General features: G+C 40.5%; 4 protein-coding genes across 5 annotated transcripts in view; 2 read left to right on the top strand and 2 right to left on the bottom strand.

Annotated features, from left to right (window-relative positions):
• The first annotated feature begins 31,609 nt into the window (after positions 1–31,609).
• Positions 31,610–36,695, top strand: LOC103723106 (tryptophan synthase beta chain 1-like). Its single transcript, XM_008813919.4, has 5 exons — positions 31,610–32,064; positions 33,317–33,673; positions 34,305–34,747; positions 34,865–34,959; positions 36,281–36,695. Exons 1-5 carry the CDS (start codon positions 31,738–31,740, stop codon positions 36,454–36,456), a joined length of 1,398 nt encoding a protein of 465 aa, XP_008812141.2. The 5' UTR covers positions 31,610–31,737; the 3' UTR covers positions 36,457–36,695.
• A 3,292-nt stretch (positions 36,696–39,987) lies between these two features.
• Positions 39,988–43,211, top strand: LOC103723107 (60S ribosomal protein L44). The gene is made up of 4 exons (XM_039125944.1): positions 39,988–40,139; positions 42,189–42,368; positions 42,675–42,749; positions 42,850–43,211. The coding sequence occupies exons 1-4, from the start codon at positions 40,137–40,139 to the stop codon at positions 42,907–42,909; spliced, it is 318 nt and encodes a 105-aa protein (XP_038981872.1). The 5' UTR covers positions 39,988–40,136; the 3' UTR covers positions 42,910–43,211.
• A 1,105-nt stretch (positions 43,212–44,316) lies between these two features.
• Positions 44,317–48,224, bottom strand: LOC103723108 (glucose-6-phosphate/phosphate translocator 2, chloroplastic-like). The gene is made up of 5 exons (XM_008813921.4): positions 47,447–48,224; positions 47,124–47,349; positions 46,144–46,366; positions 45,176–45,389; positions 44,317–44,726 (listed from the first exon to the last, which is right to left on the bottom strand). Exons 1-5 carry the CDS (start codon positions 48,023–48,025, stop codon positions 44,715–44,717), a joined length of 1,254 nt encoding a protein of 417 aa, XP_008812143.2. The 5' UTR covers positions 48,026–48,224; the 3' UTR covers positions 44,317–44,714.
• A 21,826-nt stretch (positions 48,225–70,050) lies between these two features.
• The window catches only part of LOC103723111 (homeobox-leucine zipper protein ROC2-like), a 7,232-nt gene continuing 5,411 nt past the window's right edge, over positions 70,051–71,871 (bottom strand). For both annotated transcript variants that reach the window (XM_039125942.1, XM_039125943.1), the window contains exons 10-12: positions 71,384–71,479; positions 70,832–71,211; positions 70,051–70,366 (exon numbers count right to left, since the gene is read on the bottom strand). In XM_039125942.1, coding sequence (XP_038981870.1) covers positions 70,843–71,211; positions 71,384–71,479 — 465 coding nt within the window. In that variant the 3' untranslated portion in view covers positions 70,051–70,366; positions 70,832–70,842. The remainder of the gene's footprint in view (positions 70,367–70,831; positions 71,212–71,383; positions 71,480–71,871) is intronic.

The following is a 71,871-nucleotide window of genomic DNA, read 5'->3' as shown; positions in this document are numbered from 1 at the left end:
TCAGTAGTTGAGTCAGCTACAGTTTGCTGTTTGGAACTTTTCCAACTCACAGCTCCACCATTCAAAGTGAAGATATATCCAGAGATTGACTTGCTATCATCTGGATCAGATTGAAAGCTAGAATCTGAATAGCCTTCTAGTTTCAATTCTGATCCTCCATAAATCAGAAAAACATCTCTAGTCCTTCTCAAGTATTTGAGAATGCTTTTCACAATTTTCCAATGATCCTCCCCGGGATCTGCCTGAAATCTATTTACCATACCCAAGGCATAAGCTACATCAGGCCTGGTACATAACATAGCATACATGATCGACCCTACTGCCGAAGCATAGGGAATAGAACTCATTCTATTCCTCTCTTCAGATGTCTTAGGAGACATCTTCCTAGAGAGTTGTATGCCATGTCCTATGGGTAAGAAACCTTTCTTACTTCCATCCATGTTGAACCTCTTCAGCACATTATCAATGTACCTAGACTGGGACAAACCTAGCATCCTTTTAGATCTATCTCTATAGATCCTTATACCAAGTATATAGGATGCTTCACCCAAGTCTTTCATGGAAAATTTCTTTGATAGCCAAGTCTTGACCGATTGCATCATTGGAACATCATTTCCAATGACCAATATATCGTCCACATATAATATCAAGAAGACAATAGCACTCCCACTAGTCTTCTTGTACACACAAGGTTCATCTATATTTTTAATGAAGCCAAACTCTTTGACTATCATGTCAAAATGGATGTTCCAACTTCTAGATGCCTGCTTTAATCCATAAATGGATTTCTTAAGCCTACATACTTGATTTGCTCTCCCTCTTGAGACAAATCCCTCTGGCTGTGTCATATAGACCTCTTCCTCAAGGTGACCATTAAGGAAGGCGGTTTTGACATCCATCTGCCAGATCTCATAATCATAGTATGCAGCTATAGCAAGCATAATCCGAATAGATTTGAGCATAGCTACTGGCGAAAAAGTTTCATCATAATCAATGCCTTGTTTTTGCCTGAAACCTTTTGCCACTAGCCTGGCCTTGTAGGTTTCTACTTGGCCATCAGCTCCTATCTTCTTCTTGTATACCCATTTGCACCCTATTGGAATCACTCCCTCAGGTGCATCAACCAAAGTCCACACTTGGTTTGTATACATAGAATCTATCTCGGATTTCATGGCGTCCAACCATCTGTCAGAGTCCCTACTCTTGACAGCTTCCGAATAGGTCAGAGGGTCATCGTTATCAACGATGTGGCCTTCATCATTCTCAATGATAAATCCATACCTCTCAGGTGCATTTCGCACTCTTTCTGACCTTCGAAAAGGAGTAGTGTGTAGTGGCTGTACCTCTTCTATGGGTACATCTGGTTGAGGATTATTATGTGTCTCACCTTGTAGGTCTTGAACTTCATCAAGTTCAATTCTTCTATCCTTGCCCTTTTCTAAAAAAAACTCTTTTTCCAAGAAAGTGGCATGCCTAGCAACAAATACTTTTTGTTCGGTAGGATTATAGAAGATATATCCTAAACTGTCTTTAGGATAACCTACAAATATACATTTGTCCGATCTAGCACTTAGCTTATGTCCAAAATTTCTTTTGACATAAGCATGACAACCCCATATCTTAAGATACTTAAGATTAGGTTTTTTTCCTTTCCATATCTCATATGGAGTGCTAGATACAGACTTAGATGGTACTCTATTTAATACTAATGCAGCAGTTTCTAGGGCATGTCCCCAGAAGGAAATTGGAAGATTTGTGAAGCACATCATGGACCGTACCATATCTAATAAGGTACGATTCCTTCTTTCAGCTACACCATTTAATTGTGGCGTATATGGAGGTGTCCATTCAGAGAGTATACCCTTTAATTTAAGATAGTCTAAAAATTCACTAGAAAGGTATTCTCCTCCTCGATCAGATCGAAGGATTTTAATACACTTTCCAGTTTGTTTTTCGACCATACTTTGATACTCTTTAAATTTATCAAAGGCTTCGGATTTATGTTTCATTAGATACACAAAACCGAACCTTGATAAGTCATCAGTAAATATGATGAAGTAAGAGTATCCATCTCTAGCTTGAGTTGACATAGGACCGCACACATCAGTGTGTACGAGTTCTAACAACTCACTTGCCCTTTCTCCATGTCCCGAGAATGGAGACTTGGTCATTTTACCCATAAGACAAGATTCACAAGTTCCTAATGATTCAAAATCATAAGGGTCAAAGAATTTATCTTTATACAACTTATGTAACCTTGTCTCACTAATATGACCTAATCGGTAATGCCAGAGGAGGGTATTATTAATATTTTCTCTTTTTCTTTTATTATCTTTGCCAATATGAAACATAACATTATTAAGACATAATACTAAAAGACCATTTTCCATAATGCCATGACAATAATACTCATTAGATAAAGAAATAGAGCAACCATTGCTCTTTCCATTTATTTCGAATTTTTTCTTAAGCAACAAAGGAATTGAAATTACATTTCTAATGATTTTTGGCATAAAATAACAGTCTTCTAGCTTCAAGAACTTTCCGGAGGGTAGCTCCAGTATGTAGGTGCCAACAGCTTCAGCCTGGATGGATTCTCCTCCAGCGCCATATAGCTCGAAGTCACCTTTCTTCAGTCTTCTAATTTTCTGCAGTCCATGCAAAGATTTGCATATGTGAGAACCACAACCGGTATCCAATACCCATGAATTAGAATCAGAAGAACTTAATGTCATATTGGCATGTAATAAAAACATACCTTTTGATGCAACACTTGCATCAGGCTTCACACTTGCAAGAAAGCTCTTGCAGTTCCTTTTCCAATGCCCCGTCTTGCCACAGTGGAAACAGGTACCGGGTCCAGAGATTTTCTTTTCCTTCTTCTTTTTGATGCGACTCTTAGGGTTTAGTTTTTTCTTTGAACCCTTGTTGCCCGACTTCTTCTTTGAGCTCTCACCAACAAGAAGGATCGGACCCTTGTCCTTCTTGATGTGAGACTCTGCTGTTTTCAGCATATTTAGAAGCTCAGGCAGGGAGGAATTCAGTTTGTTCATGTGATAATTCACGACAAACTGCGAGAATGAGTCGGGTAGTGATTGCAGGATCAAATCCTGACTGAGCTCACTGTCCATAGCAAAACCAAGTTGACTTAATCGAGTGATTAAGTCTATAACCTTTAAACAGTGGTCTTGCACAGACGATCCCTCGATCATTCTAGCACGGAACAACTGTTTAGATATCTCATATCTAGCAGTTCTGCTCTGCTCACCATATAGCTCCTTTAAGTTAAGGAGTATGGAGTGAGTATCCATGCTATCATGCTGCCTCTGCAATTCATTATTCATAGAAGCAAGCATGATACATTTGACAGTCAAACTGTCATTTTTCCACATACGATATGTGGCCAATTCCTCCTCAGTTGCATCTTCCCCTGCTGACCCTAGGTCAGGGATTTCAAGAATGTAGGAAAGTTTTTCTTGTGTGAGAACAATCTTTAAATTCCTCAACCAATCCACATAGTTGGGACCAGTCAATTTGTTTGTATCTAAGATACCTCTAAGTGAGAGTGAAGATGCCATTTTTGCAGAATTAATCTATAATTACAAAGAACACTAATATAAGCAGACCAATCATGATGACATGTATTCAATCAGACAAGGACTTTTATCTAATTGTTACTCCCACTATTTTTATCGAATATCATAACCCTCAAGTATGATGAACGAGAAAATACTAATTTTCTTAGTGGGGTTGAGATCCAAATTTCTTATAAAAGACCTTGTGGGAATCACAACAAGCCCTTATAAGTTCAAAGGTAGGAAACTCTTTCCAATTGCATCCCATGCAATTCCCAACTTTATTCTGTCCTCTAGCACACATATAGTCTTGTGGGAATCACAACAAACTATTGTGTCTAGTTAAGTCAAACCCTTCATTTTTATACAGTCATATTTGAATAATGCTGCCCTTGTGGGAATCACAACAAGGCAACATATTAAAATATGCCATACGCATCATATGCACCAAGATATTACAATATCAATCCCTAATACTAGCCTTGTGGGAATCACAACAAGCTAGCGTAGATATTGACATAATAATATCTAAGCATGAAGGAAGGACCTTTATAGTGTTATATCAGCAATTAGCTTTTCCATGGAGGTCAATCAAATAGTTGGCCAGGTAAGCAGATGGGAGGCTCTCCTTACTTAGTAAGGTCCTAATTAAATAACCACCTGTAGCCTCTTTCCTAGACACCAACTTAGTCAATTGATTCAGAATGGCTCAGCTTAAAGCAATTAACACTACGACTTAATTATGAATTTAGTGAGGGCTTTCAAATAGTAGTATCTTACTAACATTAAGCTCAACCATAAAAGACAATCAAATAATTGGCCAGAAAAGCAGGTGGGAGGCACCCCTCACTCAGAGAGTGAGGTCCTAATTAAGTAACCACCTGTGGCTTCCTTCCTAGACACCAACTGAGTCGATTGTTCCAGAATGGGTCAGCCCAAAATTTTCATACTACTATATTGGTCTCATTGCACATTCTATAATTTAGTACTAGCAATTATACTGTGCTACAACATGAATATAACACTATCTCATAGCATAAACTAATCATGCATACAAACAACCTAGCTATCTCATAGCATCAAGATAATAGCATGTATTATCATTTGGTTAAACTGATTAAGGGTGGCTCTGATACCACTGTTAGGGTTTTCCAGTGCCCTAGGGCGCAGCGGAAGATACGGGATTATAAAATTTTCTTATAAAACCCATTATATAAAACCCTAATAAGCCAAGATCGCCTTAATAGTATAACCAAATAATATAGAAAATATAATCTTGGTATAGAAGAATACCTATCACGCTATATCCAATATATCTGAAGATGTCCTAAGGTGCCCAAATGTTCACCCTCCGATGTTGATCCACACAGGAATGGGTTCAAGACTCTAGCTCCACCAAAACTTGATTCTAATTGTTCAATCCTTCCAAAGGATTTAATTGGCTGATTTTCCTTCACTTCCTTCTTCCTTTCTACCTCTAAAACATTCACTAGCCTTTTTGTCCTAAAGAAGACCCTCTTGTCTTGGGTTAGGACAAAAGAGAGAGGCTTGTAAGAAAGAAGGGATAAGGGAGAGAGAAGGAGAGGCTTTTTCTTGGATGATCTTTAGAACCCCAAGGCACCTCCTTATTTATAAGAGATGGAGGGATGCATCATAAAGGGATGCATCCCATCCACACACCTCATCATGATGAGGCATGTGCCAAGAGATGCATCCCATCATGATGGGGTGCTAAGGAGAAGGGTGTATCAACTTCTTTCTCACATCTCCCTCTTAAATCCTGATGATCCAAGGGCCCAAATGCAGTGAACCAAAGCCAATGGTCCAGATCTAGGCGCCATCTAATGGTCCAGATCAGGGCATCATCATCCAGGGTGCCATCCAGTGGTCCAGATTCAGGCGCTGAGCAACGGTCCAGATCTTTCATCCAGAGAGCCATCCAGTGGTCCAGATTCAGGCGCTGAGCAACGGTCCAGATCTTTCATCCAGAGAGCCATCCAGTGGTCCAGTTTCAGGCGCTAACCAGTGGACCAGATCCTTCATCCAGGAAGCCATCCAATGGTCCAGATGAAGGCGCCAACCAGTGGACCAGATCCTTCATCCAGGAAGCGATCCAATGGTCCAGAAGTGAAGGCCCTATCAAACCCAATCCAATTGGGTTTAACCAACTTAAAGAAAACATTAAACCTAATCAAATCAGGTCTAATTAAAGCCAAATGGGTTTCAACTCTTGGCTAACCCATATTAGGTCATGATCTAATCATATTAGATCAACCTAATCTAAGAATCATATTCGAATTTAATTCGAATCAGGAGCTAGGGTTTGCAACACGTGCTAGCATGTTCATCTTGCAAACATGATCTAATCCAATTAGACCCTTGATCAATTCCCTTGTGTGTGACCCATTGGGTTCCTTATCTTAGCCAGCAGTAGGTGCAGGTGCAAGTTGACCTAACCTGATTAGAATACCTCTAATCCAATTTAGGTTCAATTTAGTGCTAAACCTGACTTAGCAATCAGAACCTTTCTGATGCTTTGATCTAATCAAACTCTTTGATCCGATCAACCCACAAGACATGATCGACGTCTAGCAACGTATCATGTCTACCCGGAAGATGAGGAATGTATTGGACAAATCCAAACATACCCTTCAGTGGAAAGTTACTGTGCAATTCAATCCCTCAGTCATACTACATCCTGAATAAGTGCTCGAGTATGGATCAATATCAAACTCAATCACTTATTCATGTCTCTCTCAATCTTTTATATGATAATTCAAACAATGAAACATTAGAAACTCTTTCTAATATTCATTTTGCTTTGATCAAAGGCTTCTTGAATCATCATAAGATTAGAGTAAGTAGGATGTTACCTTCTCTTACTAGAAGTGACTGATTCCTTGTTGACCTACTCACAACCTTCGTACAAAATCCACCATATCCAGAATACCCCGTACACAACGCAATGTCGTGAATGAGGGTAAACCAAAACATAGCTTCAAGTGCACAAGGTACCATGGTGATCTCAGGTCTAAGGATCACTTGCACAACTCCCACTATGAGAACCATCTTTTGATAATTAAGTAAGAATCCATAAGATGTTCTCATGGCTGGTCATTTCAGTGAACTCATTCCTCTAATGAGCACCCACATCTTTGTATTAGTGTCTCACACAAGTGATTGTGAGATCAATCACCCTCTACATTGAGCATACATAAGATGTGCCAGTCTTTCCGGTAATATTGATCCCCGACTCAATATACCAATTTGACTGGGAATATTCTAAATTAGGATTTTAGGATTTTAGGTCTCACTGGTATGATCTCATCATAACCCTAAAACCAATGTCCTAATTTATGGGGTTCATCATCCAATAATAAAATAGATAAGCAGCAAATGATGAAACACAATGCCTTTATTGATATATATCGAGTGTCAAAGTACATGATTTGGAGGATTACAAAGAGAAACCCATCAAATGATTGGCTTATAGGGCATCTACTCTTTCACAATAGACCTCCACTCTTCAATGGGACAAATTATACCTATTGGAAGACTAGAATGAAAATCTTCATTCAAGCACAAGACTATGCCTTGTGGAGGGTTATAGTCAAGGGACCACAAGAACCATCACACATAGTTAATGGCATTCGAGTTCCCAAACCTGAAGAGGATTGGGATGAGAATGATGATAGGATGGCTCAACTCAATTCTAGAGCCATGAACTCATTATTTTGTTCTTTAGATGCAAATGAGTTTAATAGAGTCTCCACATGTAGTTCCGCTAAGGAAATATGGAATAAGCTTGAAGTTACCCACGAGGGTACAAATCAAGTCAAGGAGTCCAAAGTGAACATTCTAGTTCACAAATATGAGTTGTTTAAGATGGAACCCAATGAAACCATCACATGCATGTTTACACGCTTTACGGATATAATTAATGGTTTAAAAAGCTTGGGTAAATCCTACACTAACCCGGAACTTGTGAGTAAAATTCTCAGGTCTTTGCCAAAAGCATGGGAAGCAAAGGTCACGGCGATCGTAGAAGCCAAAGACCTCAACACCTTGGGGCTAGAGCAACTCTTGGGCTCATTGATGACGCATGAGCTCACGATGAAGCAACATGAAGAAGAGTTGCCGAAGAAAAAGACAATCGCACTCAAGGCTACCTCAAGTGTGTGTGAAGAAGAGAGCAGTGGGAGTGAAGAAGAAAGCCAAGATGAGGACTTGGGGTTGATAGTTAGGAAGTTTAAGAAATTCATGAGAAGGAAGAAACCCTTCCCAAGAAAGAAATTTGGAGGTAGAAATGATTGGGAAAAAGAAAAGAAAAAAGAAAGAGATCCAATCATATGCTATGATTGCAAGAGACCGGGACACATTCGTTCCGAATGCCCTCAACAAAACAAGTATTTTGGAAAGAAGAAGAAGAAGGCATTGAAGGCAACATGGGATGATAGTGACACATCATCCTCCGAGGAAGAGAAGGAAGAGACCGCCAATTTATGCTTCATGGCGTTCGAGGACGACGAGGTATGTCAAAACCCAACCATAAATTTTACTTTAGAAGAATTGTATGAAGCTTTTCAAGAACTTATGGGTGATTGTAGTATGTTAGGAGCAAAAAATAAAGAATTAAAAGCCTCCAATCAAAAACTAAAGGAAGACATTGAAAACCTATTAATTGAAAAGGAGAGCGTTAAAAATATTAATACTACTAACCTAGAAATTAAGAATTCAAAACTTAGTATTGAAAATGAAAAGGAAAAAACAGTAATTAAGGAATTAAATCTAAAATTAAAATCCCTATTCGATATTAATACCTCACTTGCACAAAATGTTGAATCTCTTAAAAAAGATAAGGAAGAACTAGTCAAAGAAAATTTGAATCTTAAGAATGAGGTACATAAGTACAAACCAATTGTTGAAAAATTCACACAAAGTTCTGAAAAATTAAATCTCATTCTTTCAAATCAAAGAGCCGTTTTTAATAAAGCCGGATTAGGTTATAAAACTAATAAACAACAAAAGTATCTAAAGAATTTCTTTGTAAAAGCGAAAGATGTAAAAACTGAAAAACCTACATGCTTTCATTGTGGAAAGACTGGACATAAAGTCTACTCTTGTATTCAAAGAAAAATCCAAACTAACAAGAGTACATTTGTGAAAGCCAAAAACATAACTAAAGTATGGGTGCCTAAGGGAACCAACCACACTAACCACGAAGGACCCAAGAAAACTTGGGTACCTAAGAGCTTCACATGATCATTTTGCAGGTATGCCTTGCAGCCGAAAATAAAAAGAGAATGTGGTATCTTGATAGCGGTTGCTCAAGGCATATGACCGGTGACAAGAGTCTCTTCGTCACCTTGGAATCAAAAGAAGGAGGAGTAGTCACATTTGGAGACAATGCTAAAGGCCGAATCATTGGTGTCGGTAAAATCTCCATATCATCCTCCTCATTTATTGATAATGTATTGTTAGTTAATGGACTGAAACATAATTTATTAAGTATAAGTCAATTTTGTGACAAGGGCTTTAAAGTATCATTTGAATCGTCACTATGCATAATTAGTAGTCCAATTGATAATGAGATCATACTCACAGGACATAGGCATGGAAATGTTTACATGGTAGATCTTGATGATCTCACCATGAAGGATGGCCGATGTCTTGTAGCCATGAATCCTAAAGTCAATGAGACTAGTTGGTTATGGCATCGTAGGTTAGGGCATGCTAGCATGGATTTAATTTCTAAATTGATTACAAAGGATCTAGTCAAAGGACTACCTAAAATAGACTTTGAAAAGAATAAAATTTGTGCGGCATGTCAATTAGGAAAACAAACAAGAAGTTCTTTTAAGTCTAAGAACATAGTCTCAACGTCAAAACCCTTAGAACTAATTCACATGGATTTGTTTGGACCCACTAGAACTGCTAGTCTAGGGGGTAAGAAATTTGGTCTTGTCATTGTTGATGATTTTTCACGTTTTACATGGGTTTCATTCCTTGCACACAAAGATGAGTCCTTTCCCGCTTTTATCAAGTTTCATAATAAAGTTTCAAATGAACTCAATCTTAAGCTAAAAGCAATTAGGAGTGATCATGGTACCGAGTTTGAAAATCAACACTTTGAAAAGTTTTGTGACGAAAATGGTATCAATCACAATTTCTCGGCACCTAGGACACCCCAACAAAATGGGGTGGTAGAAAGGAAGAATCGCACACTCGCAGATATGGCTCGTACCATGTTGTGCGAATCGGATCTACCAAAGTATTTTTGGGCTGAAGCAATAAGTACCTCATGTTATATCTTAAATCGTGCTTTAGTTAGATCTATCTTAAAGAAAACACCATATGAATTGATAAAAGGCAAAAAAACCAAATATAAGTTATTTTCATGTTTTTGGTTGTCGATGTTTTATTTTGAACAATGGAAAGGACAATCTCAGTAAATTTAGTGCCAAATCAGATGAGGGGATCTTCTTAGGTTATTCCTCATCTAGTAGAGCATACAGGGTCTTCAACAAGAGAACTCTCGTTGTTGAAGAATCCATTCATGTTGTTTTTGATGAAACTAATGGAGATTCTTCTAGAAAAGAAGAAGATGTTGATGCAGGTATACTTGAAGACCGAATCAAGGAATTCTCCATACAAGACAAACAACATGAGGATGAGGTTAAGGAAGATACAAATCAGCAAGATGAAGAAGATCAACCTCCATCAAACAATCAAGATCTTCCTAAAGAATGGAGGTATGCACATGGTCATCCAAAGGATCTAATCCTTGGTGATCCTTCACAAGGTATAAGAACTAGATCTTCTCTAAGAAACACTAGTAATTATCTTGCTTTCGTTTCACAAATAGAGCCTAAATCACTAGAAGAAGCTGAAAAAGATGATAATTGGATGAACGCTATGCAAGAGAAATTAAACCAATTTGAAAGAAATGAAGTTTGGACTCTAATGAAAAGACCCCCAAATGTTTCAATTATAGGCACCAAGTGGGTGTATAGAAATAAACTAGATGAAGATGGAATAGTAATAAGAAACAAAGCTAGGCTAGTGGCCAAAGGATATAATCAGGAGGAAGGAATAGATTTTGATGAAACTTTTGCTCCTGTTGCTAGATTAGAAGCTATTAGATTACTTTTGGCATATGCATGCTTCATGGACTTTAAACTCTATCAAATGGATGTAAAAAGTGCATTTCTAAATGGTTATATAATGGAGGAAGTTTATGTAGGACAACCTCCAGGTTTTGAAAATCACTTACATCCAGATTATGTGTATAAATTGCATAAAGCATTGTATGGACTTAAGCAAGCTCCTAGGGCATGGTATGAAAGATTAAGTAATTTCCTAATTGAAAACAAATTTAAGAGAGGAAATGTAGACAAAACCCTCTTTATTAAAAGAAAAGGAAATGACTTATTGCTTGTACAAATTTATGTGGATGATATAATTTTTGGTGCTACTAATGATAGTCTTTGTCAAGAGTTTGCCAAGCTTATGCAGGGAGAATTTGAAATGAGCATGATGGGTGAGCTCAACTTCTTCCTTGGGCTGCAAATAAAACAATCAGAGGAAGGCATATTCATCAGTCAGTCCAAGTATATCAAAGAAATGTTGGAGAAATTCAAGATGAAGGATGCAAAAGAAATCAGCACACCCATGGGCTCAAGTTGCAAGCTTGATAAGGATGAAAAAGGTAAAAGTATAGACTGCAAATTGTACAGAGGTATGATAGGTTCTTTACTTTACCTTACTGCTAGTAGACCAGATATATTATTCAGTGTTTGTATGTGTGCTAGATACCAAGCATGTCCTAAGGAATCACACTTGCAAGCTGTTAAAAGAATATTTAGATATCTAGTAGGGACATCTAATGTAGGCTTATGGTACTCTAAACAGTCTGACATAAACTTAATTGCTTATTCCGATGCTGATTTTGCCGGGTGCAAACTCGACAGAAAAAGCACAAGTGGGACATGTCAATTCTTGGGTGCCAATTTGGTTTCTTGGTTTAGCAAGAAACAAAATTCAGTTGCCTTGTCCACAGCTGAAGCTGAGTACATTGCAGCTGGAAGCTGTTGTGCCCAAGTTCTTTGGATTAAGCAACAGCTTGAAGACTTCGGTATTAAAATGGACAATATACCAATTAAGTGTGACAATACAAGTGCAATCAACTTAACAAAAAATCCTGTTCAACACTCTAAGTCAAAGCATATAGAGATTAGGCATCATTTTATTAGGGATCATGTGATGAAAAATGATGTGATGATTGAATATGTATGTACTGAAAATCAATTAGCTGATATCTTTACAAAGCCCCTTTGTAAAGATAGATTCAATTTCTTAAGGAATGCGTTGAGCTTGTATGATCCTAGCAAATGAAGTGAACTTGTATTGCTTTACTTTGCTACTCGAACTAGTAACCCACCTCAAGGCAAACATATGTGAAAACATGAATTCATCTAAACTAAATGACGAACTGTTTGACTTTCCGGAGGATGGTTACCCTCCCTTGGACTCTTCATAGAGATATTTTCAGAGCCTATAACATGGGTATTCGAAATTTGGTCAAACATTCCTCATTTCAATCTTAATAATCTAAAAGTCATTATCAAATCATTATAGGATGTATTATTAAGGGGGAGGATCACAAACAAATTCACTCTGTGTCTATCAAAAGAAATCACGATTGATTAGGGTGATTAAACAAAAATCTGGAACTGCAGTCTGAAATTTTTTGTGCCGGAGATGTCTCTAGCAAGTCGCAGAGACGTCCCCCCAGGGGGAGACGTCTCGCCTTAGTGGCGGAGACGTCTCGGGGACCGAATGAGGGCTTTTTAAATAGGTCGAAATCGCTCGAGCCGACTCGAGCTTTCTCCCTCATTCCCGACCAAAACGGAAAGCCCTAGCCTCCACTTGCTCTCCACTTCAAAACCTAGCTTCCATTTGCCCTAAATCGCAAACCCTAGCATCCATGGCACCAAAGAAAGCTAGGACAACCCGTGGGAGGCGACCTAGAGTAGCGGGCGACGGCGAGGAACGGCGGGAAGAACCCTCCGCGCCTTCTCCTCCGGTTGCTCCGCCGACCACGACGATTTCCTGTGCAAATCGCACAGTCACGACTGGCAGGCACATCGATTTTTCCTTTCTAGATCATGAGGGGTTCTCTATTGGAGAGAGACTCCGAGCCCAAGGGTGGGAGCACCTTTGCACCCTCAAAATCTCGACCTACCCCGGCCTTGTTAGAGAAATGTTTAGTGATATGGCCTTAGGGGACTTAGGGTACACTGCATATGTCCGAGGGACATTGGTAGAAATTAATGAGGATGTCCTATCCACTGTCCTACAAATTCCTAAGGACGGTGAGGCACCGACCTCACATCCCCAAAGGGAAATAGCCCTAAACTTGATTCTAGGAAGAGAGGACTGCGGCCCTCTTGATGTTGTCTACTCCCAGGACCTAAATGCAGAAATGAGACTTCTTTTAAGCATTGTCAATCGGGTCCTATTCCCCAAAACCGGTCGCTTCGATTTTGTTTCGGAGCGTGATTTAGTCATAATGCACCATATCCTACTAGGGATCCCCCTAAACCTCCCTAGACTCATGCTAAATTACATTGCCCAATGTCATAGGTATTCTAGGTTTAGTATACCCTATGGCATGATCTTTACCTTAATATTTAAACACTTCAAGGTTCCCATTCCACCAAATGAACCTGCAAAGGCCCTAAGAAACACCGATTATTACAATGAGGGCTCAATGAGAAGAATGGAATTTCACAAGATAGATGGGTCGTGGGTCAAGGTTCCAAAAAGAAAAGCACAAACCATAGAGCCTGAAATCCCACATCATGAGCCTGACCATCACTCTCCTCCACCTAGCCACATGGACATCCCTGATATTCCCTCCAGCTCAGCTGGACCTTCCACATCCATGCCACAACCTCCTCCAGTCAGTGGGACCTCCTTCCTATCAGAGGAGCAGATGCACACTTTAGCATCTGTTATTTGTCAGCAGATGAGGGAGGAGATGAGATCCATGATGACTGCAGAGCTGGCCCCCATCAGACAAGAGCTGAAGGAAATTAGAGCTCAAATTGAAGCCACAGAGCAGCAAATAGTTGGGGTAGGTGCCACCCAAACATTCAGATCGATAGAGCTCAAAGACAGCTTGAAGGCCATTTCCGAGAGTCTCAAAGAGTTGACAAAGCCAGATGGCAATGTGGGCACCCTAGTTGCCCAACTTAGAGGCAGAATTGAGATGGCAACCTTAGAGTTTGAAGCACTTGTGGCAGGTTTCCACAAGTCACAGGGAGATCACTTTAAGACTCTCATGGATTCTATCAATGGCTTCATAGATGCAGCCTGTAAGGCTTATGCACAAAGTACAATGCCCCATGAGCAACGACGCCGATGATGGATATCCTATAGGATCTTCTTTTTGTAAATCCTAGGCCATTGTGAAACACTTTTGTACTAGAAATCAATACTTGTTATGACTCTTCCTTTTGTACTTGAAATCAATACTCTTATGTACTAACGTCAAAGACTTACAATGACATATGAATGAATACAATTTCCTTTTAAAATCTTGTGTACATTGCCAATTCTGTGTATGTGTTTGATTGTGTGATACAAAGAAACAGGGGGAGCACATCTTGTGATAACTATGTTAAACTAAACGATGAGTATGAAATGAATTCCACAAACAAAGGGGGAGTAATATGAATGACTGAACTCATTGGACAGGGGGAGCACACCTTGAGTATCATTTGTCCCCTTCATTGTTGATGACAAAAAGGGGGAGTAGAATATTGTAAGGGGGAATAGAATATTGAAATATGAATATTGAAAGATATGGATATTGAAAGGGGGGTATAGAATGAATATTGAATATGGTTAGTGAAGAATATTAATTTTAAGATAATTGCCCTTCTGGAAAAGAAAGGGGGAGTCAAAAAGAATCTAGTTTTTAAATTTCAGCATCAATATATCATTCTAACTTGATTCAAATTCAGTTCATATGATAAAATCATTTAAGAACTATAAAGATCAATCCTATGCACAAGGAAATTTAAGTGATGCACATCGTATCTAGTTCAAATCAAAACATTATACTTGTATATCTGATCAATACTGTGTATATGTTTAAATTTCAAATTTTGCATATACTCAGTGTTTTGTCATCATCAAAAAGGGGGAGATTGTTGACCCCCTAATGGATTTTGATGAATACAAAACACTAGAGTAAAATTCCATTATATCTTAACAATTCGATTGAGGAATTCATGTGTTTTACTTAGAAAATTGTTAAGAAATGTCTAGGCAAGTTCCCACAATTTTTATGAATTTATTGAAGAATATTTTGAGCTAAAGAAAAAGTTCAGGGACAGCCGAGACGTCTCCTGATAGTTTCAGAGACGTCTCTGGCACAAACAGGAAGAACTGGCACACTTGGAGTCGTCCCCGGCACCTGCCGAGTCGTCCCCGCGTTAGCGGAGTCGACTCTCTCAGAAGCGGAGTCGACTCTCTCAGTGGCGGCAGAAAGACGTTTCTCAAGGGATATGCACGAGACGTCCCCGCTGTACGCGGAGTCGTCCCCGCAAGCAAAAAGGAGACTCCCCGAGACGTCCCCAAGATGGCGGAGACGGCTCTCTCAGGGTTTTCCAGAGAATGGTTTTTGCGGTGATAAGGAAGCGGAGTCGACTCTGAGATAGCGGAGTCGTCCCCACGCATAAAGTGGACACAAGCGGAGACGTCCCCTGAAAGAGCGGAGACGACTCTCTCAGGGAATTCCAGAGGGCAAGTTTTTCGGAGACAAAGAAGCGGAGTCGTCCCCAAAGAAGCGGAGTCGTCCCCACTCAAAAAGCACAGACAAGGCGAGACGTCCCCGTAAAGTGCCGAGTCGACCCCAGATAAAGTAAAAAGTAAAATCCTGTAGGTGAGACGTCTCTCGCTGTAGCGGAGACGTCCCCGGAGCGCCTGGGATGCGACTGACAGCTTTTCAGGTTTGATTTTGAATTTCAAATCCTTCTCTTTTTGTCTCTAACGGCTATATTTGCTTTTTGGGCTATAAAAGGGACCTCTTAAGTGGTTCTCAACAACTCTTCACCAACCAAAAGCAAAATCATTCAAGAGAGAAGTTTGAAAGAAAAGCTCAAGGGAGTGAGTGCATCCAAGGAAGGAAATCAAGTACTTTCAAGTCTCCCAAGTGATTTCAAGCTCAACCACTCTCGCGCGCTCGGGAATCAAAGCTCACACTCAACCCTACGCGGTCTACCTTGGAAGAATCAACATCTCCCACGCTTCCAACGGCAAAAAGATTCTTCCGGGTTTCATTGTTCATAAGTGCTATATTTGCTTTCTAGAGCTTTTATATTCTTTTGTACACTCTTTTATCGTGGTGCTTGTTCAAGTCAAGGGACTTGGAACAAGGGAAAGGCGTCCCAAGCCTAAGAGAAATTGGGGGTTTAGGGTTTGTTGTGAGCCCGGTGTAAAACAACGAGTTGGGTAGTGAACTCGCAAAACTACCGTACTGTAATCTTGGATTATAGTGGAAATACCCAAAGGCGCTTTGGGGAGTGGATGTAGGAGCAGTGAAGGCTCCGAACCACTATAAAACCGTGTGCTTGTGGTTGTCTTCTCTTATCCCTTTATCCTTGCTTTAGTTTATATATTTGTGTGTTTTAATCTTAAATTAGTTAAAAAGTTTTTTAAAACACCCAATTCACCCCCCTCTTGGGTGACCATCTTTGGGCAACAAGTGGTATCAGAGCAGGTGCTCTTATATTTCTTGAAAGACCTAACCGTCTTAGCCAAAGATCTAGATGGGAACACCCTTTAACAATGTTCCTGCCGAGGGGCAAGCAACCAATAGACCTCCACTCTTCAATGGGACAAATTATACCTATTGGAAGACTAGAATGAAAATCTTCATTCAAGCACAAGACTATGCCTTGTGGAGGGTTATAGTCAAGGGACCACAAGAACCATCACACATAGTTAATGGCATTCGAGTTCCCAAACCTGAAGAGGATTGGGATGAGAATGATGATAGGATGGCTCAACTCAATTCTAGAGCCATGAACTCATTATTTTGTTCTTTAGATGCAAATGAGTTTAATAGAGTCTCCACATGTAGTTCCGCTAAGGAAATATGGAATAAGCTTGAAGTTACCCACGAGGGTACAAATCAAGTCAAGGAGTCCAAAGTGAACATTCTAGTTCACAAATATGAGTTGTTTAAGATGGAACCCAATGAAACCATCACATGCATGTTTACACGCTTTACGGATATAATTAATGGTTTAAAAAGCTTGGGTAAATCCTACACTAACCCGGAACTTGTGAGTAAAATTCTCAGGTCTTTGCCAAAAGCATGGGAAGCAAAGGTCACGGCGATCGTAGAAGCCAAAGACCTCAACACCTTGGGGCTAGAGCAACTCTTGGGCTCATTGATGACGCATGAGCTCACGATGAAGCAACATGAAGAAGAGTTGCCGAAGAAAAAGACAATCGCACTCAAGGCTACCTCAAGTGTGTGTGAAGAAGAGAGCAGTGGGAGTGAAGAAGAAAGCCAAGATGAGGACTTGGGGTTGATAGTTAGGAAGTTTAAGAAATTCATGAGAAGGAAGAAACCCTTCCCAAGAAAGAAATTTGGAGGTAGAAATGATTGGGAAAAAGAAAAGGAAAAAGAAAGAGATCCAATCATATGCTATGATTGCAAGAGACCGGGACACATTCGTTCCGAATGCCCTCAACAAAACAAGTATTTTGGAAAGAAGAAGAAGAAGGCATTGAAGGCAACATGGGATGATAGTGACACATCATCCTCCGAGGAAGAGAAGGAAGAGACCGCCAATTTATGCTTCATGGCGTTCGAGGACGACGAGGTATGTCAAAACCCAACCATAAATTTTACTTTAGAAGAATTGTATGAAGCTTTTCAAGAACTTATGGGTGATTGTAGTATGTTAGGAGCAAAAAATAAAGAATTAAAAGCCTCCAATCAAAAACTAAAGGAAGACATTGAAAACCTATTAATTGAAAAGGAGAGCGTTAAAAATATTAATACTACTAACCTAGAAATTAAGAATTCAAAACTTAGTATTGAAAATGAAAAGGGAAAAACAGTAATTAAGGAATTAAATCTAAAATTAAAATCCCTATTCGATATTAATACCTCACTTGCACAAAATGTTGAATCTCTTAAAAAAGATAAGGAAGAACTAGTCAAAGAAAATTTGAATCTTAAGAATGAGGTACATAAGTACAAACCAATTGTTGAAAAATTCACACAAAGTTCTGAAAAATTAAATCTCATTCTTTCAAATCAAAGAGCCGTTTTTAATAAAGCCGGATTAGGTTATAAAACTAATAAACAACAAAAGTATCTAAAGAATTTCTTTGTAAAAGCGAAAGATGTAAAAACTGAAAAACCTACATGCTTTCATTGTGGAAAGATTGGACATAAAGTCTACTCTTGTATTCAAAGAAAAATCCAAACTAACAAGAGTACATTTGTGAAAGCCAAAAACATAACTAAAGTATGGGTGCCTAAGGGAACCAACCACACTAACCACGAAGGACCCAAGAAAACTTGGGTACCTAAGAGCTTCACATGATCATTTTGCAGGTATGCCTTGCAGCCGAAAATAAAAAGAGAATGTGGTATCTTGATAGCGGTTGCTCAAGGCATATGACCGGTGACAAGAGTCTCTTCGTCACCTTGGAATCAAAAGAAGGAGGAGTAGTCACATTTGGAGACAATGCTAAAGGCCGAATCATTGGTGTCGGTAAAATCTCCATATCATCCTCCTCATTTATTGATAATGTATTGTTAGTTAATGGACTGAAACATAATTTATTAAGTATAAGTCAATTTTGTGACAAGGGCTTTAAAGTATCATTTGAATCGTCACTATGCATAATTAGTAGTCCAATTGATAATGAGATCATACTCACAGGACATAGGCATGGAAATGTTTACATGGTAGATCTTGATGATCTCACCATGAAGGATGGCCGATGTCTTGTAGCCATGAATCCTAAAGTCAATGAGACTAGTTGGTTATGGCATCGTAGGTTAGGGCATGCTAGCATGGATTTAATTTCTAAATTGATTACAAAGGATCTAGTCAAAGGACTACCTAAAATAGACTTTGAAAAGAATAAAATTTGTGCGGCATGTCAATTAGGAAAACAAACAAGAAGTTCTTTTAAGTCTAAGAACATAGTCTCAACGTCAAAACCCTTAGAACTAATTCACATGGATTTGTTTGGACCCACTAGAACTGCTAGTCTAGGGGGTAAGAAATTTGGTCTTGTCATTGTTGATGATTTTTCACGTTTTACATGGGTTTCATTCCTTGCACACAAAGATGAGTCCTTTCCCGCTTTTATCAAGTTTCATAATAAAGTTTCAAATGAACTCAATCTTAAGCTAAAAGCAATTAGGAGTGATCATGGTACCGAGTTTGAAAATCAACACTTTGAAAAGTTTTGTGACGAAAATGGTATCAATCACAATTTCTCGGCACCTAGGACACCCCAACAAAATGGGGTGGTAGAAAGGAAGAATCGCACACTCGCAGATATGGCTCGTACCATGTTGTGCGAATCGGATCTACCAAAGTATTTTTGGGCTGAAGCAATAAGTACCTCATGTTATATCTTAAATCGTGCTTTAGTTAGATCTATCTTAAAGAAAACACCATATGAATTGATAAAAGGCAAAAAAACCAAATATAAGTTATTTTCATGTTTTTGGTTGTCGATGTTTTATTTTGAACAATGGAAAGGACAATCTCAGTAAATTTAGTGCCAAATCAGATGAGGGGATCTTCTTAGGTTATTCCTCATCTAGTAGAGCATACAGGGTCTTCAACAAGAGAACTCTCGTTGTTGAAGAATCCATTCATGTTGTTTTTGATGAAACTAATGGAGATTCTTCTAGAAAAGAAGAAGATGTTGATGCAGGTATACTTGAAGACCGAATCAAGGAATTCTCCATACAAGACAAACAACATGAGGATGAGGTTAAGGAAGATACAAATCAGCAAGATGAAGAAGATCAACCTCCATCAAACAATCAAGATCTTCCTAAAGAATGGAGGTATGCACATGGTCATCCAAAGGATCTAATCCTTGGTGATCCTTCACAAGGTATAAGAACTAGATCTTCTCTAAGAAACACCAGTAATTATCTTGCTTTCGTTTCACAAATAGAGCCTAAATCACTAGAAGAAGCTGAAAAAGATGATAATTGGATGAACGCTATGCAAGAGGAATTAAACCAATTTGAAAGAAATGAAGTTTGGACTCTAATGAAAAGACCCCCAAATGTTTCAATTATAGGCACCAAGTGGGTGTATAGAAATAAACTAGATGAAGATGGAATAGTAATAAGAAACAAAGCTAGGCTAGTGGCCAAAGGATATAATCAGGAGGAAGGAATAGATTTTGATGAAACTTTTGCTCCTGTTGCTAGATTAGAAGCTATTAGATTACTTTTGGCATATGCATGCTTCATGGACTTTAAACTCTATCAAATGGATGTAAAAAGTGCATTTCTAAATGGTTATATAATGGAGGAAGTTTATGTAGGACAACCTCCAGGTTTTGAAAATCACTTACATCCAGATTATGTGTATAAATTGCATAAAGCATTGTATGGACTTAAGCAAGCTCCTAGGGCATGGTATGAAAGATTAAGTAATTTCCTAATTGAAAACAAATTTAAGAGAGGAAATGTAGACAAAACCCTCTTTATTAAAAGAAAAGGAAATGACTTATTGCTTGTACAAATTTATGTGGATGATATAATTTTTGGTGCTACTAATGATAGTCTTTGTCAAGAGTTTGCCAAGCTTATGCAGGAAGAATTTGAAATGAGCATGATGGGTGAGCTCAACTTCTTCCTTGGGCTGCAAATAAAACAATCAGAGGAAGGCATATTCATCAGTCAGTCCAAGTATATCAAAGAAATGTTGGAGAAATTCAAGATGAAGGATGCAAAAGAAATCAGCACACCCATGGGCTCAAGTTGCAAGCTTGATAAGGATGAAAAAGGTAAAAGTATAGACTGCAAATTGTACAGAGGTATGATAGGTTCTTTACTTTACCTTACTGCTAGTAGACCAGATATATTATTCAGTGTTTGTATGTGTGCTAGATACCAAGCATGTCCTAAGGAATCACACTTGCAAGCTGTTAAAAGAATATTTAGATATCTAGTAGGGACATCTAATGTAGGCTTATGGTACTCTAAACAGTCTGACATAAACTTAATTGCTTATTCCGATGCTGATTTTGCCGGGTGCAAACTCGACAGAAAAAGCACAAGTGGGACATGTCAATTCTTGGGTGCCAATTTGGTTTCTTGGTTTAGCAAGAAACAAAATTCAGTTGCCTTGTCCACAGCTGAAGCTGAGTACATTGCAGCTGGAAGCTGTTGTGCCCAAGTTCTTTGGATTAAGCAACAGCTTGAAGACTTCGGTATTAAAATGGACAATATACCAATTAAGTGTGACAATACAAGTGCAATCAACTTAACAAAAAATCCTGTTCAACACTCTAAGTCAAAGCATATAGAGATTAGGCATCATTTTATTAGGGATCATGTGATGAAAAATGATGTGATGATTGAATATGTATGTACTGAAAATCAATTAGCTGATATCTTTACAAAGCCCCTTTGTAAAGATAGATTCAATTTCTTAAGGAATGCGTTGAGCTTGTATGATCCTAGCAAATGAAGTGAACTTGTATTGCTTTACTTTGCTACTCGAACTAGTAACCCACCTCAAGGCAAACATATGTGAAAACATGAATTCATCTAAACTAAATGACGAACTGTTTGACTTTCCGGAGGATGGTTACCCTCCCTTGGACTCTTCATAGAGATATTTTCAGAGCCTATAACATGGGTATTCGAAATTTGGTCAAACATTCCTCATTTCAATCTTAATAATCTAAAAGTCATTATCAAATCATTATAGGATGTATTATTAAGGGGGAGGATCACAAACAAATTCACTCTGTGTCTATCAAAAGAAATCACGATTGATTAGGGTGATTAAACAAAAATCTGGAACTGCAGTCTGAAATTTTTTGTGCCGGAGATGTCTCTAGCAAGTCGCAGAGACGTCCCCCCAGGGGGAGACGTCTCGCCTTAGTGGCGGAGACGTCTCGGGGACCGAATGAGGGCTTTTTAAATAGGTCGAAATCGCTCGAGCCGACTCGAGCTTTCTCCCTCATTCCCGACCAAAACGGAAAGCCCTAGCCTCCACTTGCTCTCCACTTCAAAACCTAGCTTCCATTTGCCCTAAATCGCAAACCCTAGCATCCATGGCACCAAAGAAAGCTAGGACAACCCGTGGGAGGCGACCTAGAGTAGCGGGCGACGGCGAGGAACGGCGGGAAGAACCCTCCGCGCCTTCTCCTCCGGTTGCTCCGCCGACCACGACGATTTCCTGTGCAAATCGCACAGTCACGACTGGCAGGCACATCGATTTTTCCTTTCTAGATCATGAGGGGTTCTCTATTGGAGAGAGACTCCGAGCCCAAGGGTGGGAGCACCTTTGCACCCTCAAAATCTCGACCTACCCCGGCCTTGTTAGAGAAATGTTTAGTGATATGGCCTTAGGGGACTTAGGGTACACTGCATATGTCCGAGGGACATTGGTAGAAATTAATGAGGATGTCCTATCCACTGTCCTACAAATTCCTAAGGACGGTGAGGCACCGACCTCACATCCCCAAAGGGAAATAGCCCTAAACTTGATTCTAGGAAGAGAGGACTGCGGCCCTCTTGATGTTGTCTACTCCCAGGACCTAAATGCAGAAATGAGACTTCTTTTAAGCATTGTCAATCGGGTCCTATTCCCCAAAACCGGTCGCTTCGATTTTGTTTCGGAGCGTGATTTAGTCATAATGCACCATATCCTACTAGGGATCCCCCTAAACCTCCCTAGACTCATGCTAAATTACATTGCCCAATGTCATAGGTATTCTAGGTTTAGTATACCCTATGGCATGATCTTTACCTTAATATTTAAACACTTCAAGGTTCCCATTCCACCAAATGAACCTGCAAAGGCCCTAAGAAACACCGATTATTACAATGAGGGCTCAATGAGAAGAATGGAATTTCACAAGATAGATGGGTCGTGGGTCAAGGTTCCAAAAAGAAAAGCACAAACCATAGAGCCTGAAATCCCACATCATGAGCCTGACCATCACTCTCCTCCACCTAGCCACATGGACATCCCTGATATTCCCTCCAGCTCAGCTGGACCTTCCACATCCATGCCACAACCTCCTCCAGTCAGTGGGACCTCCTTCCTATCAGAGGAGCAGATGCACACTTTAGCATCTGTTATTTGTCAGCAGATGAGGGAGGAGATGAGATCCATGATGACTGCAGAGCTGGCCCCCATCAGACAAGAGCTGAAGGAAATTAGAGCTCAAATTGAAGCCACAGAGCAGCAAATAGTTGGGGTAGGTGCCACCCAAACATTCAGATCGATAGAGCTCAAAGACAGCTTGAAGGCCATTTCCGAGAGTCTCAAAGAGTTGACAAAGCCAGATGGCAATGTGGGCACCCTAGTTGCCCAACTTAGAGGCAGAATTGAGATGGCAACCTTAGAGTTTGAAGCACTTGTGGCAGGTTTCCACAAGTCACAGGGAGATCACTTTAAGACTCTCATGGATTCTATCAATGGCTTCATAGATGCAGCCTGTAAGGCTTATGCACAAAGTACAATGCCCCATGAGCAACGACGCCGATGATGGATATCCTATAGGATCTTCTTTTTGTAAATCCTAGGCCATTGTGAAACACTTTTGTACTAGAAATCAATACTTGTTATGACTCTTCCTTTTGTACTTGAAATCAATACTCTTATGTACTAACGTCATAGACTTACAATGACATATGAATGAATACAATTTCCTTTTAAAATCTTGTGTACATTGCCAATTCTGTGTATGTGTTTGATTGTGTGATACAAAGAAACAGGGGGAGCACATCTTGTGATAACTATGTTAAACTAAACGATGAGTATGAAATGAATTCCACAAACAAAGGGGGAGTAATATGAATGACTGAACTCATTGGACAGGGGGAGCACACCTTGAGTATCATTTGTCCCCTTCATTGTTGATGACAAAAAGGGGGAGTAGAATATTGTAAGGGGGAATAGAATATTGAAATATGAATATTGAAAGATATGGATATTGAAAGGGGGGTATAGAATGAATATTGAATATGGTTAGTGAAGAATATTAATTTTAAGATAATTGCCCTTCTGGAAAAGAAAGGGGGAGTCAAAAAGAATCTAGTTTTTAAATTTCAGCATCAATATATCATTCTAACTTGATTCAAATTCAGTTCATATGATAAAATCATTTAAGAACTATAAAGATCAATCCTATGCACAAGGAAATTTAAGTGATGCACATCGTATCTAGTTCAAATCAAAACATTATACTTGTATATCTGATCAATACTGTGTATATGTTTAAATTTCAAATTTTGCATATACTCAGTGTTTTGTCATCATCAAAAAGGGGGAGATTGTTGACCCCCTAATGGATTTTGATGAATACAAAACACTAGAGTAAAATTCCATTATATCTTAACAATTCGATTGAGGAATTCATGTGTTTTACTTAGAAAATTGTTAAGAAATGTCTAGGCAAGTTCCCACAATTTTTATGAATTTATTGAAGAATATTTTGAGCTAAAGAAAAAGTTCAGGGACAGCCGAGACGTCTCCTGATAGTTTCAGAGACGTCTCTGGCACAAACAGGAAGAACTGGCACACTTGGAGTCGTCCCCGGCACCTGCCGAGTCGTCCCCGCGTTAGCGGAGTCGACTCTCTCAGAAGCGGAGTCGACTCTCTCAGTGGCGGCAGAAAGACGTTTCTCAAGGGATATGCGCGAGACGTCCCCGCTGTACGCGGAGTCGTCCCCGCAAGCAAAAAGGAGACTCCCCGAGACGTCCCCAAGATGGCGGAGACGGCTCTCTCAGGATTTTCCAGAGAATGGTTTTTGCGGTGATAAGGAAGCGGAGTCGACTCTGAGATAGCGGAGTCGTCCCCACGCATAAAGTGGACACAAGCGGAGACGTCCCCTGAAAGAGCGGAGACGACTCTCTCAGGGAATTCCAGAGGGCAAGTTTTTCGGAGACAAAGAAGCGGAGTCGTCCCCAAAGAAGCGGAGTCGTCCCCACTCAAAAAGCACAGACAAGGCGAGACGTCCCCGTAAAGTGCCGAGTCGACCCCAGATAAAGTAAAAAGTAAAATCCTGTAGGTGAGACGTCTCTCGCTGTAGCGGAGACGTCCCCGGAGCGCCTGGGACGCGACTGACAGCTTTTCAGGTTTGATTTTGAATTTCAAATCCTTCTCTTTTTGTCTCTAACGGCTATATTTGCTTTTTGGGCTATAAAAGGGACCTCTTAAGTGGTTCTCAACAACTCTTCACCAACCAAAAGCAAAATCATTCAAGAGAGAAGTTTGAAAGAAAAGCTCAAGGGAGTGAGTGCATCCAAGGAAGGAAATCAAGTACTTTCAAGTCTCCCAAGTGATTTCAAGCTCAACCACTCTCGCGCGCTCGGGAATCAAAGCTCACACTCAACCCTACGCGGTCTACCTTGGAAGAATCAACATCTCCCACGCTTCCAACGGCAAAAAGATTCTTCCGGGTTTCATTGTTCATAAGTGCTATATTTGCTTTCTAGAGCTTTTATATTCTTTTGTACACTCTTTTATCGTGGTGCTTGTTCAAGTCAAGGGACTTGGAACAAGGGAAAGGCGTCCCAAGCCTAAGAGAAATTGGGGGTTTAGGGTTTGTTGTGAGCCCGGTGTAAAACAACGAGTTGGGTAGTGAACTCGCAAAACTACCGTACTGTAATCTTGGATTATAGTGGAAATACCCAAAGGCGCTTTGGGGAGTGGATGTAGGAACAGTGAAGGCTCCGAACCACTATAAAACCGTGTGCTTGTGGTTGTCTTCTCTTATCCCTTTATCCTTGCTTTAGTTTATATATTTGTGTGTTTTAATCTTAAATTAGTCAAAAAGTTTTTTAAAACACCCAATTCACCCCCCTCTTGGGTGACCATCTTTGGGCAACATTGAGCCCTCCCAAAACCAAAAAGAAAGACCCAACGAGATGGATCGAGAAAGGCTTGGTCTTCCAAGGCCTGTTAGAGCTCTCTTCAACCTACTCATGGATCGATCAGTTTCAGGTCAAATAAGAAGAATTATTATCTTCCACCTCTAAAAGGCACCTACACCTAATGGCCCACTCCATCCTAAAGAGTGACTAGGACCAATTCATCCACATTTTTATGTTCCAATTGAACACTTTTCTTTTATGGTCAGGTTACCAAAGGAGCAATACTGATCATTTCGTATTCATGAAAGGAAGAAAAAAGGAAACTACTGTTTTCTTAGTGTACTCAGTTTAGAACTCTAAATTCACAAGTAAAATAATGATATTAGTCAGCAAGGCAACTAGTAAGCAAGTTGAGTAAGACAACTATTATTAAGTCGAGCTAAAAATGCCAGCAAGGATTCCTATCAGAAAATGTTTTGGGGGAATCCCGACAATTATATACCTGCTAATCTGATGCCCACCCCACCTCATATATTGTGTCGGAATGGTATTTCTCGGAATGGTATTTCCTACCAATCCATGCCATTCTTCACAATATACCTAACAAGTCGGGAGGTGTAGCCGTCTTTGCTATAAAAAAATCGTCATATCTTTTTTTAAGATTTTCAGGTTGCTACTCTAGCATCTACTTTGTCGGGTCTTGAATTAGATGTTTCGTCTGCTTCTTCAGGACCTCTATTCTCTTCTTATGGTTTAACTGATACTCCTATAGTCCTTTTGTGAGGGCCTGGCCCATTGACCGGCCCACACTTGCTTTGGGCTTGGGGGCCGGACCGACTAGGCCAGGCCCATGGCCATCGTGCTTGTGGCACGATGAAGGCTGAGAAGAAGACTCCGAGGAGTCTTCTTCCTCCTTCGAATCCAGCAAGAATCGAGGACTCCCAGGCCAATCCAAGTTCGTCTAGGACTCGAAGACCTCACCTATTTAACCTCCCCACCTCTTTCTCCTCCATCGACAATCATCGAGCTCCCTTCTCTCTCTTTTTCCCATTGAAGTTCGTGGTTACTTGTCACTATGCCCACCAAAAATCGAGGCCGGAGAGCTCGCCGGAGCCGAGGTAACCCCACCCTTCTTTCTCTCTATTTTCTCTTCTTCCCATGACCCAACATCATGGTTGTTAGTTAAGGAATCGACTGAAAATCGTAGTCGTCTTTGCTATAGAAAATTTGTCATATATTTTTTTTTTCAGATTCTCAGGTTGCTGCTCTAGTGTCTACTTCATCGAGTCTTGAATTAGATGTTTCATCTGCTTCTTCAGGACCTCTATCCTCTTCTTATGGTTTAGCTGATACTCCTATAGTCCTTTTGTGAGGGCCTGGTCCATTGATCGGCCCACACTTGCTTTGGGCTTGTGGGCCAACCCGAATAGGCCAGGCCCATGGCCATCGTGCTTGTGGCACGATGAAGGCTGAGAAGAAAACTCTGAGGAGTCTTCTTCCTCCTCCAAATCCGATAAGAATCGAGGACTCCCAAGCCAATTTGAGTTCATCTAGGACTCAAAGACCTCACCTATTTAACCTCCCATCTCTTTCTCCTCCATCGACGATCATCGAGCTCCCTTCTCTCTCTTTTTCTCATTGAAGTTCGTGGTTGCTTGTCACTATGCCCACCAAAAATCGAGGCCGGAGAGCTCGCCGGAGCCGAGGTAATCCACCCTTCTTTCTCTCCGTTTTCTCTTCTTCCCATGACCCGACATCACGGTCATTAGTTAAGTAATCGACCGAAAATCAACCAAAAGAAGACCCTATTTTATTTCCCCTATTTTGGCTGAGTTCTTCCTTCTTTTGAATGCCACCGTCATTGGCGTTCATCGTTGAGGGCCTTAACCCTTCCTTGCATAGGTCCAAGTCAAAGCTAGACCCCAGCCGCCAGCGAGTGGGCTAAAAATCTGAGAACAACCAAGCCCAAAACCTCCCTTGTTTGGCCCTATTTTGGCTTGGTTTCGACCGCCCGGCCACCGCCATCGGCTGCCCAACATTGCCATCCACCACCTCCGACCACCACCTCGTCAGACCACACGACCATAGCCACCGTCCGTCCTCTCTCTCTCTTCCATATTGCTGAGGAAGAAGAAAGAAAGAAGAAAGAAAAAGAAGAAAAATAGAAGAAGAAGAAGAATAAGAAGAAAGAGAGAGAGAGAGAGCCATCCCTCTCTTATTTCTCTTTCTTCTTCTCTCTTCTTTCTCTCTCTACCTTCTCTCTCCTCTCTCCACTTTCTCTCTACTTTCTCTCTCTAGAATGTCTAAGGAACCAGTATCGGATCCTGTTGACCTGATCTACGAACCTGAGTTAACCCCTGTAAAGGGCATAATCCGCCTTAGTGCCCGGGCCACCTACTGGACCGATCATCCTGGCCCCATTGATTATCCTTGAAACTCCTATTGATGAACCATGATTGATTAATCTTGGCCCTACTCGAGTTTATTCTCTATGATTTATTGATCAAATCGCTCAGGCTCGACCCATCCGGATCTGCTGAACATTGTCACCCAACTAATCATCTCCTTTCTTATTTATTTTAATTTGAATGGAAGTTAATCTCACTTTTAATGTTGTTAATATGGTTAACTGAATCGCCTAGTAAAGTTTGATGGCTTAAGGCGAAAGAGGTAAGTAAATCTTACACTCTTTACTAGATTTCGAACTTGCATTTTTTATGATCATGTCTTCTATGCATAAAATCTGCTTGTTGAAATATCATGCTTTTCTTAAAATTATGGATCATCATATGTGTTATAAAAATCATGCTTTATTGTGAAAAATAGTTTCATGAACGTTTTGAGAAAAATGGTTCTGTTATGAATCAAGTCATGCCATTTAGTATTTTTTCACCTATTTATGTGTATGTTTTAAGAAAAACATATAAGTTTTCGAAAGACTCTTAGATAGCTTTGTATGATCCCTTGCATTAGGACAATCGACATCCAGAGCTAGCATCCATACGAACACTAGCCTCACCAATGGATATAAAGTTGGTATACAAATATGAATATGTGTTGATTACGAACACTAGCCCTGTCACAGGTATAAAGTGATTATAGCACGAATATCTATTAGTAATATTTTGAACTATGGTGTGGCTAAATGGTAGAAGAACATTTTATGTATTTATTTACAAAATGAACTTGAAGTTATGGTTATAAAATATGAATGATTTATGCATTCATGATTGGCTCTATGATATATTTTTAATATATCATATTATTAAATGCTTATTTTGGAATATCTGTTATTTTATTTAAATGATGCATTGGCATGAAAAAAACTTATGCTTGATCCGATAAATTAGTGAAAGGTTTACTTACTGAGCTGTGTCACTTATATATCTCTATTTTTTTCTCTCTCTCCAAGCAAATAGGATCAATAGTAGGGGTGGCAATCGGGTCGGGTCAGATATAGGTCAGGTCAGAAAATTATAAACCTGAACCCGACCTATTTATTAAAGAGGTCAGGAATTACAACCTGAACCTGACTTATTTAATAAACATGTTATCCGACCCGACCCGTTTAAGAAAAAGGAAGGGTGGGGTGGGGGAGGAATGGGAGGAAAAGAGACGAGAGAGAGAGAGAGAGAGAGGAGGAAGAGAGAGAGAGAGAGAGAGGAAGAGGAGGTGGAGAACTAAATACCTACTTGACTACTTGTTAAGCTTCTCGTGGCTGGCCGTCCAGCAGTGGAGGGAGCCGAGGGCGAAGTCGTAGGTAATCAAGGAGAAGTGCAACGCCGTAGCCGCCGCCTCGCCTGTGAGAAGTCAAGTACTGGAGAACGCCGGGAAGACGGACCAAATGGAGAGAGAGGTTCCTTTCGGCAAGAGAGAGAGAGAGAGATGGGAGGGTGGGGTTCCTTCTGGCAACTGGCGAGAGAGAAAGAGAGAGAGAGGTGGGGGTCGAGATTTCTTTAGATAAGAGAGAGAGAGGTGGGAGGGTAAAGAAAAAAAAGAGATTACCTGCTCATCTTTCCCGATTGGCCACCCCGCACCGCCGCGGCTACGCCTGAGCCGCCGCCCCGCACCGTCCGCGGCTACGCCCGAGCTGCCGCCCCGCACCACCCGCGGCCTCCGCCTTACCCCGTCGCCGCCGAAGCTTCATCGGTCGACCACCACCTCGAGATCTGCCTCGACCGCCACTGTGCCGCCGTTGCAGCGCCGCACCGAGCCGCCACTGCTAAGCACCGCTGCCTCCGTCGAGCACCGCCACTTCTGCCGCTCCACCGCTCGGATCCAATGCCCCCTTACCTTTCCGATTGGATGCTCCATCGCCTTATCTAAGCCGCTCGCCGCCCTCACTCCTCCGCTCGCCCGTTCGGCCGCCACCCACATTGCCGTCCACAATAAGAGAGAGGTGGGGGGTTGGGGTTCTAGCAAGAGAGAGGTGGGGGTTGAGACTCGAGATTTCTTTCGACAAAAGAGGGAGACGTGGGATGCCAGGAGGGTTTGACAGAGAGAGAGAGAGAGAGAGCCATGGAGGCCTGGAGGGTTCGACGGAGAGAGAGATGAGGAGGGTTCCTGTCCCATCTCATTAAATCAGCTTAGTACTAAGTAGCCTACACTGGAGCAGCTAAGCAGCTATCGCTTTTCTTTGGGCCGAGGCTTGGGTCGGTCCTGTCTGATCCAACCCGACCCATATATTAAACAGGTTAAATAGGTCAGACATCTAAAATATGTATCCAACTCAATTAATGAACAGGTTAAACGAGTCAATCTTTTTATGATCCGAACCTATTTAGGCCAAACCCGAATCTGTTTATGGCGGGTCGAACACAGATCGGTTGGCGAGTCGGGTCATATTTTGCCACCCCTAATCAGTAAGGACGAAGGTTAGTTCAGGCTTGGAGTTCGCACTAGCAAGCTTGGCGATTTTATAGAAGAATTTTGGTATTTTAAATTAACTATGAATTTGTTATCAATGATTTTTTGAATATTAAAGATTATGGGTTTGGTATTTATATTTGGATTCAGACGTTTTGAACCAATATTAGTTTTTATTTAATGAATAATAAAATTAGATTTTGATATATTGTATTATATTTGAGATGGATCTGAAAGACAAATGAAACATTTGGCTTCATGTTTTCATGAGTCGTACCCCTCGATAGCATGGCCATGTCCCACTCTAGATCTAGGGAGCAGCAAATAAGCTCCAGACATAAAAATACAGAATCACCCCGCACGCCTAAAAGACTCAAACCTCTCGTTCTTTCGTTTCGTTTCTCTTTCCTCTTTATCGTCTTTAAGCAACTAGGATTTCTAAGGTTCCATCCATTTTCTAGTTTTCATCGGAGAATGGCAACCAGCTATAGTCATAGATACTTTGGAAGTGCTATACATCCCGTCTACTTCGGTGATGAATAATCTTGAGCAGTATTTTTTTATAAAATTGTTAATTTTTATTATTGATAAATGCTTGTTAAAATTATATTTTTTAATTAAATCTTTCTTTTATAATCAAATCTAAATTTTGTTCAAATTTTATTAATATCTAAAAAAGTATTCGATTTATATTCATATTCGGATAAGAAAGGATATGTTTAATATACTGCATTCTTATTCGTTTATAACAAATATATATATGCTTAATATCTAATTTATATCCGTACCCATTAAAATAAATAGGAACTAATTTTAATATTTGTTTAATATCTATATCTATATTTATATTTTAAATATGAATATAAATATAAATATATCCCAGCCAAACCATGTAATCCTAGTGCTAAATCCGCAGGAGATTGTACAATGAACCATTTCGCCAACCTCTCGTCCGATCCTCGTGGGCCCTGCAAAACATTCAGACGACTGCCACGTCATCCACCTGCTTTTATTGGCAACGACATCCACTGGATCTTGACCGTCGGCCATTTCCATGTCTGGAACGCTCACCGCCCACTGGAGGTTTAAAGGGTCGCCCCCGTGCCCCCGTCATCGAAGCAGTGAAGCACCAAAGCAGCCAAGCCCGAACTCCGTCACCGCGCAATGGCCGTCACCGCGAGCTCCGTCCACGGAAATTCTACCGTTCCCCGCTCGTCCTTCCATGGACTCCGGATGCCGCTGAGATTGGAGAAATCCCGGCTGAGCCCCTCCGCGATGCGGTCACCGCCCTGCCGTGCCGTCTCTTGTACTCTCGCCCGCGAGCCGGCCGCCGTCAAGACGGAGGAGAGCCGGGCCGGCGCGGCCCCGCGGCCGGATTCGTTCGGCAGATTCGGGCAGTTCGGGGGGAAGTACGTGCCGGAAACCCTAATGCACGCCCTGGCCGAGCTCGAGGTCGCCTTCCGGTCTCTCTCCCAGGACGAGGATTTCCAGGTTCGATTCCTTTCCCCTTCTATTCGGTTTTTGTCTTTTAAAATTGATAATGATGGATTTGATGTGTTTTAATCTCTTTAATTATACTTGTCAGCTAGAATCTATTATTTTTATGTCAATTTTTATTTTTATTTCAATTTCTGCTAAGATCTATTTTGTTCCCTTTTGCTCTGAGCAAATTTTAAGATTTTTTTTGGCCTTGAATTTGTGTGTATTTTATAAGAATTATATTTATGAATATAAACTAAAAGAAATATAGATTCGATGTATCTACTATTTTTCATGGAAAAGTTCTGGCCCTTTTAGTTGGCCCGGTTTTTGGTGATTTTTGTGAAGACGTCGATCTACTTGTTCAATTGATATGCTCGCCTGCGAGTGAGGTCTAATTAAAATATATGCATGGCTGATTATGTGAACATCTATGTGTTCTAACGTATGATGTATTACGCGTGCAAGTATGCTTGTATCTATGGATATTTGTTTGTACTTTTGCATGTTTTGGGGAATGAAAACCCTAACCCAAGCCTTTTCTAGATAGAAGGGCATAGATCATGTATAAATTGAATAAATCATCAAAAACGACTATTGTTGCTTACATTTTGAAAACTGCATTGGAAAAACTTTTTGTTCGAAGATTTCAATCAGGACGAGCATAATACAAGGACGATTTGTAAATTAACTGCGAAGCTTTCTATGGAGGATATCATATAAAAGTGTTATCTTTCTGCATCGAGGTTACTCTGCATGCTCCCTTACCCAAGAACTGGTGTAAGCTAGAAATGCTGGGAGTAGATGGTGGGAGTGATTTTAATTCGATCACTTGATAAAATTACTTTGTCCATTCTCTGAGTTTTCCTAACTTCTAATTGTTCTCCAACCCTATTTTTTGGGCAATGAGTTGCCAAGCTCCTATGCTAAATGGATGAATGATTGATTTTGATGAATATGTCTAGGTTCCTAGTTCTAGTATTGAACCTCAGTGTAACCTGAAGTTTTGATGTATAATGGCAAATTTACTGGAAATAATAAGTCTGGCCTATGAAATGGGATGTTGCATCTGAAAGAAGAAATTTAGCCCATGTTTATCGCCCTGTTTATTTTTCAAAAATTTGTGTGATGACATTCAAATGTGTTTTGATTCCTTGTATATTTTGTATTCCTGCAACTTAAAGCGACTATCTGTTACACTGCAACTTCTTCTTATCTTTTCATCAGCTTGTTAAGTCTTTGCATCTATTTTCTTCTATTGTAGAAAGAATTGGCCGGGATCCTTAAAGACTATGTTGGTCGGGAGAGCCCACTCTACTTTGCAGAACGACTAACAGAACATTACAAACGGTCTAACGGTGAGGGTCCACACATATACCTAAAACGGGAAGATCTCAACCACACTGGGGCCCACAAGATAAACAATGCAGTTGCACAAGCTTTACTTGCAAAGCGTTTAGGAAAGAAACGAATTATAGCTGAAACAGGAGCTGGTCAGCATGGAGTTGCGACTGCTACAGTATGTGCAAGATTTGGAATGCAGTGTATCGTTTACATGGGTGCTCAGGATATGGAGAGGCAGGCCCTAAATGTTTTCAGAATGAGGCTTCTTGGAGCAGAGGTTTGTAATTAGTAGCATATCTGATCTTGCAGGTGTTAATTAACATTCATGTGATATAGAACAAGCATGGTTGAGGTATTATATTGTCTTGTATATTTCAATAATTCTTAAGGAATCTCATCTTCTTGCATCGTAGATATGCTAGAAAATCACTAGATTAGTTGCTTCCTGTTTGAAGCAGCTTGATTGTATTCATTTGCTCCACCTTTTTCTAGTAAGATCATCATTTCTCTTCAAACGATTCATTTTATTATTATGTTATTCTAACATTGGTTCATTTTGTGACGAAGTATAATGAAGTTGTTGTACTTTGGATTTTTTAAATAGCTAAGATAAGATGACAAATTGGAAAAAAACATTGAGGAATTTTCTGTAGTACGTTTTAGAATCTGATTCATTAGCTAGTGAAGAACATTGTTTTCTATTTTGCTGATCTTCAGTTGATAGAGCTTTAAATTTTAATATTGTTTCATTTGCTACATCTCTTGTCAATTATGTGGTAATGTACTATATCTCGAGGTCTTGCATGACTCTTTATGAGGCCGACACTTTGGTGCACTGCTTTCTCCAAACTAATATAGACAGTATCATTGGTTGATTTTTGAACTGTTGTAGTGGACACTTTATGTAGGTCAGAGGAGTTCATTCTGGGACTGCAACTCTGAAGGATGCTACTTCTGAGGCCATACGAGATTGGGTGACTAATGTTGAGTCAACCCATTATATTTTGGGGTCAGTTGCTGGTCCTCATCCATATCCAATGATGGTGAGGGATTTCCATGCAGTGATTGGTAAGGAAACGAGAAGACAGGCAATGGAAAAATGGGGTGGAAAGCCAGATGTTCTAGTTGCCTGTGTTGGCGGGGGTTCAAATGCAATGGGACTCTTCCATGAGTTTGTTGACGACTCAGATGTAAGATTGATTGGTGTGGAGGCTGCAGGACATGGATTGAACAGTGGTAAGCATGCTGCAACCTTAACAAAAGGAGAAGTCGGCGTACTGCATGGAGCAATGAGCTATTTGTTGCAAGATGATGATGGACAAATAATTGAGCCACATTCTATTAGTGCTGGGTAGTATGCTATAACATATTCCTGGAACTTTTTATCCAAATCATGACGTTTCTATTTATTTTGTTCTGATCTATACTTATGAGGTCAATTCTGATAGTTCTATATTAAATGTGTTAGGTTGGACTACCCTGGTGTTGGACCAGAGCACAGCTTTCTGAAAGATACTGGACGTGCTGAATACTATAGCATCACTGATCAAGAGGCCTTGGAAGGTATAGAAGCAATAGTTCTCATAGTTCATATGATTGTTGATACTAATTTTTATTAAGCAAAACCATATGAAGTTATATTTTATAAGGAGTGAAGTAAATTTTGAGCCCCTTGATTTGTTAATCTCTATCTGTATTTTAGTGTAATGCTGTAAAATGCACATAGAAAAATCATTTGTCTCTCGAAGTATGGAAGGTAATCTTGATTGTTGAACTGTTTCATCAAATATTTTGTAGGATACCGCAAAAGACACGGTGCAGGGAGAATAGCGTAGGTATGAACTAAGAAGATTAAATATGGTAGTTTGTGAATCTAGGTGTTTGAGTCTGCACCAACAGGAAAAAATTAGAGAGAAGAAAAGAAACTTTAGATCTGAAACACAATGCAGATCTGCAGAAATTCTTCTATATATCTACTTCATGATCTGTATGGAGCAATGTTCATTTAGATTGGCTGTGATGCCTTAAGCATTGAGCGAAGTATAAGTTATATATGTTCTTTTTAAAGGTGGAAACAACATCAGCAGATATATTTTCTAATTCTTAATTTCCTCTTATATATTACTTTTCTGAATTGTTTAAGAGAGAAAAGTCCAAAACAAGGGTGGCTGAAACCTATAAAATATGTCTTTCCACTTCCTAGAGGAGGAAGCAGGAAGAGACCACATCCTCTTATCTTGTCTTTATCCATATGCCCCCTCTTTAATCTTTATTTAAAGATGGATAACAATGTTGAAGCCAATCAAGATGATTGAGGACAAGAATTCAGCTTCCCATGGCCTCTATGTGTAGGGATACATCCATCCAATATATTTTCGGGGAAGAAAGATAAAACTTCAGTTGTCTTCTACCCTGCTTCTCGGTGAATTTTCTGTTTAGGCTGTATCCCCAGGATTGAGGTTTCACTTGTTCATTAATTGTGCACTTAATTGAACTCTCTCTCTCTCATGCAATATGCTTCCAGATGCAACCTTTACAGTGGTCAATTTATCTGACCAAAAGATAAAAGTGTGGTCAAAATGGTGGAATTCTTAAAGCATATAGACCATGTTCTGCCTAATGGAACTTCAGTTTTACTTTCACAGCAATTCTTTTTGTCCTAACTTGATAGCTCAAGGTTGAAGTGTATTATTATTCATTAGTCATTCGAGATTCCTTCATACCTTTATTCTATTGTATCTAGGTTGTTAACTATATGTTTGTAGTCTTGCTACTATGTTGTGCTACCAGCTCTATTGTCGTTCACACGCATGGGATATTTTATACTTGATTTCAGTTATCAACAATCTCAGGATTCTATTAAATGAGTTTTATGTGCACTCAGCTTTCAAGCGCGTGTCACAATTGGAGGGTATCATTCCAGCTCTAGAGACTTCGCATGCTTTGGCCTTCCTGGAAATGCTCTGCCCGACCCTTCCTGATGGAGCTAAGGTGGTTCTCAGTTTCAGTGGAAGAGGGGACAAGGACGTCCATACTGCTGCAAAACACCTTCAGCTCTAATCATCCAATCTCAGAGCTTGCATTGAACAGAAATAAAAACCTTGTTGGAAGTTTTGTTCAGGTCTACAATATGCCTTGTTATTCACCAAATATTTTATGATGTTTCGCTTTATTTGAGCAGTTATCAATGATCGAATAAAGTGTGACCTTAAGGAAAAAACGCATCTAAGCATGTTGTATTATTCTTTAATGTTACCTAATTATATTCAAGTTATATTGTTATCATAATGTTTTCTGGACTATGGAGTAAGGGCAGGGCCGATTAGTTGGCATTGGTGTATAAGAATATGATCCATTTGGCGATGAAATTTGTTTTGTTTCTTGCGGACCTTCAGGAAGTAGGAAATACAGAGGTTCGCTAGGTTTTATTTACTAAATTCTTCGAAGCCGAGTTCCTCCGAACTAAGTTGGGGGAGGAGGTTCTAGGTAGACATGGGACCTACCTCCTTCAGGTCAATTGCAAAGATCTACAAAACTACAATTAAAATCCAGCCTTTTTCCCTGTGGATTCTGGATTCAATTTGGCCAATGTTCCACCTTGGACCTCAAAATAAAACGTTGAGGACTATGCTTCACACTAGTCTGACTTTAAGCGAGTTATTACATGAAACAATTTTACTACTCCGGCGCCTGCTAGGCATCGTTGTTATCTTTCTTTCTGTTTTTGATTCTCTACTTCTCTACAAGTTAGTGAGATATCACATAGATATTGATTTCCAAAAGCTTTCTGCCATCAGTTGCTTTTATTTTCACTCTTTCTTGAGATCACAAAATGAATAATTATTGAAAGAAACAGCGTCTAATTCATATTTCTTCTTAGATTTTTTATGACAATAAGAAAAAACAAGAGCAGTACCAGATGGCTCCTTTTTCTAAGTTTTGGTAATTTGGCACATAAGTTTGTTGAACTGTATGAAGAGGGATGGCGTCTCCTCGTATCGTCCGCAACCAAGCATCCCAAGCCACCCTTAGTGGGCCCTTCAATTCCGAGATATCAACCAGAGATGTCAATAGAGCGGGGCCCGTGTGGCCTGAAGAACAAGCGAAGGATCAGGTTGCAGGACGGGCCCGGGCTTAGAATTCACGTCAAATGGAACCGATCCAGAAAAATAGTGTCAGTCGGGTGAGTCTTGGGCCTGATCTCGGCCACTGGGTTTTGGGCTTGCTTTGTTTCCATGGCAACCTTAAGAAATCTGGTTCTTGGCCGCAGAATCCTAATCTCCGATCAGCTGGATCCAAAGGAGCCATATGATGGTGAAGGAGGACACCCTTGCTTTGAAACATTTGGGCGATGGTGAGAAAATAGAGTGATCTTTTAGGCTAAGCATGTGTTCAGAGAGGCCAACGACAACGCAAACTAGGTGCTTGCTTATGTGGCTTGCCATTCCGGAGGTACTCTATGGGTCGGAGAGAGGGAGTTGCCTAAAATACTCTGTGACTTTTTCTAATTTTATTAGGTATATTCGTACTCATAATATATAAAAATATTCGTAAAAAAAAAGGAAAAAGAACCGCCATCCCCGCCTACTAGCTCAATTGTCAATTTATTATTATATAGAGCCATACAACTTGCCATGATTTCTCTACCTGATAAGAGATTGGCAAATTATCAATAGCGACCCTGGTTTGACATATTTGATGTGGAACATAGCATATTAATGAAATACACACTATGCTAGATAGTGGAAAGATCATCTACTTAAGATCTCAAGGTTCATCATGAGTCTTTATTATTATTATTACTATTATTATGTATAGTGCAATGGACCTAAATGGCTAAACCGCGCCTGTTAGTTTGAGGGCCACCTGGAGAATGGACTAAGTGAGCCATGATGGACTGCATACCTCTCAGGACAAGATTGTTTATGGGTCAGGTTAGTGAAAAAGAAAAACATATGAAATACTTGATCCATGAAAAACCTCCCTTATAAGGCTGTGTTTAGCAATATCCTGCTAGGCCCTGCAGATTAGGCGGAGAAAAGCATGTGAGGCGAGGAGGATGGGGATGTAAGAGAGGAAGAGTGGGAGGCATGGAAAAAAAGAACTTCAGAGATCTTTTTTCTCATCCCATGCCTGTGACCCTCCCATGACCTCCCTCCCTCGCACTCTTTTGTTTTTTTTGCTACAATAAATGGCTCATACACCTCTAATATGAATACATTTAAAAAAGTCAAAAGACAACATCATGAAGTACGCTAGGCAACTCTCATTTTCCAACCCATAGAATACCCCCAGAGTGATTAGCCATGTATGAGACCATTCAGTTCGCAACCCTGTTAGCTTCTCGGTAAATGTGCCTAGCCTAAAACTCAACATCACCCCATCAGCACTCTTTTTCTTCGTTCTCTCCGACCGAATACCTCTAGATCTGGCCGAATATTCCCAAGTTGGTCCTAAATAGGCTCCTTGGTGTCAAAGAAGCATCGAAGGTTAATGTTGGTAATGACAATGATTCTACTTTCATGCATTATCCCTTGGTTGTTGAATCTCCTTTGTCTCAATTTCCTTGTTATTTTCATCACTACTGTTGATACTTGTGTCGTTCATGACCTTATGATCACTAATAAGTGGGACGTTAACAAAATTGTATATAAACTAAGACCCTTTAAGTTTTTGCGCGTACGTGGGCTGTCTGAGCTCGGGGTAGTCAGTGGATCATATTAGGCTCGGAGAGAGCGAAGGACTTGAGCCATGGCCAAGAATTACTCAGTAAATAGGGGCAGCTTTACCAACCTGATACTACCCAAACATGGGTTCATTAGTATCCACCTACTTATCCCCATATCAAAATGAATACTGATCGTTCTTTTATTTCTTTTGATACAAGGGCTGGGGTTGGGCTGGTCTTGACAAACCAAATTAGTGGGCTGTTAGGCATGGGTGACTAGAGAAGCAACATGCATAGCTTTGCTAGAAGATTATTTTCATTTCTTGGGGGTGCTTTCAAGATTTTAAGATAGTTCATACGCTCGGAGAAGGAAATATGATAGCTGATTGAGTAGCAATTATTGGAAGAACTTAAGGGGGAGGGATTTTGTAAGGAGGTCAATCCTCGATGCATTATTAGGTCTATGTCATTTGTCCATGTATCAAGTATTTACAGAAGAGTATTTTGCCCGAGTAAGCTGTATGTTGTACTAATTATCAAAAATTAAAAATGGGCAGTCTAAATAAAACTGTTTAAGCTAGAGACGAATGGGATCATGCTCGAGTCCGTTAGGTTAGCCTAGCTCATGCACACCTCTGGCCACAATAACACCATCCATGATGAACTATTATTTTCTAAAGATTGAAGTGATGCCAATCTTAGTCAATGATCTTGTGAGTCCATGATGAAACCCAAATCAACCATCATTAGTATAATTTTTTTACATGTATAATTACAAATAGCAAAACAAATTTCATGTTAATCAGAACCGTTGTTGAGGCCCAATTTCGTTCGACAACAAGATCTGGCCCACTTACTAATCCTTAAACCCTAGCACGTCAAGTCTTACCATGTCATAAGGGCAAAATTGGAATTTAAATATATACATTTCAAAGCCCTAACCCTAGCCCTCCACCCGCAGGAGTAAACATAAAAGGCTCGAACTCTCCCTCAGATTGGCTTCTTCGTTCCGCCGGCTCGCACAGGGGGAGGATTATTCGGAGTATTTGGAACCTTAACCCTAGCTGTAACCATGGTAAATACCAAGCTGGATCTCCTCTTATTTTCCAGTATGATTTCTTCTATTGATCAAATTGGAAATCGATTTATATAGTTTTGGAAAAGCTATGTAGAAGTATGATTTAGAAAGGGATGGATGCTTGCATTTTCTGCGATTCGAGGGTTAGAAAGTTCTTTTTTTTTTATTTGCTATTGGCAGAGTCGTTGGTTAAGTTTATTGGTCATTAGCGGTTTATCGTTCCAGTGTTCTTCTATGGTTTCAAAATTGACACTGCCCCGGTTACAAGATTTCAGGCTTAGAGGCATGGAAAGTGGTGATCTTTACGAGATTGAGTGCCTTAGGTTTTAGATTTGAGAAATCAGTGGTTGATTTTGATGGTGAGGCGAGAGATCTTGATGATTCATGGAGGCTTTTTTGAAAATCTTGTGGGAACTGCTTACCCAATGATCGCTTTTATGACGCAGGTTCTTGGCTAGGACTTGTTATGTAGGTTTGTTTGTTTTTTATCTTTCCTTTGGTCACAAGACCAAAGTTCGAGTATATTGCTTGACGGTGAGGCGTCCGTTTAATCCATTAAGATAGAACCTTAGGTTATTTTCATGGACTAAGAGTAGCTCGGAGAAGTCTCTGACAAATTGTTGAGATGTAATTTTAAGGGGAGTCACTGTGTTTCCTATGATTTTTAAGTTGCCGTCATTTTATGATTACTTTCTATACATTGGATGTGCTAGGTAGTGGAGAATAATTTGATAATTGAATTTGACATGTTATGATGATGCTCGAGGCAACCACTTTTATAGAAATTGCTTGGACCCTGTGACATTCACAGCACATGTTTTTATTAAACGAACTTAGAGCTTAATGTTAAGCTTAATTTATGTCAAAACACTTGAAATTGTAAGGATCGACTCATAAGTTGGAATTTCCTGTTTTCATTGTAACACTATGCTTGTCTTGGTATACGAGTGCTAGAGTGCTCTAGTGGTTTTGCAGTTTTAAAACCTGGATTAGCTATAATCTAATAAGCTCGAAAGTAATTTGATAGTTATTATAAGGTTTTGGTTTTAAATGATTAAAATTGTATATTTAATGGCATATGGTTTGGTTAGATGCTCTTCTTGATGGAACGGAGATTGGTACTATGCAGAATGAAATCATAAATGGCATTTCATTCAAGTTTCAAGCTTTACCTCCTAAAATATATATTTTTGTTAGTATACGCCAGAATATAAGAAACCACTAGGATTTCTTTATGTAATATTTTTTGTTAGTATATTCCAGCACTTACATCTATATTCATATGAATCATCATATCTTAGTAAAATGATCCTACCTATGGTTACCATAAATAGTTTTCTCTATTTATAGCTTGTAATTTTGAGCTTCAGGTAATCAAATCATTACCCATAAGAGAAATTGACTCCACGAAAACTGCTGGTTATTGTAGATATTATAGATTAAAACATTCGTACCAGAAAGATTGCCATAAATATCTGCAGAGGTGGAAATCTGGCACAAGCATAATTCTAGAAGGTGCACTGTTGTCCTAAGTAGTTCATGAGGTTAAAACATTATCTGAGATCAGTATTTAACGGCTTTTTTCTTGTTATGATAAAAATGTTAGGGGATAGTCTTTCAATTTGAATTCTTCATGCAATTTCAAAATCTAGCTTCAAGATGGTGATGAGACCCTACATAAATGGGACAAGGATTTAGGTTCATCCTCATTATTAATTTGCTGGCCTTTTTTTCCTGATTTTGTCATTAGTTGTGACTGGCTTTATTAGGAGGTCTTGGGTAACCACTTGTCTTGCTTTAACTGAGAAAGTGGTATGAAGGAGCTTGCTAAAACAATTTAGGGTGGATGTATTCTTAGACATTCTTCCGTTATCAAGAAGATGATGCATTGCATATTATTAGGGGGTGATGTTGCCAACTAGCTAGCAATACTTTGTTCTTCAAGATGCCACCAACAATGTAGCTTCTAGCTGCTGTTTGGAATATTTTCCTCTCTCTTTTTTTACCTTATTTGAAGGCAGATCCCTATCAAAAACTGTCTTACAGGTGAATGTTCCAAAAACAAAGAAGACTTACTGCAAGAGCAAAGAGTGCAGGAAGCACACCCTTCACAAAGTAACACAGTATAAGAAGGGTAAAGATAGTCTTTCTGCCCAAGGGAAGCGTCGTTATGACAGAAAGCAGTCAGGTTATGGTGGACAAACAAAGCCTGTGTTCCACAAGAAGGTACTCTTCCCTGATCTTGAGAGCTTAAAAACTTGCCTAGGATATGTTGATTGGTAGAATATATCTGCTCCTCACTATCATGGCATTTAGTGCACCTGCCAGTATTTCTGCGCATGTTGTTATCCTATATAATGAACGACTCTGATCTTCTGGTATCCCAGCTACAGCAGTGAGTAGTGATTCTTAACATTACTGAAGCATTTTGATTTCCATGGGCGGACCATAGTTGGAATGAATGTAGTGACATAGTAGCTTCTTGAACATATGAGCGTGGTATATTTTATTATTACTCATTTTTCATGCCAGGCAAAAACAACAAAGAAAATTGTGTTGAAGCTGCAGTGTCAGAGTTGCAAGCATTATTCGCAGCACCCAATCAAGGTTCTTGACACGATGTTATTTGGCCTTCTAATATGTGTTTTTTTCCTTTTTGTTAAAATGTTTTTTCCTTATGTTAATATGTTTCCCACCTCTTTGCCAGAGATGCAAACATTTTGAGATAGGTGGAGACAAGAAGGGGAAGGGGACATCGCTCTTCTGATTTGCTTTGTTTGCCATTTGAATGCCTTGTTCTTTTTTTGGTTTGGTTGAAAATGAACTGTAGCAACCTTTTTACTCCATGGAATTTTGATTTTAACATGAAAATCATATCAATGATGAATTTTCATTGTTATTCTCTTAATGTCTTGGAGTTCTGTTTTTTAGTTGTCGTATCTATCTTCCTGTAGTTCTGTTGGAAAATGGAATTTACTTGTACTGGCTGTCGGATGCTGTTTTGCTGCAATTTGTAGCTAGAAGTTTTTGGAAATTCATCATCTCATGTTAGATACTAGTTATGGGCAATATTGTTTTTTAGATGAGTTCATGATCTGTATCTATTGATGGTTAATTGTTCCTTTGCTTAATTATCAGAACAAGACTGCAATAGCTGCATCTCTTCAGTGGTTTTATTAGAATTCTTTTCCTAGTTGACAGCGAAGATGCTGGTACTGGATGATACCTAGGGTTCAGTAATTTGACTGATTATGGGATTTTCTTTCTAACTTGCTAGTATGTTTTAAAGTTGATTACGGGACTCATCATGAATTTAGCGTTGGCTGGTCATTCAGGTCACAGTGCTTCTATTCTACCATGGCAGGTTTCTTGTCAAAATTATTATGTGAAGGGACAAAAGAGTGGAGATGGAATATTTAGTTGCAGTGTGTTCCCCGAGTTCTCTCTATGAGATAAACTGTATTGTTTCCATGCAATGCAGTGTGTTCCCCGAGTTCAATAAGTAAGATAGTTGTTTGTTTCTGATAGTGATTTTTAAAAGTTGGCTAATCTTCCTTTACCATGAAATTAAGGTTTAGGGAATTTATTTGGATCAAACAGGTGCCCAGCAAAAATAACTTGCTTTACTAACAGCAGCACCAAACCCGTTTTGTCCCTAAAAGTTCATCAAAATCAACAAGCGGTTGTTGTTTGTTTTGATCATGAAAGGCGTGAGCTAAGAGCCAAGATCAAGAAACCCTTAGGTTGGGTCTCTGACATCAAGGAGCTCTTCTAAAGTCATGGTCCCTTTCATATAAATATAACATACACGATCCAGTTCTTATGTTTTCTAGCGACCAAGAGCCTGTTGAATGCCAACATAAATTATCAACAAACTTTAGCTCAGATGACATCTATTTGATTGAACCTATCACCAAACTTTAATTGGGAAGATACTTCCTCTTACCAACGGATAGCAAGATGCCAAAATTAAAGAAAATTCTGGTATTCATGGTTCATGGCCGAAAGCAGACATGCTGTTAAAAAAAAATTGATGCTGGCCACATTTCCAGTCCCAGTTGTAAGCCATGAGCAGCTCAGATGCAACAACAGTAACAAGAATCCAAATTGAGATCTAGCACCCATCACATCATACCCTCTAAAATGTACAGAGCCCAACCCAGAGATAAAGCACTTTGTCCCAATCCAGGAACTGTATACTGCAATCAGGCATGTACATGCCAACGGCCAACATTCCAACTTGCCCTTTCATTACAGAGAAAAGGAATCATACACAGTGGATTGGAAAGAGATGGTGCAAAAAGAACAGTACAGTACCAATATATCTCAAGCTACCATGCTACATAACTCCTAATGCAAACATCTTTGCATGACGATCGGCTACTCTCATGGTACCGGAACATCAAACTTATTCTACTAATTATAGTTACTCTCCATAGATCGTATATCTACAATGGGCTGCTGCTGCTGCTAATGCTGCTGCCTGTTCAAAATTGATCTCCGCACAAGGTACTCAGGAACAATAAATGGAAAACCAATCTAGTGACAGGATCCTCTAAATAGTTGAAGCTTTCACTGCTTAGCCTGCACAACCGTTTTAAGAAAAATTAGTGAGCCATCAAAATTGCACAGCACACATCTAAGATGGTTGCAGATAAAATTATACAGCACATAACCAAGAAGTACTGGTTTGTGACAAATTTCCAATTCAATCTGTCTCTGATTGTTACTACTGTTCATATCAACCGGTCATTTCTTATGTTTTTTGCTGCTCAATAAAGTTTGTGTGGCAACATATTCGAAAACAAAATAAAGGTTTGTGTGGTATATTCAGATTAGAATTGAGCGTATAACAAAATAAAATATTTGGAGTTACGATGCTACTTTTGTAAATGCGGGCATCTCAAACTCTTCAGAAAATATGAAGAAGCGAAAGCACAAAGTCTCTTGTCATCCAATCACAGCCTTATGTCCTGTGCAATATAAACGCAGCAAACATATATGACTTCCTGTACATATCAAAAAAAAATTACCTGAGAATAAAAGAAAGTTCCAAAAATCGCGATCGCAGCTCCAAGGGCATTGATGGGTTGGATAGGAGTATGGAAAATTATGATGGAAGAGACAATCACAGATATCCGCTTCATTGTGTTACCAACGCTAAATGTCAAGGGAGAAATTTCATCTAGTGACATGTAGGAGACCTGGTTATACAGGTGGTAGAAGATGCTCTGAGCTGCTACCCACCTACACAAATATGGTACAACAGCCAAATAGACAAACTCGATCAGCTAAAACAATAGTCAAATAAAATATTCAACAATCATATCACTTCTAGAATTCTGAAGTCAAGTGTAGAAATAGTATACTCTAATCTACACATAATCAGCAAATACAAACAATATCAAATGTCTACATTTTAAGATAAGAAATAACAAAGGTTCGGCTGATAAGAAATCATAATTCAGAGTAACTTGCAAATTTGACTTGCCTTATGATGTCCTTATACGACCCTATTTTACTATAAATGTTACAATGCTTTTGATCCAGAAATCGCCAGCACCTTTGCTCCCTTAGCATATGAATTTCAAAATAAAAAAGAAAGTAGCAAATCACCCAAGAAAAGACAACAGCATTCGTTTGAGTCTTCCAATTTCCAGAATGAACTATGAGTCCTATAAAAAGGATTCATAAAACTATCTAGAAAATCATCTTTTCTCTTTCAGAAAAACAAATGCCAGGCATCTTAAAAAGTCGCGGTGAAGTGGCTAGGTAAATGGATACTGCGTCTATAAAACAAGCAATGGGCCTCCTTTTTTCCGAAAAACAAATATATCTTGAGAATATGGGGTTAATTAGTCCCAAGCATCTTAAAAGTCCATTGAGAAGTAGCTTCATAGAGGCATACTGCATCTAGATGATAACTATGAGTGCTTAAATTACTAACATAATAGCAGTAGAATATATTTACGTAGAAGGGATTTAAAGGCACTATTTTTACCAGACAAAATGGGGACCAATCTGTGAGATAGCCATCTGCCAACCAGCAGCCCACATCTGCGGACCCTCCACGGCAATTGCAAATGGTGTGAGTATCAACAGAGACAGAATGGAGAGACAGGCATAATAGTTCATTCCACTAACTGACTTCCCCTTCATCCCTCTTTTTGAAAATATGTTTCGGAAAACAAATGCAAGGTTTGATATCATTGCACCCATAAAACCTGCAACCACGGCCAACATCTCAACCACCAAATTCAAGGTATACAATAGATGAAAGTGATATAAGCAATGTGAAAATGCTCATAGTAGTGCTTTAAGAGTTTGAGATGCTGAGGATGTTATTAAGCTGACATAATTTAGCACAATGAAGTAAACTACTAGAAAGGCAAGATAACAAGAAGGACTCTAAAAAACCGCAGGTATGAAATAATAGGTGAAAAATTCAATGTTCCATATGCAAACCTGATGCACCAAATCATAATTACTCTAACAATCCCAAGTTTCAAATCCAATTCAGAATTTCAGTTCAAACAGATGTTTATAAAATATTACCAGGAAAACGATCAAGAACAACAAAACAAATCATATTTTCTAAGACAACAATTCCACAAAACCCATCTTGGACACCATGACATTAATCCGATAAATTTTTTTTATTAAATCCTTGAAACAGCACCTTCATTTGGAGGTGCTTTAAAAACTAAATATCAGTAATAATGCACAAGCGAAACATAATGACCGAGAGACACCAACTTCAGCAAAATACTACTTTAAATTTTATGTATTATCAAAAAAAAAAAAAAAAAACACGCACTCGCACACACACACAAAGATGATATCACAAGAACATTATTATAAACCATTAATCAGCAACAAAGCTCGTACAGTCCATAACATAAGAACAGAGCAACTGATCAACAAAAACCAATCTTGACACTTAACTTCATATCAGACAGAAACATATCTTAAAACACTTACCGGTCATATTAAAGTTGAGCTCCGTCACGGCGGCCAGAGCACAACCGCCGATGATCGGCACCAGCGACATATACACTGGAACCGGGAACCTCTCCCCTAACAAAAACCTCGACACCAACACACTGAATGCCGGCTCCCCGCTCTTGATTATGTGAGTGAACGACACCGCCACCTTCGACATGCTCACCGTCGCCGCCACATGTCCAATGGTATGCGCCACCGCCACCTAATCGAGCCACGAGAAAAAGAGAACTTTTTATCACAGAACCAAACAAAAGAGCCCCAAAACCCAGAAAGTGCAACAAAGATGCTAAGTTTCTCACCGGAGCGAGGGCTTTCACGAATTCGGGATCGATCTTGGGGGCTTCGGCGACCCGTGAGGCCCAGGAGATGAGCATAATGAGGGACCCGGCGGCGAGGGAGAGGGTGGAGGTGAGCCAGGGGTAAGGGAAGACGTTGAGGACCTTCTTATTGTAGATGTTGAACACCACGTTGAGAGCCCACCAGGTGGCGAAGTAGATCCCGATCTTGAGCTTCTGGGCCGCCGCCGGGCGCGCGTCCTCGCTCGGGAGAGCAATGCCCTCCACACTGTTGGACTCGTAGGCCGTGCGCGCGTCCTCGCTCGGGAGAGCAATTCCCTCCGCACTGTTGGCCTCGTAGGCCGTGCGCTTGAAGGAGAGGCCCCGAGGCTCGGCGGCGTGGACGTGTCCATCGCGGGATCCGAAGCCGAAGCTTCCGAGAGGGGTGAGGCAAAGACGTTTTCGGGAAGAACGGGCGGAATCGAGGTTTTCGGAGGAGGAGGAGATTGGAGGAAGAGCAGAGCAGGATCGCGGCCGGAGAGATGGGGATTTGTAGAGCATGAAGGCGAAGGCCGCCGGAGAATGCTTCGCTGAGCAAATCATTTTTCCGATCGAGACAGATATCACAAGTGATCTAGAAGCAGGATTTTAAGATTCGAGTGGCCGAAGGACCTACAAAAGAGCCTCGGCGAGCTTCGAACTGCGAGGGAAATAGAAACAGGGGAAAAACAGAAACAGGGGAGGTTACAAGAATTTCCCCTGCGAGGGAAAGCAAAAGAAGTTTTTGTTCTTCCACCTATCTGAAACGAAGGGAATGGGTATATATAGAACTCTTCGCAAGTAGGAATCGGCGATCCCTACGCTCGGAGGAGGAAAAATCTATGTTGAGTTGATCTTGTCATTCGAACTCGAAAAGCAACAGGTTTAGTTTACACAGAATTTTAACCCCGGGTAATATTCTCAGGAAGTTTGTTGGCGTTAATATGATGCAAATTTTGCATTAAAAATTAATATTTTAGTTTTTTAATATATTAAATCTATTCTTAAAAATGACAAGGATAAATAGAATAAATTTTTTACTAGCAGTGCATGTTTAGTTAATAATATGGGAAGATTGCTTCATTTAGTATATAATATATGATATATTTAGAGTGTGACATATGTTTTATCAAAAGATGCGACCTATAAAATATGTACACATGAATCTCTATGTTGCTGCCTAAGCATATTCCATCTATTTATGTATGGCGTCGCTATATTGAACGCTAAGTTTCTTTGGTAAGTTGGTATGTACAAGTAGCTATAATGGCGGTGATGAGTGAAATCCATAACAAAAATTTCAATAACACCAAAATGAAATTTCAGCATGTTTACACAAGAGGCTATGTATGAAATCATTTCTACATGTCCAATGCAATAGATAAGAATACTAGCTTTCTCCCTAGTGAGACTATTGCGAGTAAAAATATTCAGTTATATGACCATGTGTTTTGAATATGCTTTACATTTTTAGAGATGTATGATCCAAGAACTAGATGCAAAATCTTTGATCGCTTAGTAGATAGTTGTTTCTATTGGATCTAGCTCAATTCGTAAGTTCACGTACATGAAAGACCTTTCAAATAATTATTTTGCTTCTAACCGCCTCACATTTCGATATTGTGGATGACATTTAGCCATTATGATAGCTTCAAGAATCTAATAATCAACTTCAATTGTGACACATTAGAGTTATGTTTGCTTCGCTTGGGTTTTGCTATCGATAGCAAATATAACAGGAGCGGGCCTTCTTATCTACTAGGCCATATATAGTTTACACAAATATACAATCTATAGAAATTAATTCATATTAATTATTTTCTGTTACTAATTCTACGATTACTAATTCCATATAATCAATCTTTACTCATTAAATTAATTCATATAATTAATTAATATAAATTCAAGTAAATGACACCTTAGCTTAGACAATGGTCAAGCTCATCTCCCTGCCTCTTCATAAAGGAGCAGCACATTCTACCAACATAATTCTTTTTTGATGATAATTCTACCAACAATATATTAGCCTTAAATCTAACATTTAGCACCTTCTCTTTCTAGTTACAGTAGTGTAATCAAAGATGGAAGAAATCTTTTGATGCGGAAGCTTGCACCAGACTTTGCATGCAAAATCCTCATTCTCCTGCTCTTTCATTGGCTCATGGAGATTTCATCATGGTAAAAAAAATTGACATAGAGATGGTCCTGCACATTAATTTGTCCTATAGCCCCCAGCGACTTAGTCTAGGATGGAAGCACTGACAACCAAAAGAACAGCTAACCATGGTGAATGAATCAAAACAGGGAAGGCCTTCTTCCAAGGCCGAATGATGGGGAAAAAAACGTCAGGAGATTCCGAGAACAGTCCTGGGCGTGGCCGACGGCAACGTCAACGGTAGCCCTTAAGCCAAGTTTGGAAGCATGCAGTCTCCAACGTCGAAGGCGAGGGCAGGAGACGACGAGCAGAGCACGTGACCACCTTTCACTGCCGGGGTAGGTGACGAGATCCCACCGGTCGCTGGTTTTGTTGGCATGCTACCCGGGTCAGTTCACCAGCAGACACCACGAACGGCTCTGCTTTCCCCGGAGACACGGCGAACAAACGTCACGTGTCGTCGCGGGACCGCCGCATGGTCCACGAGGTAGAGGCGTTCTCAATTATTGCACGAGTTCCTTATGATGGGTTCACTAGATATAAAGCGAGAGACAGCGAACAGCTGGCCCATCCCATAGGGTCTCGATGGTGTTTTATTTTTTGATTTTTCGTGGTGCGCTCACATATCTATGTAAGTGAGACGTCGGTTCATCAAAAAAAAAGAGACAACGAACAGCTTGGTTGCAATCCGATCAGATCAAATACAAATTAAGTTGGATGCGAGTTGCATCAAAAATTTATCAGCCAAATTTGAAAGAAATAGATCAAAATTTTAGATCTGAATTCAATCTATTTATTAAACAGATAATTCGACTCAATTCATATAATTCATTTATTAAGACTAAACGGACTAAATAAATTTTTAATGGATTAAATGGATTTAAACAGATTAAACGGATTGAGTTGAAAAAAATAAAAACAGATTAAGCAGATTTTTTGAATAGGTTAAATGGGTCAAGCTGATCCGGTCTAATTATTAAATGGGTGAAGACAAATTAAATAAATTAAAAATTTAAATCTGAACTTAACCTATTTAATAAATAGGTCTAGATGAATTGATTTATTTATGATCCAAATCGGCTTACATCAAATCCAAACTTGTCTAAAGTGGATCGTTCGTGGATTGAACTGATGTGTTGGTTATAAATTGCCGCTCCAATTTTACACTTGATATTTTATCAGTGTGCAACGGTTCTATAAATGGCTGTCTGCTGTGTTATCGTGATAAGATTCCTTGTAGGCTCTAATCAAGGACTGACTTCCAATAGAGTGGCCTGGCCAGTTTGGACTTATTCGCTGCTGGGGTTTTGGGGCATGGCATTCGGCCACGACTTCAGACAGTTGGGTCCAGGTTGGCTGCTCAAGCCCATTCGGTGTCAAATTGGACCGAGTGCATTGGAATGGTCAAACCTAACAGGGAATCCATATCACACAGCATTTGGCCTCAAATATCCAATGGAACCAAGAGTCGAGCAGGTTATATGGAAAGCTCATGCAAAGAAAACCCCAACCATGAAGAGTTTATGGGAAGTTGGATAGTGTTCACTTATTTTTCTTCAGGGACTTCTTCCAAGGACGTCAACATGATTATGAATATATGGTGTTCGAAAGTGAATTTAAATACTAGTTGCAATTTAGTCATTAAAAGTATGTATGAAAACCGTAAGCTTGATCACTACGGGGGCTACTTGCTGATCATCACTCGTTGCTACGGCAACATGAGGTCTTCTGGAGACAGAAGTCCAGGGTCCAGTGGATTAGAGAGGGAGATCGGAATACCAGCTTCTTCCACCGGACGACGGTCATCAGGAGACAGAGGAACATGATTCGTTCCCTGCGTGATGGGACTGGTCGTCAGGTGGAGGGGGAGGCAGAGGTCAGTCAGGTACTACTAGATTTCTTTCGGTCCAGATGGACGGAGGATAGAGATCCCGGGGATGTCGGCCAGCTCCCGAGGGCGGATACGCAAATCGGAATGTCGGAGAATGCACTCCTGGTTCGACATGTGACAGGGGAGGAAGTGCAGGAGGCGATCTGGGCCCTTGCAGGGGATAAGGCCCCAGGGCCGGACGGCTTTCCACCTTTCTTCTTTAGGAGATATTGGGGTGTCATTCGGGTTGCAGTGGTGGAGGCAGTACAGTACTTCTTCAGTCAGGCAGTGATGCCTGATGATTGGAGAGCTACCTATGTCGCGCTGATACCTAAACGCCAGGATGCGAGGGAGCCCAGCCATTTCAGGCCCATCAGCTTGTGCACAACCCTTTATAAGGTGGTGGCAAGGATAATGGTGGGTAGGATGAAGCATCTGCTGCCAGGCCTCATTTGCCAGGAGCAAGGTGCTTTTGTGGGGGGTAGGAATATTTCTGATAACGTCATGTTGGCCCAAGAAATGATGTGGGATTTGCGACGGGCCTCTAAGCGAAGAAGCATGATGGCTGTCAAGCTGGATATGGAACGAGCTTATGATAGGATTCGGTGGAGCTTCTTACGACGCGCTTTGGAGTACTTCGGTTTTCATGAGACCTGGATTGAGTGGGTGTTGGGGTGTGTCCAGAGGTCGAGATTCTCCATTTTGATCAACGGTACGCCCTCCCCTTTCTTTAGGTCTACGATGGGGCTTAGACAGGGATGTCTGTTATCCCCATACTTGTTTATCATCTGTTCAGATGTCCTGTCTCGGGCTCTGCGGGATGCTTGTGCTAACCGGGAGCTGGAGGCGTTTGTTCCCGCCCCAGGGTCTCGGTCCATATCGCACCTACTATTCGCAGACGATTGCCTACTCCTGGCCAGGGCGTAGGTAGAGGATGCACGTGTACTCAGGAGAGTTTTGGCGGATTACTGTGCTGTGTCGGGTCAGAAGGTTAACCTTCAGAAGTCAACAATCTCCTTCAGCCCTAGCACTGAGCATAGGGTCAGACAGGAGATTCGGGGGTTACTTGGGATGCCGGCTCAGGACGGGATCTGGAGTTACCTGGGAGTTCCCATTACGGGTCAGAGGTTACGGGTGGCGGAGTGTTCAGGTCTGGTGCAGAGGATCCAGAGCAGACTGGAGGGGTGGAGGGCATCTTCACTTTCCATGATGGGTAGATTGACGCTGATTAGGTCAGTGCTAGCTTCCATGCCTGTCCACCTCATGGCCAACATAGTTGTTCCGAGAACAGTGCTTATGAGGATTGAGCGGCTACTTCGGAGCTTCCTGTGGGGGTCGTATGGAGGGGGTCACAGGGTGCATCTAGTGGCATGGGAGAGAGTCTGCCTACCAGTGAGAGAGGGTGGCCTCGGGGTCTCGTCTCTGGTGGAGCGGCGTGAGGCGCTGATTGCCCGACATGCAGCTCGATTCACGCTGGAGCCACAGGGATTCTGGAGTCAGACTATGGCTACCAGATATGGCCGCACTGGCACTGCAGGGGCGGTCCGCAGTGGGCGTCGCTGCTCATTCATGTGGCGAGAGATTGCCAGATACCTTCCCATAGTTGAGGAGAACACTAGATGGCTGATAGGAAATGGGTAGAGTATTGATGTGGTTGGTGACCCATGGGTGGGTGCCCTACCCTTGAGACGTTGGCCGACTATGGTTGACATCGAGGCAGTGGAGGGACTGCGGGTCTGTGACCTCCTTGTCCCGGGCGGGGGTGCCTGGGATGAGGATAGGGTGGGTTACATGTTTGGGGCACACTTGGCTGAGAGGGTTAGGTCCCTTCCGATCCCGGGGCATGCGGGTCCGGATACCCGGGTGTGGAGCACGTCGTGCAGGACCGGAGTGAGGGTGGGGGACCTTTCCCGTGTGCTACGGCCAGAGCATGAGCCAGGGCCGGATTGTGCCTGGGTCTGGCGCCTAGGCCTCCATCCGAGGGTCGCACTGTTCTTATGGAAGGTCGCTTGGGTTCGGCTTCCGACAAGAGCAGTATTGAGCGAACGGGGTTTGAGGTTGTCCCCAGAGTGCGGGGCATGCGGAGCTGAGGAGTCGGTGGACCATGTACTGTTTCAGTGCAGATGGGCGAGGGCGGCGTGGTGTGCGGCGGGGCTGCCATGGGATGGTTGGACCCAGGGGGACCAGTTCTTGCGAACTATCCGCTGGTGGTCTGGTAACCCATTAACTCGCCAAGAGGCGGTTAGAGCGACCTGCACAGCATACCAGATATGGCTGGCTAGGAATGCTCGAACTTTTGGTGAGCAGAGCAAGTCGCCAAGGCTCGTGGCGGAGAGCGCCCGGGCGCAGGCGGCAGAGTTTAGTTGTGCTTTCTCCTTAGACGAACTTTTGATAGCTCGGGATATCTGGGGTTCCCCTTCTGCCTCGGCAGCTTCTCACACGGTGTTTTTCACCTGGGAGCCCCCACCCCCAAGCTTCCTCAAAGTCAATTTTGATGGGTCCGTGCTGGATGGTGGCACGATAGGTGGAGCGGGTTTTGTTATTCGGGACCCTACCTCCAGGGTTGTGGCGGCAGGAGGCTGTCAGGTATTTGACTGTACGGTCCCTGGAGCGGAGCTGAGAGCTGCCTGGGCGGGTCTTCGACACGCTCAGCATGTGCTCTCAGCTAGATCTGTCATCTTGGAGGGTGACTCGGCTACGGTCATTAGTTGGATCCAGGGGGTCTGAGAGCCGGTGCTGCCGACCATCCCTTGGTCCGCGATATCGGGTTGATGATGAGGGACGGAGGGGTGGTCCAGGCGAAGCATGTGTTTCGAGAAGCCAATGGGGCTGCGGATTGGGTGGCCACGTATGTGGCCAACCATGCCGGAAGCACCTTATGGGCTGGGGACGGGGAGCTGCCTCGGGAGCTCCGGGATGTCTTGTTTTCCGATTTTATTGGGTGTATCCGTACACGTGTTGTATATATCGCCCGGTTTAGCAAAAAAAAAAAAAAAAAAAAAAACCGTAAGCTTGATCGAAACTGCACTCCTTAAGTCCTATTGCTTGGTTCGCATAATTGTTTCGCTTGGTTTTTATCGTATATGACCAAATTGACAGAAAGAATTTAGTAAAGTTAATTAACAAAATTCAATTATTAAAATGAACAAAAAGAGGCATGGAGATTACCCTTGCATGGAAATGGAAGTGATCAAGTAAACCTTAAACCAATAGCAGAAACAACCAACAAAACGGCAGGAAAGTCATATCTCATAAAAGATTATATAAAAGGTGAAAATGGCATGTAATAAGCAAACTATTTATTGCATATATTCTATTATCAAAACCACCTTACTTTGGCAATAATGAATAATGTTAAAATCATAGGATTGATTAGGATTTTGATTGATTTATGATTGATTATGCCCAACTTAATTGGCCTTATTAAATTTCACCTTTCTTGATTTGTGATTAATTGTGCCAAACTTAGTTGGTCTTACTAAACTTTGTTAGTTTTCTAATCTATATAAAGACTGCTCATGTATATTGTAACAGACAGGCAAAAATAAGATTCTCTTTTCTAATTTTTCAATTTCAACATGGTATCAAAGCCACCGATTACGCAACTTCCTATCGTCCTTTCTTCCGTTTTTTCTGTGGTCGTCGCCGCTCGCTCGTAAATCCTCTATTTTTTCTATCTCGTTTGGAGAATAGCCGAGGCTCCGGCTTTGGTAGATTTCAAAGTTTCCTTCTTTTCATCGAAATTCTAAAAGCATAGCCTTTTTTTTTTTCTTTTTTTTCTCTTTTTAATTATTTTTTATTATTTTTCTATTATCTGTTGAGAAAGAAAAAAGAAAAATTTGTTGTGGGGTACTGTTCTTCACGTGGAGTGCTCAGGCGTCGCGCGTCCTCTCTCCTATTGTTCTTCCCAAAGTCCCAAAGTCCCTTTCACGTGAAGTCCCGCTGCGTTTCTTCCTCAGCTGGTTGGAAAAGAAGGACAACCGTTCCCTGCAGCTCATCACGATTCACGATACTCCTCAGGGATCTTGGCAGCACCTGCAGCATTGCTGTAAGTAGGTCTAGCCCACTTGAGGAGGCCCAATAGCCCACTAGGGCTTTACGTCTTGTTTTTTGGCACAACGCGTGAAACAAGTTCTTTTTTTCTTGTCCTTTTTATTGGGTGTGTTTCTTTTTCACACAGTGATTTAACAAATAAGATTTCTATCTAAGAGTTGCATTAGATGCTATAGGGAGTTATAATATTCATTATTAGGAATCTCATTACATTCTTGGGTTCATCACATTGTAATGGTTTGGGTGAGATTATTGTTAGTCTTAGGAAGGTGATATTGGAGTTTTTTCAATATGTTGTGAACTCAAGTTTTAGGCATAAACTTGAGTATCGTAAACTCTATATTTATTATAGTGGATTGATCGGATTTGCCCTGTAGTTTTTTTCTTCTACACTGGATGGGTTTTCATGTAAATTTGGTGTGCTCCTTTTTTGTTCTTCAGGTGTTTGATATATTGCCTGTGTGAATATTGCTTCTAGTTGGTTTTGGTTTTGGCTTAGTTTATTCCGCAATATCCCAATTTTGGCACCAACAAATGGTATCAGAGCCGAGGTTGTGTGGGTGTGAAGATATTGTGGTAGTAGATGGAGAATTCCTCGGATACCATGATGAAACTTAGTGCTTCTAATTATTCTATTTGGAAGCCTATGACGGAGGATATCCTTTACTGTAAAGATTTACATGAGCCCATTGAAGGTGCTAATGCTAAGCCAAAGGACATTAGTGACGGTGACTGGAATAAGATGCACAGGAAAGCTATTGGGTATATCAGACAATGGATTGATCTCAGTATGTTCCATCATGTATCTCAAAAGACAGATGCCTATAGTCTTTGGATGAAGCTAGAGAGTCTCTATGAGAGGAAGACAGCCCAGAACAAAGCCTTTGCAATTAGGAGGCTTGTGAATTTAAAGCTGAAAGAGGAAAGATCTGTTACTGAGCATTTGAGTGAGTTCCAAGACTTAGTGAATTAGTTGACCGCAATGAAGATAGCGCTAGATGATGAGTTGCATGCATTATTATTGTTGAGTTCATTGCCTGACAGTTGGGAGACATTGGCGGTTTCATTCAGTAACTTTGCTCCTGATGGGGTGCTACAAATTACTCTGGTGAAAGATAGCTTGTTCAATGAAGAAACAAGGAGAAGAGACATGGGTAAGGACGGTGCACAGGCTCTTGTTACAGAAAACAAGGAAAGAGATAAGAGCAGAAATTTTAAGGGGCGCAGTACTTTCAGAAGTTAATCTAGTGCAAGAGAAAAAATCAAGTGTTTCTACTGTAATAAAGAGGGTCATATGAAGAAACATTGCAAGGCTTGGAAAAAAATTAAAAGAAGAAAAGAATCAGAAGAAGGCTAACAATGAAGACACCACTGCTTGTGTTTCAGATGAAGCAGTGGCAATTCTTTGTGTGGGAGAGAACCAGTGTTGTCATGTTGCAGATCTCGATGTGGAGTGGGTGATTGACTCAGCATGTTCCTATCATATCACTCCAAGGAGAGAGCTCTTCACTACTTACAGAGTAGGTAATTTTGGCAGGATGAAGATGAAAAATGATAGTTCTGCTGATATTGTGGAAATTGATGATATTTATTTTGTTACCAATATTGGATGCTCCTTTACACTCAAGGATGTGCGACATGTTCCAGATATATCTGAATCCGACCTCTACTAATGCTCTTGATATAGTTGGGTGCAAAAATTATTTTGGCAACAGAAGATAGAAACTATTGAGAGGGTCAATGGTATTTGCTAGAGGAAAGCTTTGTTGCACACTTTACAAAATACAAGTAAAGTTGTACGGTAGTACAGTGAATTCGACTAAAGATGATGCTTTACTAGATCTGTGACATAGACGGCTGGCTCACATGAGTAAGAAGGGATTGCAGATTTTGGAAAAAAAGTTCCTCATTCCTTTCCATACAGGTATGCCATTGAATTCTTGTGATTACTGTTTACTTGGCAAGCATCATAGAATTTCTTTTCAGAAAGCCTCTAGTAGAAAATCCAATATATTGGATTTGGTATATTCTGATATGTGTGGTCCTATTAAAGTGGAGTCTTTAAGTGGCCGCAAATATTTTGTTACTTTTATTGATGATGCTTCACAAAAAGTGTGAGTTTATGTTTTAAGAACAAAAGATTAGGTATTTTAGTGGTTCAAGCAGTTTCATGCCTTGGTGGAGAGAGAAATAGGAAAGCAATTGAAGTGTGTTTGTACAGATAATAGAGGTGAGTACATATCTAATGAGTTTAAGAATTACTGCTCAGAGCATGATATTAGACATGAGAAGTCAGTTCCTAGTATCCCACAATATAATGGTATTGTAGAGAGGATGAATCGCACAATTATAGAAAAAGTCAGATGTATGTTGAGGATGGCTAAACTGCCTAAGTTATTTTGGGATGAAGCTGTACTTACTGCGTGCTACTTAATCAACCGGTCTCCTTCAGTTCCTTTGGGTTTTGATATTTTTGAAAAAGTGTAGACAGAGAAGGATGTTTTCTACTCTCATTTGAAGGTGTTGCTGGTGGTCCAAACCGAGAACGATTGGCACAGCGGTGTGAACGGGGTTCCGTTTGAGTTGCCTTGGTTGGTGTTGATTGCGCTCCACCTTCCACCGAAAAACCTGCAAGCAAGCCTCGCACCACCACTGGGGTAGTGGGGGCCCTCCGACGATCAAGTCAGAGGAGATTGGAGGAGAAGGAGAGATAATAGTAGCAAGTAAGAGAATGCACTGGAAGTTCTTGCTTACCCCCCCTCCTCCCCCAGCCGCATATATACCAGGCTGGGGGGTCTTTCAGGGGGGTTCGTCATCGTGGAGCACGATGGAGCTGCCACTGACACGGCCGTTACAGGGCGTCGTGGGGCAGCGCTGGGTACGGCCATGACAGGGCGTAGGGGAGCTCCGCCTTGTACGGCTGTTACAGGGGATCGTGGAGCAGCGCCAGATACAACCGTTGCAGGGAGTAGTGGAGCAGGAGGCTGCGGCGTGCCTCTGGGGAATAGCCTGTCGTTGTCGAGAGATGTCCGACTCGGGGTCGGGCTGCGGAGACGAAGATGTCCGACTCGGGGTCGGATTGCTGGATCAAGGGGCTGCCGACTCGGGGTCGGGCTGCGGAGCCGAAGATGTCCGACTCGGGGTCGGATTGCTGGATCAAGGGGCTGCCGTAGTCTTCCTGGGCGCGCGTGCCGGTCACGTGGGGCATGGTGGCTAAGTTCCCCCGTAACAGAAGGTATTTGGGTGCAAGGCATTTGCACATGTGCCTAAAGAACAGCAAGCAAAGCTTGATAATAAGGCCATTCCTTGCATATTTGTTGGTTATGGAGATGCAGAATTTGGCTACAGGCTATAGGATCCAGAGAAGAAGAAGATCATTAGAAGTAGAGATGTGGTTTTTTATGAAGACCAGACCTGGGTAGACTTTGAAAAAGTAAAGAAGCCCAATCAAGCAGTTCAAGGTGTTCCTGACCTTACATCTATCTCTTTGCCTCCAGAAAGTCCCATTGATGGAGAAGAGATGCAAGTTGAAGACCAAGGTGATGAGCTAGTTGTTGATGAGGACGATTTGTTTGAGCATCAAGAGCAGTCTACACTGTCAAAGAGCGTCGAGCAGAGGAAGCAGTTTACTGCGGTAGAGTCTCGGGTTAGGAGGTATACCAAAGAGCATTGTCCATCAACTAGATACCTTAAATCAGAGTTTGTTTTGATTATTAAAGAGGGGGAGCCATAGAGTTTTCAGAAAGTGCAAACTCACAAGGACTAGCAAAGATGGATAAAAGCTATGAAGAGATGAATTCTCTGCAGAAGAATGGCATTTATGAGTTGGTAGAGCTTCCTCAAGGAAAAACGACTCTAGAAAACAAATGGGTGTTCAAGCAAATGATGGATGGTGAAAAGTTAGTAAAGTACAAAGCTCGATTGATTGTAAAATGCTACAAGCAGAAAAAAGTATTGACTTTGATGAGATATTCTCTCCAGTTGTCAAGATGAGTTCCATTCGAGTTGTTCTGGGTTTGGCAACTAGCTTTGATCTTTAGCTAGAGCAGTTAGATGTGAAGACTGCTTTTCTCCATGGTGATTTGGAGAAAGAGATCTACATGGTTCAGCTAGAAGAATTTGAAGTAAAGAAAAAAGAGCACATGGTTTGCAGGTTGAAGAAGAGTCTGTATGGGTTAAAGCAGGCTCCAAGGCAATGGTACAAAATGTTTGATTCATTCATGGTGGGTCATGGCTATATCAAGACAGAGGCAGATCATTGTGTGTATGTCAGAAAATTTTTTGATGGTAAATTCATTATTCTTCTGTTATATGTAGATGATATGTTGATAGTAGGACAAGATGTTCTGTTGATTCGCAATTTGAAGGTAGAGTTGTCCAAAACTTTTGACATGAAAGACTTTTGTGTAGCACAACAAATTTTGGGTATGCAGATTTTTCGTAACAGAAAAGCCAAAAAGCTGTGGTTATCATAAGAGAAATATATTGAGCGGGTACTTGAAAGGTTTAACATGAAGCAGGCTAAACCAGTCAGTATACCTCTTGGTGGTCACTTCAGATTGAGTAAGAAGACTTGTCATTCTACCAAGTAAGAGAAAGATAGCATGGCAATAGTTTCTTACTCCTCTGCAGTTGAGAGTTTGATGTATGCTATGGTTTGCACATGCCCAGACATTGCACATGCTGTTGGAGTTGTTAGCAAGTTCCTTGTTAATCCTGACAAAGATCACTGGCAAGCAATGAAGTGGATCTTTAGATACTTGAGAGGTAGCTCCAAAATGTGCTTGACTTTTGGAGGCTCAAAACCAATTTTGGAGGGCTATACAGATGCAGATATGGCAGGTGACCTTGATGGAAGAAAATCAACTTCTGGGTATTTGTTTACTTTTAGAGAAGGAGTTGTATCTTAGCAGTCGAAATTGCAGAAGTGTGTTGCCTTATCTACCACTGAGGTCGAGTATATTGCAGCTACTGAAGTAGAAAAAGAGATGCTTTGGATGAGATGGTTTCTCCATGATTTGGGTTTGAAGCAAAATGAGTATGTAGTGCATTGTGATAGTCAAAGTGCATTAGATTTAAGCAAGAATGCTATATATCATTCTCGCACGAAGAATATAGATGTGAGATACTATTGGCTACGACAGGTAGTTGCACAACAGTAATTAGTACTACTACAAAAGATTCACACTGACAAGAATCCAGCTGACATGATGACGAAAGCTGTGACTAAAGAGAAACTGAAACTTTGTGTCGGATTGGCTGGCATGGATCCTAACTAGCAAGTTAGAGTACAATCTCCTTCCTCTGTGGGCTAGAAGGGAAGATTGTAAGTGGGTCCATCCCACTTGAGGAGGCCCAATAACCCATTAGGGCTTTATGTCAAGTGCACATCTATGCATATTTTAGCACTCTTTTGGACCTAATTTTTTAAAGTTCTTCTGCATATAACTCTTAAAAAGATGTATTTATTTATTTTGGTTTCCTTATTGTAATTAAAGTCCTTCCGGACCAAGCCCACCTAAAATCTGGATCACTCCCTATTTTTCCACTGCATCATCACGATTCATCCCTATTGTTATGGACAGAAGTTCATCTCAACCAATTGCGATAAGGCACATTTCAGCCATGGATCCCTTCTCTTTGCACCATTCTCATTTCATCACAAAAGATAAGATCTTTTTAGCATCCAATCCCATGAATAATGGCTGAAATTACTATTCATGGTTGAAATTACTATTCATGGCTGAAATTACTGTTTATGGCTGAAATTACTGTTCATTAAATAGTATTGCGTAAAGAAACTATTCATATGAATAGTATTCCGTGAAGAAACTGTTCATATAAATAGTGTTACGTGATGATACTGTTCGTATGAACAGTGTTACCATACTAAATCTTTTTTTTTCACTATTCTTCTTCTTCCTTCCGCGCTCCCAGGTTTTCCAACTTCAGCAGCGATTCCGCGAGCGATCCTCCATATCCAAGGCACCGCATTCCTAGCCTCCCAGCGCATTCACAGCAGCAAATCCTCCCCATCCTCTCTTCTTCCGCGATCCATCCCAGCGTCCGCGCCCCATTGATCGCGATCTCCCAGCGTCCGTGCATCTGCAACTCCTTCCATTTCCAGCACCCCAGTGATTCCGTGAGCGTCCTTTCGGATTCCCTCCACGTTCCCAGCTCCATTTCGGATCTACTCCTCCCAGCTTTCTTCCGCATCTCTTCCGTGTGCGACCCTGACGACCACCTCCTCCCAGCAAAGATCCCGCGGCATCCTTCATTTTCAGCCATCTCAGCATCCTGCGATCAACGCCCGTGCGTCCGTCTCTTCCGTTTCTCGCCATCAAGGAGCCATCGATCCAGCCATCTTCTTCTTCAGCCCTCCCGCATCCGCTCCGTGTCCCAGCAATCGGATCCCCCAAGCACCGCGGCCGTGATCAACTCCCTCCCTTCGATCACGCATCCCGGACGACCCCTCTTTTGCAAGCGCACGAGCGTCCGTTACCTCTCCATCTGGGGATCCATCGCTGGACAAAAAGGGGTGGGCGACCTATTTAAGGGAGGAGAAAGGAAGGAGGGGCTCATAAGGGGGAAGGAAAGCCACGAATAGAGCATGCTCAGTTCTTGAAGGAAACATAAGAAAAAGAGAGAGAGAGAGAGAGAGAGAGAGTTCCACCGTGAGAAACAATGCAATTGTTTTTTTTTTTTTTTTTTTTATTTGTAGAAGAAAAGAAGCATTAGGCTTCCGATCTCCATTTTTTACTTTTGTAATCATCTTTTTTTTTATGCAATCTATCATTTTTTTCTTTTATGCAATTCGTGTTCTAAATTTCAATTTAATTTCTGCAGTTTATTTTATGCATTCTGGAATTCTTATTTTCATTGCAAAAGCTTTCTTTCTTTTCTTTGTTTATTTTTGAATGGAAAACTAGCTCTGATTGGTTAGAGATTAATCGAATATCCTCAAAAAATTATATATATATATATTGCCATGAATCTTAATAGAGTTTTTGTTCTCGATTTGTGTGCTCCAATCGTCTTCCTGTGGATCGACCTCCTACAACTACTATTCATCGAATAGAAGATGGATAGAGTAATATAAAAATATTTGTTTGTTGGTTAAAATTTTGACAACGACATCCTTTTTAAGTCATCCTCAGATCTACTAGAAGATAGCCAACACTTTACATCTTGTTCTTTGGCACAACCGCGTGGGAGTGCGCGTGAAAAAAAAAAAAAGGAGACATACCAATAGTGGCGCTGTGGCTGTGAAACAAAAATAAGAGGCGCGGCGTGCGGCGGTGAAAAAGAAGAAGAAAAAAAAAAAAAAGGAGAGAGCGGCAGAACCGCAAGGAGAGGCCTTGAATTAGTTTTGCACGCCGTACGGAAAAAGAAACAGGTTCTTTTTCTTGTTCTTTTTATTGGGTGTGTTCTTTTTTTACAAAGTGATTTAACAATTTGAGTTTCTATCTAAGAGTTGTATTAGATGCTATAGGGAGTTATAGTATTCATTGTTAGGAATCTCATTATATTCTTGGGTTCATCACATTGTTGTGGTTTGGGTGTGATTATTATTACTCTTAGGAAGGTGATATTGGAATTTTTTCAATTTGTTGTGAACTCAAGTTTTGGGCATAAACTTGAGTATTGTAAATTCTATATTTATTATGGTAGATTGATCAGATTTGCTCTGTGGTTTTTTTCTCTACACTGGAGAGTTTTCCACGTAAATTTGGTGTGCTCTTTTTTTGTTTTTCAGATGTTTGATATATTGCCTATATGAATATTGTTTCTAGTTGGTTTTGGTTTTGGCTTAGTTTATTCCATAATATTCCTGTCTTGGCACAAACAATTGCGACATAGGCATCATGGCCACATGCATGCATCTTGCCAAGGACTTTCCTTTTGTCCTCCCACTCCACGCTCTCCTGCATAACCTCGTAACTGCCGCTCGTCACAGCCGCCGTGGGTTGAGTGATCAGGGCTCAGAGGAAGGTTGCAGGTTCGCTCTTCCGCTTCCACACCCACCACCGAAAAGGCCCGGCCCGCTTCCGGAGCCTCGACTATGGGGAGCGTAATGGCTGTCTTAAGGGCATTGTGACAGGCATCATCCACGACCCCGAGCGTGGTGCCCCGCTTGCCCGCGTCACCTTCCACCTCCCCTTCTGCTACAAGCATCAGAAGGAGCTATTCAACGCCGCTCTCTCTCCCACCTATGGAGTTAAGATTTAGGGCTCGTTTGGTTCGCGGAAAAAGAAGGGAGGAAAGTGTGGTCAACGGAAAAGTAATGAGATGCCTCTTGTTTGGTTGGAGTTTTCAAAGGAGAGAGAAGGGAAAGTTGAATTCCCATGGGAATATGATTCCCACATTTCATGGGAAAGTCTTTCCCATGAGAAACATGGAAAAGTTACTTTCCCATGAGGCAGGAATTACTATATTTTTACTTTTTTCCAAAAAATCCCTTCAGCATTAAAGAAGCATTAAAGAGACATTAAAAACCTAATTTTTATTAAGGGCATAATAGGAATTATACATAACTTTCCTAGGAAAGTGGATGGCCAACCAAACATAAGCACTTTGGAAATTTGTCACTTTCCCATGGTCAACCAAACATACCAAAAGTACTTTCCTAGGCATCCTCTTTCTAGGAATTTGTTTTCCAGAAATCATATTCCTAGGAGGAAAAATGCTTCCCGCGAACCAAACGAGCCCTTAGAGTTACTATTTGGGGAATGGAGTCACCGGCGGCTTGGATGGAGCTGAGCCTTGAGATTGACAAGCTAAGCTACGAGATCTTGTCCAGGCACCTTTTGGTCAACACTTCCCGGGGCTATGGGCCCACAACTTTTTCCATGCAGCGTGTCACCCAATGGAACCTCGATTTTACGGGGATGAGAGAGTTAAGCTCCCTTAGCACGCGCTTCTAGTGCTCCTGTTGAGGAAGCTCAGTTCTCTGAGCACCTTCTTCCAGTACACCTGTTGAGGGAGTTAAGCTCACTGAGCATTTGCTTCTGGTGCTCTATTTTTCTGTGTCGATGACCTTCTCACTCCAAACCCCAGTAGTGGCGCGTCAAACCATTCCGTCAGAAGTTTGGCGGGTAAACTTGGCAGGCGCGATCTCGTTCCAAACCTCAACAGCAACCCATCAAACTGTACCGTCAGAAATTTGGTGGGTAAATTTGGTAGGTGCGATCTCGCTTCAAAGCCCAGCAATGGCGCATCAAACCATACCGTCAGAAATTTGACCGATAAATTTGGTAGGCGCAATCTCTCTCCAAACTTCAGCAGCGGCGCGTCAAACCGTACCGTCTGAAGTTTGGCGAGTAAACTTGGCAGGCGCGGTCCCGCTTTCGATCATGAAGGCATACATCTGCATGGCACCACCCTAGTCCTCAATCTCCAACTTTATTTGCTGCCCACGGCTCTTTCTTCGTCCAATTCGAAGTCTCTTGCTCCTCTTCTATGGTATTTTCTTCTACAAGCATCATTGAGCTTCAGTTGCCTTCTCTCTAAGATCTATCTTTGCTGCGGACGTCTTCATCAAAGCTCATTCTTCTGGCATCTTGTGATCTCTTGTTTTCAAACTCAAGTTGGTATCTACTTTATCACCTTGAGTTTGAGGGGGGATGTTAAAATCATTTAATTGATTAGGATCATGGTTGATTTGTGATTAATTGTGCCAAACTTAGTCGGCCTTACCAAATTTCACTTTGATTGATTTGTGATTTATTGTACCAAACTTAGTCGGCCTTACCAAACTTTGTTAGCCTCCTAGTCTATATAAAGATCGCTCCAGTACATTGTAACAAACAGGTAGAAATATAATTCTTTTCTCTAATTCTTAAATATCAACAAATAACATTATCTAATTTCTTACCAAAGATTAGGATAACAAGTTAACTTTTTTTCTACTTATTATTGAACGAAAAAGAACAATGGCTAGCAATTTTGCAGAATCATATTTCAGAAATTTATTTTCTCCTTTCTTACATCCAAAAGAGACTATGCTGAATATATGAATTAATCCATATCATTAAAAGAATAAAAAACAAGTACTACATAATCCTCAACATCCAAAAAAAGCTCTTGAGAATTAAAAAAAAAACAATCAGTATTACCTTCGAATAGTTCAACTCATGTTTGCTCGAGAAGGCCAAATAGACGAAGCCCATGTTCCATTAGTTCAAGCTATTGTCTGAAGGAACCCAGCCCAAGTCCTAACATAAGGACCAAAGCATGTCTGGCTCGAGTTCATATCATACCTCGACGTTTGCATTCGGCGAAAAGTCAAATGGTTCAATTACGTTTCGGCTTCCGGGGGAAGATCGATTAGTTTGATCGGATTAGGTCCGCTCAGGGACGCCATCGGTTCAAGCCCTGGTCGGGCCACATATACTGCCATATTATGAGTTAAATGGCCCATGCCATGGTTATGCAGCTTATGCTGGTCTACTAAAGTAGATCTGACACAATTTCTCTTTTAGAATTTTGAGGATGGATGGATCCTGTAAAGATAGTTTTGAGCAAGTCTCCATTTTAGAGTTAAATGATTAACAAATAATGCAAAAAATAATGTGAAAAAATGCGGGAGTTACACCATGTATTGCTTGACCTAAAATAGATAGTGGATTTTCTTTTATAGTGAAAAATAACGAGATTGAAGGAATATGCTTAGAACTTGAAGTAAAGGATATTGATGGAGGCACAAAACGAGACTGCAAGTTGATGAGAAAGTGAAGTGCAAGAACAAAAGGGATAAAGGTAGAAGAAACTACTGCACAATGATTTTATTAATCAAATTCAAGTTTGCCCATACAAAACCCTAGGCTATGTTATATATATGGATGAGACTTCCACAATTGATTAGGAATAGAATTTTTGACATAAAAATAAGATAAAAAAATGTGAAAATTACAGGAGAGGAAGATCGATGCCCAAAGGAGCTAGGCACCTTCGCCTAACTTAGGCCCCCAACAATGGATATGGGCTAAGAAAAATTTAAAAGCATGTTTGGTCATGGCAACCATTAGCTAGGGGAGGATCATAGGTTAGCGATGATGAGCTAAGGAGGACGAAGAGGAGGAGGAGAAGAAAAGAGAGAAGAAGGAACAAAGAGAAGCGGCAATGACAATGTGAGACTTAACATGATCTTAGAGGTAGATCTTCTCACTAGTGGCAATAGAGGAAACCAAGACAATGTCAGCAAAGCAAGGCTTCCTGGGGGCAAAGACGACAACTATGGAGGTTCTAGTAGTGGCAAAGACCAAAATGATGGCCATGCAGGATGCCAATGGTGAGCAATGATGATGAGGCGATAAATAGATCCGTAGAGTGTTATCAATGGGGGTGAAGGGGATGGACAGATTTTTTTAAAAAAAATTTAGACATGGAGAAAGGTATATTAGATATTTAAGCAAATTCTAAGACTCACATGACCATCGTGTTAGTTTTTTATTGAACTCGAGTTAAGAGGGATGGATGGAAGTATCATCTTGGGTCAATTTTATGACTTGTATGATCCAATTAAAAAATTTTGAACTCCAAGGGTGGAGCCAAAGGTTAAGGGGGCCAAATTATATTTTTTCAATTATATTAAGTTTATTTTCCCTTCTTCAGCTGGTCCTAGCTCGGCGTATCGAGCCAGGACTAGCTCAAATATGGCAAAGGCTAGCTATAACCTCTGTAAGGTGTTAATATCACCTCCAAATCTAGAACTATGGAATTTAAAGCAAGCTCGTGGTACTTGAACTAGTCCCAACATGTGCGCAGTTGAGAATAGTCATAAAGTTAGAAGTCGGCGAGAAGTCGGCATTCTTGCCGAGTCCAACTAGCTCTAAAACAAGTCGAAGGCAATTCTCGTGTTCAAGTTCATGTCTCAAAGAAGGATAGTGCTAGATGAATTTAAAAGCTTTTGTACTGCATGGTTCTTGTAACATGCCAAAGTTTTTGTCTTATCATAGTGTGGTTAAAGAGTCACGGTAGAAATCAAAGTTCTGTTATTTGAGATTGTCTATTTTCTTTGTTTCTACCTTAGATAAGTCATAGTAGAAGCAATAAATAGTTATATATGCAAACCAACAAGATTTAGAGTGTGTCAATAATATTTATAATGTTTCTTCTTCCACTTCGTGAATCCTCTCCTTCGTCCATTAACATGGATCTCTCTCATGTCTATTTTTTATTATTATATATTTATTTGATGGTCTTGTACACACTAATAGGTATACTTGATATGTTTTTATGCTGATTTGATCCTAGGCTTGTCGTAACAAAATGATATCTGCAGCAAACTAATTTGGAGAGAGTCTGAGATCAGTGAGGTGTGTGCCAATTTTTGAAGATGGACATGAGTATGGATTTGCTCGTCCTAGCCTTGCCAAGATTTGCTGGAAAAATTTGCATTTTTCAGATAATCAAGAAGCGAAACGTCTTTACTTTTAAAAGTTTGGAGGAAGCCACTGATGAGGATGGCCACAAGAAATTAAGTCACTGATAAGAGTTTGAGAAGCTCCCTCATGCACCAAAGAATGCACTAAAAGGAGACCACAAGAATAATACACAGCTTTGGCCTATATCTATCTATCAAGCAGTAGATGAAATGATTTTGGAAGATCAGTTAAAGAAGCTCGGGATCTTTTGGAGGAAATATTTGATGCCAAAGAAGGACCAAAAGAAACCAAATCAAGTCATGGTCATAGTTGCAACCAAAGGACCCCAAAAAGTGATGATAAAAACACATGATGATGAAAATATCTAATATGTCTTCTATCTTTATTGATTTCAATGATGAAATTTGATTCCATATATGATGCACATATTGAGCATGGAAAATCTAACAATGAGGTTAGAATAGAAAATTTTATTCATATAGATCATGCAGAATCTATAATATTGAAGATCAAAGTGCCTACACCAATAGTCTGCACAAAGAAAAATGAATGAAGATTTAATTGAAAGAAAAAATGTCACAGTTAGTAATCTGGAGGTTCCGTTGCTAGTACCTGAAGATTTAGAGAAAATTATTGAATTATATGATATTGATGATGAATGGCCATCAAATAATAAGAAAATACAAAAACTCATAAAAAATTGGTTATTTTAGTATTATTGATGCAAAAAGATATTGGATTTGTGATCAGTCAGTTGACGAGCAATGTAAAAGAGCAAGTTCATGTGCAAGAGATGCATGGTTTAGCTTCACAGGTAAATCATGATATTCCAGTTAATGTTATGTATTGCAATAAAGGTTTGCTGATGATCAAGAAGATTTACTATTTTGGGAGTATGTATGGTCCAGATTAATTGCATTGATTAATGGCCTCACTAACAAAGATATAGAAAGATGTGAACCTTTTGATCATGGTTGGATGGTGAAAGATATAGATGACTATCTTACATTATTTGATTTTCATGATCTCTATTGTACTAGTTGTTCACAGGTAAGCAAGAAGAATTTAAAGCTTTGGAATTTCTAATGGTTGGGATTGGCTATATACAAGGTATGATTATTGATTCGACAAAATATCCAATGGTTCGTATACCATGATAGAGATGGTGGCAACTGATTCAATGTTTCATGGAGTTGACAAAGTTTTGAAAATTTTTGAAGTTAAGGACTTTATAATTCCATTGGAGTTAATAGTAAAGTTATAAGTCGACGAGAACTTTGTGATCATATACGTATCCAAGATCTATTTAATGCATAGTTGTTGTAAGGCTAAAACACAAACCCGTTTAAGCTCTCGTATCTTTGCCAAACTAAAAGTTCAAATCCATTCAAATCCAATAAAAAGTACTAAAGATTCAATTACAAATACTATGATCAATCCATAGTCAATCCAAATGAGCCCATACCGCAGCATCCTCTAATCCATATAGGCTATGGGCCAGGTCCACTCCGATATCATTTGCAACAATATTCTAAGATTTTATACAAAAAGATTAGCTAGAAGATGTTAATTTGATTCCTTAGCCCTGTATGAATATTTAAGATTTATTTAAGATGTAGCTGGTGTGGGACTGAATACAAGGTCGCACGCATCCTCACATATAAAAACTTACCCCAACATCCAGAGGGTCATTTAACCCTGGTTTTCTTTATTCCGACCCTGTATAAGTCAAGCTATATATGGTCGCATATGCGACCCCCTAAGATTCGAAGGGTGTCAATGATATTCTATGATGTTTCTCCTCCACTATGAATCCTCTCCTTCATCAACTAATGTGGACCTCTCTCCCACGTTTTTTTTTGTTATATTTATGTGATAGTTGTACACATTAAAAGGTGAACTTAGCATGATTTGTGCCTATTTGTTTCTAGGCATATCACTGTAATAAAGTGGTATTCATAGCATTCTCTAATGGGACTAGTTCAAACATAAAGAATCTTAGAATTACTCATAAAAAATCCTACCTCATACACTGGCATTTTTCATCACAATTCCAAAGCTACAATTAACATAACTAGACATTCCATCCACAACATAACAACTTGAACAAAACCATGCAGGCTAATTAACCAGAAGATAATCTGTTTGACTTTATTAAAAGGGAGCACCCTCGATGTTTTTAGTAAAAGGGAGAAAAGTCACGCGGTGGATTAGATATCTCTATCCACCACAGTTATTACAAGAACCACAAAAGGATGCAGATAAGGTGCAGAAAGAAGGAAAACAGAAAAATATCCCATATGAAGGTAGACTTCCATGGGATACCAGAAACTCTATTAGGTACTTTATTTAAGAAGTCAATGCCCGAACCAGCACACTAGCAGCATGGCTTGGAGAGTCCAAGGTGCGTTCTTGACTTCCATTTCAACTCTCCTGCCCTCCTGTCCACCAGAAATATATCAGGAAAGGTAGAAGTCAGACATTTGTTAAACTAGTTATCTTGTGATGCATGTTAAAAAAGATGTAAAAGAATAGTGGCGAAACAGCTTAAACAATTTAGACAGGAGAGTGGACATATAGCGGTATGATGTACGAAATCACTAACGAATATGTTTAGGAACAGAAAGGAGAAATAGATGTATAGGTAAAATGAGAAATAAAGAAAAGCTAGAAGAAAAATAAGAGGAAAAACTTTATATCAGAAATTTCACTGCGATCTCAAAATCCCAAAACCCGAGCAAGTAGACCTTCTTGTTGAAATGATTCATGACAAAAGGTACGTTAAAATTCCTTAAGCATAAAAAACCAATTGTTTTTACAGAAAAGGGAGACCATAAATGATTTTTGTAACACCCAAAGAAGACTTTTGAGTTTCTGAAAAGATCAACTAACTTATGTGAGAGTACCTCCTTCAGCTTCACGGGACATTATTACCGAACAGAGAACTTATAACTTGATCACAGGTATTGGTCACAAGTGCAGTCAGCGTCGCTATGGTGTCGGCAGAGATATTTGAATGTGGGTTGGAGTCGGCCAGGATCTGAAAAGAAACAGTCAAGAGGGATCCTCCAGAGCCACCCTCACCATCTATGCCATCTTGCATGCCATGAGGCAAGTCGGGGAATATGGTGAAGCCACAAGGAAGAAGCGCGACATAGTCCGCCTCCTGACCAGTTAGGATAGCATTCAGAGCGACGATATCGATTGGAGCATAGATCACATACGAGCCAGTTGCATGGGAGCAGTTCTCTTGGAGTATCATCACATGGCTTGGGTTCTCCGGTCCCTACAGTCCCCATGATCCAAGAAATGAGTAAGTTGAGTCTTTTACATTTGAGAGAGAGAGAGAGAGAGAGAGAGAGAGAGAGAGAGAGAGAGAGAGAGAGATGTATATTGAATAAGAGGAGAAAACAGTAATGATAGAAAGAGACATATGGAGATGGTGTAGTTAAGCTTACGCGAACATTGAGTATGGAGATACAATTTCCTTCTTCCCGGCCATTAGCTATGTGGCATCCTTCTTCAATTGCCCCACCATTGGTGAGTACATCCCACTGTCATCCCAAGAGCAAGCAAGGGAAGTATCATATTCTAAGTTAGCGCTTCAATTTCACTTTTGAGTATCGAAGGAAATTCTTAAAGAGGAGATGGTCTAGAAAATTGCCTTATAATGGATTTATTAGCATTAAATGTCATTTATATAACTAATAAATGGACTATAAATAGAGGTAGAATTTGGAGAACAAAGCACCAGTCCATATATAGAGACTTATTATGAGTGCCTAAATATGTCGCTGAATTTTATTACATGCTTCTTATGGAAAAAATGAAAATAGACACTGGCTATTGCATTAAAGCTTGAATTTAGAAACTAATTTAAAGCAGTAAAATGCAATAAACTAATGAAAATGCCAAATTCTAACAATCACTGCGAGAATCTAAGAAG

The sequence above is a fragment of the Phoenix dactylifera genome, chromosome 4 (assembly GCF_009389715.1).
Source record: "Phoenix dactylifera cultivar Barhee BC4 chromosome 4, palm_55x_up_171113_PBpolish2nd_filt_p, whole genome shotgun sequence".
Lineage (NCBI taxonomy): Eukaryota > Viridiplantae > Streptophyta > Magnoliopsida > Arecales > Arecaceae > Phoenix > Phoenix dactylifera.
The sequence above is the reverse complement of the archived record's forward strand: the minus strand, read 5'-3'. Positions and strand labels throughout refer to the sequence as shown.

Coding starts and splice junctions, on each gene's coding strand:
- LOC103723106 (XM_008813919.4), top strand. CDS start 31,738: ATGGCCGTCACCGCGAGCTCCGTCCACGGAAATTCTACCGTTCCCCGC. Junction 33,674..34,304: donor TGAGGCTTCTTGGAGCAGAG/GTTTGTAATTAG, acceptor CACTTTATGTAG/GTCAGAGGAGTTCATTCTGG. Junction 34,960..36,280: donor TGATCAAGAGGCCTTGGAAG/GTATAGAAGCAA, acceptor ATGTGCACTCAG/CTTTCAAGCGCGTGTCACAA.
- LOC103723107 (XM_039125944.1), top strand. Junction 42,369..42,674: donor AGCCTGTGTTCCACAAGAAG/GTACTCTTCCCT, acceptor TTTTCATGCCAG/GCAAAAACAACAAAGAAAAT. Junction 42,750..42,849: donor ATTCGCAGCACCCAATCAAG/GTTCTTGACACG, acceptor CCTCTTTGCCAG/AGATGCAAACATTTTGAGAT.
- LOC103723108 (XM_008813921.4), bottom strand. CDS start 48,025: ATGATTTGCTCAGCGAAGCATTCTCCGGCGGCCTTCGCCTTCATGCTC. Junction 46,367..47,123: donor GCTCAACTTTAATATGACCG/GTAAGTGTTTTA, acceptor CCGTGGTTGCAG/GTTTTATGGGTGCAATGATA. Junction 45,390..46,143: donor ATTGGTCCCCATTTTGTCTG/GTAAAAATAGTG, acceptor ATATTTGTGTAG/GTGGGTAGCAGCTCAGAGCA.